The sequence below is a fragment of the Phacochoerus africanus genome, chromosome 15 (assembly GCF_016906955.1).
Source record: "Phacochoerus africanus isolate WHEZ1 chromosome 15, ROS_Pafr_v1, whole genome shotgun sequence".
Taxonomy (NCBI): Eukaryota; Metazoa; Chordata; class Mammalia; order Artiodactyla; family Suidae; genus Phacochoerus; species Phacochoerus africanus.
The window spans coordinates 13,930,877-14,002,376 of NC_062558.1; the positions used below are offsets into that span (position 1 = coordinate 13,930,877).

The window sequence follows — 71,500 nt, forward strand, 5'->3', positions numbered from 1 at the left end:
TGTTGGAGTATCTTATTGTGAGCCTTTCTATTTCCTGGTCCCTGGGAAAGCTTGCCTGAACTCTGCTTACGCTACCAAAGCATCAGAATATCCCCACATAACAAATCCAAAAGATGAATGGCATTTGACTTGGCAAGGACAAAATGAAAAGCACTTCAAGTAGGAGGAATGGCATGGACAAAGGCCCTAGGGCATTTCCCTCCTTTTAGGGGACAGTATTGGCAGAATGTCACATGGGATTATTATCACCTATTATTATAAATGCTAAATGATTAGGTTTTTCAGTTTTCTTCTGGGTCTACTTTGTTCTAGTTAAAAACAATGGAGGGAGTTCCTGCTATGGCTCAGTGGTATCAAACCTGACTAGTATCCAAGCAGATGTGGGTTTGATCCCTGGGCTTGCTCAGCAGGTTTAGTATCTGGGGTTGCTGTGAGCTATGGGGATCCTGTGTTGCTGTGGCTGTGGTGTAAGCCTATAGCTGCAGCTCCAACTCGACCCCTAGCCTAGGAATTTCCATATGCCCCAGACGTGGCTGTAAAATGAAAATAAACAAACAAACAAACAAACAACGGAATGATCCAGTCATAGGAAAGAAAGTACTGAAACTGGGAGATGCTAGAGTGAAGTTAACAGGAGCCTTGGACAGGCCCAGGACATAAAGCTGTATGACCCAACTGCTTCACTCCGTCCCTTTCTTCTTAGCAGTGATGCTATTCTGACAACGGATACCTCAACTAATTCACATAGAGAATGAGCCATTTTACAGAAATCAAATTGGCAGGCAACACAAGTTTTACTTCATAAAGTACTAAGATTTTTTTCCCTATGCTATAAATCATTCTAAAAAAAAAAGTTTCTAAGCCTTTGTAAGTAGGAGAAAGGTTGTGTTAACCTATAAAATAAAATATGTTTTTCATACACTATGCATCAATGCCAGGGCTCACCAAATCCTAGGTCATATTCCTTCTTCCTACGTCTGACCACACTTTCTGTCCTTTTTAAGGAAGTGGGCCATGTGACCAGCTCTAGCTAATGACGTGTGAACAAACATGGCGCAGGTCACTACTACGCTGAGGCAGAGAACGTGGAGGCCTCAAGTTGGGAGAGCAGAGCCAATGAGGCCAGCGTTGATCCTTGAGTCACCACTTACAGGACCATAGCCCCAGAGGGTTGCCTGGGTTGACAACAATCCTGTGTAAATAAGAAAGAAACCCCGTCATGGCTCAGTAGTTAACGAATCCGACTAGGAACCATGAGGTTGCGGGTTCAATCCCTGGCCTTGCTCAGTGGGTTAAAGATCTCACATTGCTGTGGCTCTGGCATAGGCCGGCGGCTACATCTCTAATTAGACCCCTAGCCTGGGAACCTCCATATGTCGAGGGAGTGGCCCTAGAAAAGGCAAAAAGACAAAAAAAAAAAAAAAGAAAGAAAGAAATAAACTATATTGGGTTAAGCCACTGAGATCTGTCACTACAGCAGAACCTAGCCTCTCCTCACTAATACATAATATAAACGTGAGAACAGCAAAGATAAAAACACACGTTTTTCAAAAAAGAAAGTACTATTCACATCCATCCAAGCCCTGCGTTTTATGGAAGAGGAAACATGCTTAGGTTAGTGATTGCCCATGCTATAAATTTAGTTAGCAACAGTTCAGGGCTCTTTTGAATGGACACAATAATATTGACAGTGGATTTATTTCCACAGAATGATTGATCCACTCTTATCATATTTTTTATTACCTTTGTCTTACTATATTGGGGCTGCTTTTACTAATCTTTATCCCTGAAGCTCTCCCAGACTAAATTGTAGCTGAATATACTAAATATTCATTTGGATACAAAAACTATTATTCATTATTGCATTGCATTTTGGCAGGTCTCTATTAGCAGGGATTAAACAGAATAACAAAGATTTATTTACATATCTCCCTCCCCATTCTAATTTGAATTCTAAATAATATAAGGGTGCCTATAGTATTCATTCCTATTCAATCAATCCTTCAAATTGATTCAGGGCTCCATGAAAAATAAATACTAGAAGCTGTAAAAAAAAAGTATATATATATATATATATATATATATATACACGTTTTTCAAAGATATGTGGAGAAAACACACGAAAATGTTTATAACTCTGTTTTGAGATAATGGCACTGACAGATAACTGGGAAAAAAACTTTTCTTGGATATTTTCAATATTCTGTAATATATTACTTTAAATGGAAAAAGTAATTTTCTTTTAAAAGCCCCAAAAGTGATTGTTGAAGGCATAGGCACATAGATGAATGAAACAGAATAGAGATCCTCAAAAAAGACCTACAGAAATACATCCAGCTGATTTTTTTACAAAGATGCAAAACAAGGAAGAATAGCTTTTTCAACGAATGGTGCTGAAGCAATTGGACATTCATGGTAAAAAAAAAAAATTAAACTCCACTTAAACATCATATCTCACACAAAATTAACTTAAAATTAGTCACAGATTTCAGTGTAAAACATAAAACAATAAAACTTTTGGAGGGGGAACAGGAGAAAATCGTCAGGATCTAAGGCTCAGTGAAAGTTCTTAGACACATGATCCAGAAAAAGAAAAATGATTAAATTGGAACTTATCAAGACCTAACGCTTTTGTTCTGCAAAAGACCCCATTAAGAGGATGAAAAGACAAGACATAGGGTGGGAGAAATGTTTAGAAACCACGTGTACAACAAAGTCGTATCTAGACTATAGAAAGAAATCTCAAGACAAACAGGGAACAAAAGATCCAAATAGAATTTGGGCAAAAAAGACACGAGCAGACACTCCATCAAAGAAGACATATGAATAGCAAATAAGTACATGAAAAAGTGTTCAACATCATTAGCCACTGGGAAATGCAAATTAAAATTACAATAAGACACCTTTACCTACCCTTTAGAAAGGCGAGTGACCCTATCAAAGGCTGGCGAAGATGAGATGAGAATGTAAAACGGTTCAGCCATTTTGGAAAACAGTTGGGGCAGTTTCTTGTAAAACAGGTTGTTTACAAGCAGCTACTATATGACCCCGCAACTGCACTCTTGGGCATTTACCCCAGAGAAATGAAGTTCACCCAAAAACCTCTATGCAAGTGTTCATGGCAGCTTGATTGGTAACAGCCAGACTGGAAATGACCCAGATAGTCTTCAGTGACTAAATGCTTAAACAAACTGTAGCATATCCATACCATGGAACACTACTCAGCAATAGGAAGGAGCAATCTATTGATGCACACAGCAAATTATGACTTAAAATGTTATGCACTCTGTGATGACATTCATATAACAATCTTGAAATGACAAAATTTAGAAATGGAGAACAGATGAATAGTTGCTGGGGTAAAGGAGAGAAGAGAGTGTGGCCATAATAGGGCAAAACGAGGGATCCTATGGTGAAAGTATGTTGTCAGTATCTTGGCTGCTTCAATGTCAATATCTTGGTTGTGATATTAGACTGTAGTTTTATGAGATGTCACCTTTGGGAGAAAACTGGGTAAAGGGTAGAAAGCTCTCTGTATTATTTCTTATACCTGCATATAAACCTACAGTTATCTCAAAATAAAAGGTTTCATTTTTAAAAGTTTTTAAATTAAAAAAAAAATTTTTTCAAGTTTCCGCTATGGCGCAGTGGAAACAAATCCAACTAGTATCCTTGAGGATGCGGGTTCGATCCCCATCCTCTTTCAATGGGTTCGGAAACCATTGTTGTCATGAGCTGTGGTGTAGGCTGACAGCTGTAGCTCCAATTCGACCCCTAGCCTGGGAAATTCCATATGCCGTGGAAAAAAACAAAAATGAATAAATAAAAACAAAAGCTTAAAAAAATTTTTTTTACATGTAGCAGTTCCCAGGGCAGGGATCAAACCCATGCCACAGCAGCAAACCAAACCACAGGAGTGACAATGCTGGATCCTTAACCCACTGATCTATCAGGGAACTCCTAAAAGGAGGGGTTTTTTTAAGTTCCAAGAATGACAGATTTAAAAATTATTATCATGTGTGGCAAAGACTGTTAAATAACTATAATTCCATTTTTCTTAGTCACTAAAGTCCTATATATTGGAAGCTGTGATATATCCAGTTAATGAAATTACATTTCCGAGATTCTTTTTCAGATATGAATGGCCAGTGAGTTTTAACTAGAAGCTATTTGGAGAAGCTTCTAGAAAACTTCTTTCAAAGTTACTGAAAAACTTTTCCCTCCTTTTTTCTTCCAGATGCCTGGAACTTGTACAAGATGCCTGGAGCTACTGACACCGTTCTGAAACCACAATGGAATCCAGTACTAAGGATAAAAGACAGAGGAGCTTAGATGCCATTGGCCATGAAGATACCATACCAGCCCTGAACCACCTTTGAGTTTCTCATTTAAGCCACTGAATATGATTTTCCACTATGTGAAGACAAATCCAATCCTAATTGGTATACCATATAATTCACCACACCTCATCTCCCCCTGTCCAACCCCAACTGCCCCTACCCCACCCCCAGAGAGGAAAGGTGATTAGTTGGCCTGGATTAATTGTGTTCAACAGGTAAGGAGTGCTTCTACAGAACTGAAAGAGTAGAGAAGTGCTCAATTTATTTGTTAGAAAGCTCTCGAGAAACATAAGAAGAACAAAAATGATTAGGAATTTGAAATGAGGGAAAAGAAGAAAAAATAAGGAATAGTACTGGCTAAAATTCAGAGAGAAAATTTTTGAGAAGCCTCTAAGAAAGTGTGGGGGAAAACAATTTGTAAAGATCTCTTGGGTTTTTTGTTATGAAATGACCTTCTTGGAGACTTTTAGGGAGATTTTTTTTAGTAAGGATTTGGCTTTTGAAAAATTGTTTTTAAAATATCAGAATGTTTCTCTGACAGCACGTTGAGAAGTACCATCAAGCAGCCTAAGAGTATATGGGTTACACATGAATTGTCTATGGGCCCAGGGTGTTCTGGGCTAAATGCTCAGTAACATAACTGAAAGATAAGAAGAAAGCAGATGTTTTTAGGAGACACAGGCAGGAGAACACTTGCTCTAACAAAACTATGATCAACTTTTTTAAAGTATTAAAAATAATCTTTAAGAGGAAAGTCAGGAGTTTCCATCGTGGCTCAGTGGTTAACGAATCCGACTAGGAACCATGAGGCTGGGGGTTTGATCCCTGGCCTTGCTCAGTGGGTTAAGGATCCGGCGTTGCCATGAGTTATGGTGTAGGTTGCAGATGTGGCTCAGGTCCTGCGTTGCTGTGGCTCTGGCGTAGGCTGGCAACTGTAGCTCCTATTAGACCCCTAGCCTGGGAACCTCCATATGTGGTGGGAGCAGCCCTAGAAAGGCAAAAAGACAAAAAAATAAAATAAATAAAATAAAATAAAATAAATAAAATAAAATAAAATAAAATAAAATAAATTAAAATAAAATAAAATAAAGAATGAAAGTCAGGGAGGTTCTTTTTCTCCTTTTTTTTTTTTTTTTTGTGCAGATCTTCAGTCAAGGTACAATGAAGCTTAGAGCTACACAGGCACAAATTTTGTCTTCCCCTCTACTTACTAGTTATATAATTTTCGATAAATCAACTAGTACCCCAAGCTTCAGTTTGCTCATCTGAAAGTGAAAATAAAAACAACCCCGAGGTTACATGAGAACACAAATTTGAAAATGTCTGGCACATAGTAGGTACTCGTGTTAGTTCTGCCCCCTTTCTAACCATTTCTAATCTGACTTCTTCCACAGGATGGGCAATCTACTGTGAATTTTCTCAAAGACTTGGCAATCAGTGATGAACGACACATTCTTATCTTCTCATAAAGGAGTACTGTCTTGGGGGGACAAAAACACTGTCTTCCCATCTGTTTCTCTTACCAGATAATAAAGAGTCTGGAAAAGGCTGGAATGTGGTCTTTCCTGTGTAGGGGAGGAAGGCCAATCCTCATACCAGGAGAGAGAAAATTCTGGTTTAGCCAACAACCTAATATGGGTGCTGGAAAAACACTCCTTTCTCGCCTGGGGGTTTGCCGGCTACCTCTCATCTGGGCAGGTGGTGTTGCCATTGCAAAGTCTCCAGTTCCCGGAGCAAGTTGATAGATCCATGGAAATTCAGAGACTGGAAGCCACTGGAATGTTACAAGAGCAGATTTACAAGACCAAAGCAATGAAACTGGGTACACTGTGTGTCATTCTGGCAAACACTGCCAGGGGTGGATGGAAGTCGATTGGGAGGTGATCGGGGAGGGTAGCAGAATGTTCCAGCATCTGTCAACAAGGGCATGTGTTGCCAGGAACTGACTTGGGATTCGAGCAGCCCTAGTGAGTTCTGAGAGCATCCAGCCCGATTCTGAAGCTTGTGGGTCCTCTCCAGGAGGACCAATTCTCCATCCAAGGACTGGGCAGCTGGCACCACAGAGAGTGCTCAGTCCTGAGGCCGAGTGACCCGGATGCTGTCTCCTGGGGCGGTGAGGACTCAGGGATTTCACACCGCCTCTGTGGACTTCTTATTTCTTCTCTAGAAAGTGAGGAGGCTGGACGAACGTGGTCCCTAAAGACCCTGCCCAGCTTCAAAGTCTGCGATTCTGCAGGAAACCAGTGACTGTCCCGTGCCAGTCCACCCCCGCCACCTCCCCCACCCCGCCTTTAGAAGGTGCACATGAGGCCACATGGGCCTGGTTTACCCCTGCTCTCAACTACACAGAGAGCTGTGAAGACAGAGAGTTGACCGGGTCACAGTGAGGTTATCACATCCACAAAGAGACATGGAACCAGCCCTCTTCCTGTCTAGCTTTTGGCTGCTCCATTCACCTCTCTGGACCTTAGCTTTTTCATCAATAAAATAAAAACAGGAGTTCCCATAGTGGTTCAGCAGGTTACAAACCTAACTAGTATCCATGAGGTTGTGAGTTTGATCCTTGGCCTTGCTCAGCGGGTTAAGGATCTGGCTTTGCCATGAACTGTGGTGTAGGTTGCAGACATGGCTTGGATCTGGCGTTGCTGAGGTTGTGGTGTAGGCCGGCATTTGTGGCTCCGATTGGACCCCTGATCTGGGAACTTTCATGTGGTGCAGGTGTGGCCCTAAGAAGCATACACTAATTAATTAATTAAAATAAATAAACAGGAGTTCCCGTTGTGGCACAGAGGAACGAATCCAACTAGGAACCATGAGGTTGCGGGTTCGATCCCTGGCCTTGCTCAGTGGGTTAAGGATCCGGCGTTGCCGTGAGCTGTGGGATAGGTCACAGACGTGGCTCAGATCCTGTGTTGCTGTGGCTCTGGTATACATCTCTGATTGGACCCCTAGCCTGGGAACTTCCATATGCCGCGGGTGCAGCCCTAAAAAGACAAAAAAAAGACACAAACACACACAAAGTCCCTGCCTATTTTACAGCCTTGCTCAGAGGGTGCCATGAAGCTAGTGCCAAGAGGAGCTCCTCAGTTCTCACACTGGCTGTGTGTTGAAAGCCTCCCTCCCTCAGAGACCCCTCCTGAACTGGCCCTTTTCTAATGTTCTCTATGGATTCTAATGTACAGCCAGGGATTCAAAACCCTTTTCTCCAACTCTGAGTAAATACAGAGGCTATTATGCCAATAAAGATGGGAAATGCAGTCAAGCAATTATTTAGTTTATACAAAACTAACAGCCAGTTTGACCCACGTCTGTACTAAGGACCGTTTACTATTGTTCCACGTAGCACTGGGTGACCCCAGCCAGTGCTTCCTTGGGCTTCTATGATGCCTCAGATCCTTATGAAAGTGAGGAAATAAACAAATAGAAAAAAATCAAAACAATTTCTGCAAAGATCTCCAAACCAGCGGTTCCCAATCATCTGTCTTCAATACCAGATGTGTCCAAACCACCAGGGGTTTTGGTTAAAGTTACGGATTTTCCAAACACCACACCATAGGATGCATGAAGATCTAGGAGTGAGGGGTGGGTCCAAGGCACGGCTCCAGGTGATTCTGAAGTGCAGCCAGCCTGGAGAATCCCTGCCAGCAGCTTCCGGGATGGGCACATCCTGCCAGGAAAGAGGACCTCCTGGGAGGGAAGCAGTTGTGTGATCTTAAGTCTTCAGGTTCTGCTTACTGGGCCTCTGTGTTCTCAGCTGTGGAATGGGACCTTGCACTTGATGGGCTCCTGCAGCCCCCCCTGGGTCACAACAGGGCCAGGTAGAAGCCATCAGAGAACTTGGATTCCATGCAGTTGCTGGTGTTGGCTGGCTCCCCCCTCCTGTGGTTCCCTTAGCGCCCTGCAGGCTGCCCTGCCCCACTGTCATCCCTTCACTCAGCAGAGGCAGACTGAGCCCTGGGCTCAGCACAGGGAACATGATCAAAGTCTTCCCCGCACCTTGGAGCCTGGAGTGTAGTGTGGGAGAGATGTGAGGGCCAGGCCGTGTCAGGAGAAGCAGAAGATGCCCAGGGAGTAGCAGCGACGGGCGTAGGGCTCTGCAACGTTGCTGAGAGTCTGCTGTGATGGGGCTCTCATGCCACCAGCATCTATTTGTGGATGGCCCACCCCGCCATCCTCCTCGGGACCCACTAATATTTCCACTTGATGATGGAGGGAGCGAGGGCTCAGAGTGTTGAATTATTAGAAGCAGGCAACAGCTGAGGAACAGTTGGAACCCAGCAGTGTGGGCACGGGTGCTACTTTTCTGAATGGCAAGGTGCCCTCCGTGCTCTAGCAAGACCTTATCTTTCATTCAGGAGCCATTGAATGATTTTGGAAGATGGACACAGAGAAGTGGTGTTGTAAACCCTAGAAACTTCCTGGGAATTCCGGGTCCCCAGTGTGTGGTCAGGAAGGATATGAGCTCCAGGCAGGGCATAGCCTCTTGTCCCTCTGGACTCTTCAGGGCATGGCCATCCCTCAACCCAGACAGGAGGCTGCTCCTTAGAATAAAAAACTGCTGGGATCTTCCCTTCCCTTAGAAAAGCCCTGGGTCCACTGCTCTGATGGGTCGACAAGCTCTTACAGAGAAGGAAAAAGGAGATTGGAACCACCCACAGACATAAATATCTCAGAAGCCAGCAATGCCCATTCCATACAAAAGCTTTCTTCACTCTCCCAACCCCCACTTGCTGACCAGAACACTTCAACTGTGGCAGTTAGAGTGACCTCCGTAAACACTCAGGTAACTCTCAGGCACCTGCTCTGGTACTAGCACTTTGCTGGATTTGGGACAAAGCACCACATGCAATGTAAGGCTCTGATGTTGATGGGTAAATCCTCAGGGTCAAGCACTTTGCCTGGGAAAGACCCTGTGGGCCCTGGATCCACTAGGCTGTGGTCATACCCTGTCCCTCTAGACCAGGAACCTGTCCCACAGGACGGAGGGCTGATTGTTGCCCCTGCTTGCAGAAAGCTCAGTCCGTCTTGTGAAGTCTCACAAATATCTTTGTAAACAGCTTTTCAAGATTCTGCTGGCAGCCTTTTTCTACCTGTGTCCCCAGCTACAGGAAGGTTTCACTATGTTGTGTGGTAGGTGTGCAAGTCAAGTCCTTATAGATATGATTCTTCCCAGAAAAAATACAGAGTACAGAAGACACTGATTTGGTGACCCTGTGTTTCATAGGCCTATCTCAGCCACAGGATTTGAATATCGATTAGTCTAAGCCAATTACAAAATTCCATTTCCTTGTCATAGGGGTATGTGATAAAACATCAGTTAATAAGAGGGCTCTAAGAAAAAACTTTTTATCTGTTAAAAGGAATAAAAGTCAGGGATTCATCTGTTCCTGCTTTTGATTATTGTTGAATGTGGAAGTGATGATTGGCACTGCTGTATCCACCATGTGACCTTGAGGAAGAAGCTCAAAGAATTCCAGAGCCTTAACTTGGTCAAGCCATTGAATTAATCAGCCCTGAAACCACCCTACTCTGGACTTCTTGTTACATGAGACAACAAACCCCATATCTGAAAGCTACTTTTAGCTGGAAATTCTGTTTCTTGCAGCCAGAAGCATCCTAACTTGCAACAGTACCCCAACATGTAGCTTCAACCAAAGGGGCCCAAGGACACAGGGTAACATCAGCCAGGGTATCAAATCCAAACTTGCATTACCCACATCCAGAACAGTGAACTGCCACGTGATCAACATGTGACACACCAAATGAAGCCAGTGGCCATCCTCTTGTATTACGGATAAGGAAATTGAGGCTTGGGGAATTTATAAGAACAAGACTCTGTAGTTCTTTATATTTCACACATTGCTTTTAAATAGATCATTGCACTTAATCTTTACAAAAATTACTATTATTATCCCCATTTTATAGTTGAGTAAGCTAAAGCTGATGGGGAATATTAAGCTAATAATCATTATGTTGTGTTTTATAGTTTGCAAAGTGCTTTGCACATCACAATTTGTCTAATTATTACCTTTAAATATAATCTGTAAAGTGGAAGTTTATAAGTGAAGAAGTAGGCTCAGAAGGGTCAGCTCCCTTGGCCAAGCTCTGCTAAGCCGCAGGGCTGTTCTTCCTACATCAGTGGTTCTCACGGTGCCATCCCTGGACAGGCAGCCTCAGCATCACCAGAGAACTTCTTATAAATGCAAATTACTGGGCTCCACCCAGACTCACTGAATCAGAATCTCCGGGGTGGAACCCAGCAATCTTACCAAGACCTCCAGGTAGTTCTGATGCATGTTTGAAAAGTGTTTGCTTTGCACCACAGCTGTATCCCCAGTGACTGGTCCAAAGTTGCCCTGGCTGGTGAGCCAGAGGTCTTGATCAAGGGCCAAATGCTTTTTCTAATACAGAAAACTAAGGCTAAACTAAAAAAAAAGAGGGGGGGGAGAATGTGGGCCCCAAACCATAATGATAAAAGCTACTGATCTAAGAATGTAAAGTCATGAAGCATACATGGTACTGTTTCAAGAACATGGTCCTTCAACCTTGAAGGGAATGATCTGATCAGCAGACAGAATGCTATTGTATACATCACACCATCAACTAACACAACTTAGAATCCCAACTATTGGGATGGCCAACAATAGATAGCCATCCATTCTTCAAAAAATAATCCATAACTTGGTGTGGAAAAGAGATGATAAATACTGATCACCTACTGTGCACCAGCCACTTACAAATGTGATGTCATCAAAGCGCAAACCACCCATCCTAGTAGGTATAATCCTACTACATTATCCTTAAAGAACCTGGGGCTCAGAAAGCTTAAATAACTGGCTCCAGATTGACTCAGCTAATGAGTGGTGAAATCACTATTCAAATTGAGGTCTGGTTTTCTTCACACTCTGAGTTCTTTTGGCTGCTTCACTTTATCATCGATTGTGCAGCATCAATAATAAATCTTTCAAAACAGCCCACACCCAACACCAGTGTCTCATCTGCAACCTTGAGGTTGGCTCCGTCCCCACCTAGGATCCTCTTACATCTCTTTGATTCCATGCCCCCCACTCTCCACCTTGTATTTCTGCCTCCCATCCCAGGAATCAGGGACTGCATCGCACTCATTTGGTAACCCTCACAGTGCCTAGCACAGGTGTTTTCAATGATGCCTTAAAAAAACGTTTGGACACCATGTTGGGGGAAGGATTAAAAGAGATGATGACCGTGATCCCCTTGCCTCAGATGGCCGGACAAATGAACCCATGGTCTGAGCCGGACTGAAAATTCCTTGTGTTCCTGTGTGGTTGGACTGTGTCAGCCCAGTACCTCCTATAAGCCACAGGGTGGTTGCTCAAGAGATATTGCTGACAGATTGATTTACTGACTAATTTATATGACATACTTATCCAATGACATAGGTTTCTTGGAGGGAGTTCAGAGGAAAATAACTAAGATGATTAAAGGATTGGAAAATGTGCTTTACAGGGAAAGGTTATAGGGACTGGGGTTATTTACCTTGGAGCTGAGAAGCTGCTGAGCACTGTGTGTACAGGCCACCTTGCAGGAAGGAGGCAATGGCTGGTCTCCTCTGCCCAGGTCACTTCGTACCTGGGAACCTAGTGGCCAAGGGTACCATGTGGCCAGCCAGAGCGGGTCTGGCCATCATGGCTGTGGTAGCAATGAGCCCTCCCCAATGTCAGGTCTCCTCACCCAGCGTACAGACATCCCTGCACACACACACGTGCAGACTTAACACACACACAAGCATTTGAGCACCAAGGTGCTAAAAATGGCAGCCAGCTCTTTTTTTCCCTCAAGGTGAGATGAGGAGGGCAGGCCCATCTGAGGTCACCATAACTGATAAAAGGGATTCGGGATGATGTTGACACATCTAAGAGGGTGAGCAGAGAACAATGTAGGTTACACTTCTCTAGAGGTGGCCCTAAGCAGGGGCTGTTGGCTGTGTCCCAGGCCCTTGTGGCTGAAAGAAGGACAGGTTGGCCTCCTGCATGGTCACCCGGCCAGGAGGCAGTGGCTCTGCACCTTCCACACCGCTATGGAGCAGACTTCCTTCTCTGTGGAAGGAGGCTTCATGGGGGAGGTACAGACCGAGGCACAGGGACAGCTAGAGGCAGTCAGGCTGGACTTGGCCATCACTGGTCAAGTGCCCTGTGCAGCTCACCCTCTCCCTGGCCTTGGTGTCTTTGCTGCAAACTGGAGACAGGAGGATAGCACTTGCCTCGCCCAGGGATGAACATGAAAAGAGCAACGAGAGGAAAGGGGATTGGGCAGATTTGGGTTTGGCTTTGCGGCTTTTCTATAACTGAAGCCCTCGGCGCCTCTCTTCCTCTTCAGTGGAAATGGGCAGTGACGCTAGCCTCGAAGGCAGCCGAGAACATCCAAAGAGGGCTGGACCTCAGCCCATTCTCTCCGCCCTCTCTTGGCCCTTGCTCTTGCTCCTGGGAGAAGGGGCCCCGACATGGGCGGCCGTTCCCAGCCTGCAGGCCTGGAGGGCAGCCCCCACCCTGGGAGCCGAGGAGGAGGGGCCTCTGGCTCCAGCCACTGCATCGCTCCCCCTGCAGGTCTAGGTGGGAGAACCAGACAGGCTACGACACTAACATCCCGTAAACCAACGAGCAGGAACCTGCATCTTAGCAGTGCCCTGTTTAGACCTGACCTTCCACTGCACAATCCAGTGGGCGGGGGAAGGGACCCAGGCTTGCATCACAAGTCGTTCCTCCCGGAGTCTCAGGCTGGCTGTGACTTCCCAGAGCCCAGGTACTCAGCCCCTCGGGTAGCCCACCGCATGGAGAGCCCCCGACGCACCATCCTCCCGGGGGCAAAGAGGCATGGCCAGCTCCCCTGAATCAGCCCCAGGGGAAAACATCCAGCAGAAGGAAGACAGGCCAGTGGGGACGCCGCCCTCTCCCTGCTGGGTTCAGCCTTCTCTGGGCTGCAGTCCACATGGCTGCTCTCCAGAGCCCCAGCCTCACAAAGCCACCAGCCCATCCACACTGAGGCCAGACATCCAGCAGCTCTCCCCAAAACAGGGCTGGATTAGGACCAACCCCAAGAAGATTAGTGGGGGACGCCATCTGCAGAGAGAATAATTAGCTTAGTGGGTTACACAGATTGTTCCTGGCCCTCTGCCCAAGGGTACACTCTCCAAGACGGTTAAACTCAGCCCGAGGGCTTGCAGGGGAGCCCTCCCAGCACCAGGGGAACTGGGGGCTCCCCCACCCCTCCCCTATTCCAGCTGTCTGTGTGGGCCGCAGGCATCCTGCGCTGGCAGGGGGCACCCCACGGAGACACACGTTCTGAGTGGGGAAGGGAGGGAAAAGGCAGCTGGCTGGTTGCCATAGTCCTGAATAAGGCAGGAAAGGAAACATGATGCCATAGCCTGAGACAGGAATTAGGTGCGTGGAGGCCTGAAAGATCCAGCTGACTCGTAAGCCCATTCTTCCCGACCAATGCTGAGTAACAATGTCCTCTTGGAGGACTGTCCTTACCATTTTAGACTAAACTGATCATTTGGACTTTATGTTGGCCATGCTTTGGGGGAACTATCGAAGGCTGGAATTGTCAAATCTGTTCTCTCCAAGGGCAGAAAATGATTCGTTCTTAGAATATGGTGTTTAGGTAACACAGGGCTGCCTACAGGCAAGGATGGATGAACTGTGTGATCTGAAGCCCGATGATTTCCTCACTAGAAATTAACCAGGTAATGAGCCAACTGTGGGAAGCATCGAGGCTGAGAGTGCTTGGCCATCGAGAGGCAAAGACCTAGCCAGTGTACATTCAGTATCAATAGGACTGACAGTTCCTGCAAGCAAAAATCACTCAAGGCTTGCTTCTGGCTGACAGATTCAGCAATTCAGTCCAACGACCAGATATATGTGGATGTAGGCTACAGAGTGGAGGTTACTCTGTCCATGTAATTCTCCAGAAAGACGGAATCAATAGAATACGTAGAGGCATACAGCAAGAGATGTGTTAGGAAGGATTGGCTCAAGCAGTTATAGAGGTTGAGAAGTCCTGAGATCTGCTGTCTGCAAGCTGGAGCCCCAAGAAAACTGGCGGTGTAGTTCTAGGCCAAGCCCGAAGACCTGAAACCCAGGACAGCCAAAGGGGTAAGTCTTGGTATGAGACTGAAGACCCCAGAATCAGGAGTACCTATGTCCAAGGGCAGGTGACGATGGATAGAGACAACAGACTGGCCATTTCTCTGCCACTCCGTTGGGGCCTCCAGCCTGTGGGGTGATGCCCCCTGCATCGCAGAGGGTGATCTGCCTTCCTCAGTCAACTGATTCAAGTGCTAATCTCTTCCAGAAACACCCTCACAGACACACCCAGAAATGATGTTTTTACCAGCTATCTGGTAGAAAAAAAAAAAAAAAAAACCCAGTCAGGTTGACACATAAAATGAACCATCACGTTGCATTTTTCCCAAGCAATTTTAATAAGTTAGGACAAACACAGATGTCACTGATTGACCTTCAGATTCTTCATGCAACATGCAGAATATGAGCAGCACAAAGAAATTTCACGTGGTGTATGTGGGCTCACATTGATTGAACACCTGCAAAGCGTACAGTACTCATTGGTATTCAGTAACGGCCGATTCCTCTGAACTTGTGAATGAGCGCACAAGGATGATCAAACCATTCACTAGCTGGCCCCCCCACCCCCGAATATGGGAACTCATTGCAAATAAAGGGAAAATATAATCTCTTCAACGTCTGTATTTGTGATAGGAGGGGTGTGAACGTGACCTCTCAGTGGAATGACCATATATTTTATCAGCCAAATCAAGACATTTTGGGGAGTGAAACAGGAAATGATCAATTACTTCAGGTCAACAGGAGTGAATCAGGACTGTTCCAGGCAGTTTGGATCTAGGACTCCCTACCTGAAAAGAACGACCATGTGTAAATACCTATGATTCCATGAGTTGTGTGGTCAAACAGACTTTGCCCTACAGAGAACCAGTTAAAATACTCAAAGCTGTAAGAAGGTAACCAGGACTCTTGTGCCCGACTTTGTATCAACCAACAATTTGATGTTTCTAATGTACCTAAGGGGCAAAGAAATCTCAGATAAGCTAAGGTCGTGTTGTACAGACAAGAGATAAGCAAATCAAAGCTACCTATCAATCCCAGAGTTCAACAACCATTCCAGTGGCCCAAGGAAGGGTATGCCAAGTAAATGCTGGAGAGAGAAACTACAGAAAGAATACCACAACTGAAAAGGTTTCACAATGGATGATGCCATTCTTGAAATACACAAAAGAGGAAATTCTGATCCAGAGAAAGCGGGTATATTCATGCAGAAATTCACATGCTCTCCTCCAACTTAACAGCCATGAGAGATAAGTTGAAAAAAAGGAAAACCAAAAAGCTATAGACAGGTTTCAAAAAAAAAAAAAAAAAAAAAAGGACAAACATTTCTATTGCCTTAAATTAGAAGAAAAATGTGAAGAAATGAGTAGGGCTAAAACCATAGGATGACTGGGCTCCCTCACTCCTCTTAGAAAAAGAAAATCTATAAAAGGTAATGCTATCAACTATAATAAAAAATTTTTCTTTTTTTATTTTTTCATTTTTTTTGTCTTTTTGCCATTTTTGGGGCTGCTCCCGCGGCATATGGAGGTTCCTAGGCTAGGGGTCCAATTGGAGCTGTAGCCGCCGGCCTACACCAGAGCCACAGCAACTTGGGATCCGAGCCGTGTCTGCAACCTACACCACAGCTCACGGCAATGCTGGATCCTTAACCCACTGAGCAAGGCCAGGGATCAAACCCGCAACCTCATGGTTCCTAGTCGGATTCGTTAACCACTGAGCCATGACGGGAACGCCAATAAAAAATTGTTAAAAAGAAATGATTCATATTGGAATAGAATCAGAATAAAAAGGAAATAAAAAGCTAAAAAGAAATACTGACCTCGTGGGTGTGGATATGGCTTTATGACAGTGAATTTCAACTGGTAAAGCAGGACTTTCCCCCAGGGGACATGTGGCAATGGTTGGAGACATTCTTGCTGTCGCAACTGGAGGGGAAATACCACTGGAATCTAGTGGGTTGGTCTAGGATGTTACCAACATCCTACAATGTATGGAACAGCGCCCCCACGACAAGGAATTATCCAGCCCAAAACGTCAATAGCGCTGGGCTTGAGAAATCATTGACCCAATAAGTGGAGAGAGGAGGGGCCTCATTACTGGTGAATGGGTCTGGAATATCCACAATGCCATTATAGAATGAGAACTCTACAAATGCCACACTGATTCTGACCAGAGACCAAGAAGCACATGAAAACAACCATAAAACTACTACACAGGGAGAGGTAGCAGTGAGAGAGAGAGAGGAAACAAAACAAAAACAAACCTCCTGCCCAAGGTGAACCTGCAAGCCAGCATTTACAAGCATATAAAAATACATGCTCAGAAAAAAACACAAAATCAGCGATTGGAACATGAATTCACTCCAGATGAAACTAATTCCGTGAGACAGTCTGTACCTAAAATATAACGCATACTTTAAATACGCACTATCTGGAGCTAATGCAGCAGATGAGATTGCTCTGAAGGAGAGAGGGTTTATAATTTTACAAAGCAGTTATTGCTCTACAACTTCATACATATTACCTTATCAAATTCCATAAAGACCCTCGAGGTAGGTATTATTGTCATAGCACTTTATGAATAGGGAAAGTGAGTCCTGGAAAAGTTAACTGACTTTGCCAAGGTCATTGGCTGATATGTGCCAGAGCCAGAGTTTGGATCCACACAGTTTGGCATCAGCCTCCACGTGGCCAACCTCTGGGCTGTGCTTTTTGTAGAGAGGCTGGCATATGCTCAAGGAGGGAATGATCTTACAGGAGCAAGGAGAATGAAGTGTCAGAAAGGGAACCAGGAGGGCAGAGGTAAGAGGCTGGAGAGCCGGGTATTATGAAAACCGAGAAAAGCACATTGCAAGTGTGAAGGGACAGCCGTCCTTGAAGGCTGTCGAGCCATCGAGGAGAAGAAATGAGGCGGGACAAGCCACCTGGGCTATGGGCAGTGCAGGGAGCCTTGGTGACCCACCCAAGATCACTGTGGGGGAGATCGTGGCGGGAAATTAGAGGCAGCGGCTACCAACCATTTGTATCAGGGAGTTTGCCAGTGAAAGACGGGAGAAGAGGTGGTAACCAGAGGGGACAGCCTGAAGGGAGAAGGGACTGGCCACTGAAGGGAAGAGACTGAGGGTGCAGGAGAAGGGGGGCGGGGCAGTGAGACGAGGTGAGGGGAGGGGTCATCGCTCATCACTGGGACCTGGGACTGGCATGTGAATGCTGCCACGGACCATTCCGACTTGGGAAAGACCTCAGCAGGGTTCTGTATGACCAGAACCAGGGCTGTGGCAGCCTCCTGAAAGCCACTCTTCCTGCGTGCTTGTCCCTGTCATTCCAGCACCCGGCCAAGCCTGGGGCACTCTGGGCCACCCTCCTCCCCGCGTGGACCTTGCACTCGTTCTTCCTCGCACACACAGCAGATGCAGCCTGGCCCTGTGCACTGTGTGCTCTGGGATCAACTCCTCTGCATCATGAAGTGAATCTTCCACTTGCTCGCTGTCACTGAAGCCCCGCTCTCCTAGTGCCCTCCCTTCCTCTGCAGCCCTTGGGGAGACGCCACATCACCACCTTGCCTTTCCAGGGAAGGGATGTCTTGCCCAGACCACCGCCGTGGTTCAAGGTCCCTCATCCCCCAGAGGGCTCACCACCCATTTTTTCTGGCCTCGCACACTCTCTTTCTCTGTCACCTTTAAGCACCTGATGATGGAGAGGCTCTCCTGCGTTCCAATCCAGTCACCATCCCAGAGATTGCAGAGACTGCGACACCTGTATAGCACCCAGCCCATAACCTGGCCTTGAATTCCCTTGATACAACTCCCTGCGTCTGCACCCCATCTCACCACCCCACTGCCCTGCCCACTCACCAGGCCTCAGCCCTTCCTGCCAGCCTTGGCTCTGGAACCCTCTGTTCTGTGAGATGCATCTCAAGTCATGGCCATCTGTCTCTGGTTCTTCCTCTCTCCCTCCCACCTGCCCTGCTCCCCCCTGCTCAGCAGACCTTAGACACCCTCCGAATCCCTTCACCACTTCCCAGCCTGAGGTCACTCTGCCCCCAGCCTGGCACCCACAGGATACTGCTTCATATGCTCTCTAGAGCTTCAGCCCAGCCACATTCTTCCTCTTTTTTTTTCCACCTCCAGGGCTGGAAGCTTCTGGAGGATTTCACTCATACCTGTGCATGAATTCAAACCCAAATCGCTGTTTCAACTAAGCTCTGAGCAAACACTAGAAGCTGTCTCTTTGTTCACCGGATTAATATTATTCCTCTGCTACTTGCCCCACCCCTAGCCTCTGACCTCCCCGCCACACTCTTCTCTCCAAAAAAAAGCCCTCAGGGAAACCTTAGACCCTGGCTGAGCGTGTTCAGCCCATGTGGTAAAGGCTTGGACTCAATGGCGTTTCTGCAGTTTGGGTTTGAGGGTTGCAGTGTCTTGTATCCATCACTCTCCCAACCCCTACACCTGCTCTTCCAAACCTCTGCTTATTCCACTGGCTGAACCCCATCCCTGCCCCTCGACCTTGGTGATGACCTCATCTGTGCCCCTCTACTGTACTCTGAGAACCATTCTGGGGTCACTCCCTTCTCAGGGAAGCAGTTAAACAGATCACAGCCCATCCTGTATGGATGGAGCTCAGCCCCTCGCTCCACCTCTCTGAAGGACTTGGGGGCGAGATTCTTTCATCTCCTTGCACCCACGTCTCACTCACTGTTGCTGAATCCCCAGCCTAGCTGCCGAGTGAGTGGCTTTTGAGTTGCTGCCTGGCTCATCCCCACACTGATCCTGATTCTTCCACAACCAGATGGTTGTCACCTTGGGTTAGGGAAAGACAGGTTCCATGCAGCCCAGCAAAGGAAGACATTCTAAAGTGGCTCTAACATGCACGAAGGCACAAGACCCCAGGAAGAAGCATGTCCCAAGGACTAGAAAGTCCAGAAGTGCAGATAAAGCAAAGGCGGGTGAGTGCGGGTTGGTGCCAGGAACGGGGTGGGTGAGGAAGGAAGGGGTGACTCAGAGCAGGCTCTGCAGGCTGCCTCTGCATCTCAGGCTTTTAGCAGCATGGCTACTTTTATGCTCCATTAATGTTTTTTTGAGTCAATGAATGAATGAAGGCTTAGAATCAAGCTGTAGTTTGCTGTATCTTAAAAATGACTTTCTCAACTGTGCACCTGTCCCCTCCCTCCCTGGGTCGCTCCACAGGGAAGGGTTCGCATCTGTCTAATGGCTGCATGCTCATAAAGCCTAAATCTGCCTTCCAAGAAGTATCCACAGGAGTTCCTGTTGTAGCTCAGTGGTTATAAACCCAACTATTATCCATGAGGATGCAGGTTCGATCCCTGGCCTCACTCAGTGGGTTCAGGATCTGGCAGTGAGCATCAGTGTAGGTTGCAGACACAGCTCCGATCCCGAGTTGCTGTGACTCTGGTGTAGGCTAGCAGCTGCAGCTCTGATTTAACCTTTCCTGGGAACTTCCATATGCTGCTGGTGTAGCCCCCCCCCCCAAAAAAAAAGGCAAAAAAAAGAAGTAGAAGATTCTTAGTTCTTTGGGATTAATTTGTCCTAAGTGGGGCTTCTTTTATGTTAGTGAGAAGATTTCCCGTCCTCCCAGCCCTAGAAAAGTCTCCCAAGATGATTGCCTGACTGTCCCTTTCTCAGGGCCCTGCCAGGAAGTAGGACGTGCTGCTCACACTGGTGACCAGGGGACATATCCTGCGACCTAAACGCCCCCACTTCCTGGTTCTGGCAAATCGCTTTACTTCTGTGAACAAGAACCTCTCATTGCCTGGGCCATCTCGTGACCTGACTTGACCCAACTAGAATCTCAGAAATCAGTCTCCACAGCACTGAGAGATTGAGTGTAGTTACATCTAACTCTAAACCCAAATATTAGTGTCTTAAACAAGATGTGGGTGGTTTTTTCCTCTCACATCACAAAAAGTTCTGAGGCCAGTGGTCAGTGGCTGGTGCAGCAGACCTTGGCTAGCCTCAGGGGCCCCGAGATTGAATTCCCATTCTTGCGCTTGCAACATGACTGCTGGTGCTCCAGCATTCATCTCTGCATCCCCCACTGGAAGAAAAAAGGGACAGAGGGCAAATGGGCTTTTCAAAGCTTGGAAAACCTATTTAGGAGCTATGTCACATGGCCACTCCAATCTGCAAAGGAGCCAGAGAAATATTTTTCAGCTGCGTAAATTACTGCCTCTGGGAAAATTGGGGTCCTATTGGGAAGACTAGAGGAGAATAAATACCAGACAGACCACAAAAAGTATTTGCCAGGATCCGCCCTCTTGAGCTTCGCTTTAACTATAAATACCCTTCTTCACATCCAAATTCATGTCCCCTAGAAAGGTTGCTGTTCTCTCTCTCATGTGTAGATATGGTCCCTGGGGTCCAAAGTTCTAAGAACTAAAAGTCAAAGCATTTACCCCAGCACACCCCACATGCAACGGCAGAAAATGAAGGTAACTGTCATTAAGTTCCCATCAAGAAAAGAGAATAATGGGAAACCCACAGCAGTCATTGGTCCACAGCGATTATGGAATAGTCTGGGACAGAAGCAATGAGGGCTCTTGGCCTTGGCCATGATCTTTGTTCCCTGGTTAAGCAGCCTGGCCAGTTGCTTCACCCTCTGGGAGAATCTCCCTTAAACATTTTCCCCATTGTTTTCCCCTCTGGAAGGCTCTTCTTCATCCAGTATTCCCCCAGTTCTGCATCAGAACAGAGTTTGGAAGGATAGCTTTGCTTAGAAATTCACAGCCCTTAAAGCTTACCTCCTGTTTGTTTGGGTTTGGAGGCCCAGGAATAGCTTTAGGGATGTTGCAGCTCAGGCTGGATTTTCAGTGACGAATCATTTTCTCAAAGTTTAATTGACTTTGGTTCTAACTGCTTCCAGTTGATTCCATGTGCAAGTAACCAGGTGGAACCAAAGATCCTACGGAGACATAATGACACTGATGAGGAGAATTAACATTATGAAGTATGGAGCTTTCTCAAAAGATTAAAACTAGAATTACTGAACAATCCAGCAATCCCATTGCTGGGTCTGCCTCCAGAGGAAATGAAAACAGGCTATCTGTGTCCCCCTGCTCAAGGCAGTATCATTCACAACAGCCAAGATACAGAAACAAAGTATCCATCAATGGTATCTACATACAATGGAATAGCATTCAGCCAGGAGGAAGAAGAAAATCCTACCTTTGGGGACAACATACAGGGTTAGACCTTGAGAGCATTGTGCTAAGTGAGATAGGGGCAGACAGGGGTACACAAATCCTGCATGGTATTTGCTTATATGTGGAATCTAAAAAGAAAGTCAAACTCAGAAACTGAGAGCAGAAAAGTGGTTGCCAGGAATTCCCTGGTGGCACAGTGGGTTAAGGGCTCGGCATCGTCATTGCTGTGGCTTGAGTCACTCCTGTGGCGTGGGTTTGAGTCCTGGCCCAGGAACTTCTGTATCCTGCAGGTGCGGCTCAAAAAAAAAAAAAAAAGAAAGAAAAGTGGTTGCCAGGGGCTGGGGAATAGGGGAAATAGGGAGAGGTTGGTAAAGGACACCACTTCCAGCTAAAGATGAATATGATCTGAGAAGCTAATGCCGACTATAAAATAAAAAAATTTAAAAATAAAACCAATGTTGTTGATGATGAAGGGTAAATAAAAAATAATGTTCAAATCTGTCCTGAATTATTCAAGGATAGTCCAAATCTCGTGGTTATCGTGTATATCGTAGCCTGAAGCAAGCAGTTAAATCAGCTCTACTTGATTTTTTAACTGGCATCTGTGAAGCCCAAATGTCCTGGACGTGGTGAGAAAACTCTTGAATTTCACAGGAGCAGTTAGTTTGGCTGATTGTTAAGAACAGGATCCAATACTAGTTTTGTGATTTTGTGCAAGATATTTAATGGCCTCAATTCCTTCATGTGTCCGCTGGGAGTGATAATCATTACATTGATTTCATGGAATTGTTTCGAGGATTAAAGGAGATAATGTGTTAAAAGCTCCTGGAATAAAACTTCCCATTATTTACTAACCAGAAACACTATTTAGTATTGTTTGGTAATCTCATGAGGTTTTGGTTTGGTTTGGTTTGGTTTGGTTTCTATGGCTAAACAGGCCTTTAGGGTATGTGAGCTGAGACGCACATATTCATTCCACAAACCAAGGGAAAGACACATCAATGGCCGTGAAGTTCAAGACTGCCAGACTAGACGGCTTTTGTATGGACCTCAAGGGAGATTTGATAATGTCCATTTTAGTCAAAGAACACTGGGTGTGGCTGAAATGGGTCAAGTGCAAAGGTAGGCTCCATCCATAGCCTGTTTTTATCCTGTCAATCACTTCGTGATGCTTCCAATTATCCAGGGAGCAAAAATTTACTGACTGCTGGCCACCATCCAGGCTATGAACCAGGTCCTGGGACCCCAGGGGTGAAGAAGACATTGCCCACACCTTCACGGGACAGGCAGGCTAGACAGGGAGACAATCATTCAGTAGAAAGGTGGAATGCCATGTCATAGGGTCATGACGACGAGAGTCACAGCCACTCGACAGCAGAGCCTCACCAATAAGAGGAAATGCCCTTATGTCTTACAATCTAGAGTATAAAGGCATCAAAATAAATCATCAGGAGTTCCCGTCATGGCTCAGCGGTTAACGAATCCGACTGGGAATCATGAGGTTGCGGGTTCGATCCCTGGCCTCGCTCAGTGGGTTAAGGATCTGGTGTTGCAGTGAGCTGTGGTGTAGGCCAGCGGCTACAGCTCCGATTAGACCCCTAGCCTGGGAACCTCCATATGCCACGGGTGCAGCCCTAGAAAAGGCAAAAAGACAAAAAAAAAAACCAAAAAACAAATCATCAGAATGGTTAAGTGAACACTTAAAATGCGAAGGGCTGCAGGCGAGGCATCCAGGGCTACTAGACCTGTCACAGGGACCCAAGAAAGGTTTGTCTGGAGAGAGAGGATTAAGCTAATACTTCAAGCGCCAGAATGATGTAGGCAGGGAGAGAGAACAGTGTCTTCCAGGAAGAGAAGCAGCTCATGCAATATTCTGGAGAGAGGGAAGGGAAGGACTGGAGAAGAAAGAAGGACCCAGATCATACAGGGTCTTGTAAGTCCCATGACGTCTTTGGGGCCTTCTCTAGAGCATCCATGCAAAGTTTTGATGCAAGAAATTAAAATAGTCCAATTTTACATGTATAGGAACTGTGTCTATGTAGATAGAGGACAGTATAATTTATATAAAATAAAACTCAGAGATCATCAGCATGAACACCAGAATAACCAGTGCACCAAAGAAGATACAGAACATCATGATTACCACAGCAAGTTGTGCCTTGCCAATTTCTAGTCCAATAAGCAGATTTTTTGTTTTGTTTATTCTGGTGACAGTGTGGAGACTAGGTGCTTGGGGTCTGGGTATGGCAGTATCTAGGCCAGAAATGATGAAGGCCCATTCTTGGGTATTAGTAGTGGGGATGGAGAGAAGAGAAAGGACTCAATAAATATTTAGGAGCCAAAATCAGTAGGACTTGGAGTGGCTGAGAGGGAGGAGTAGGGGGAGGAACAGTCGAGAATGACTCACGGCTTGAGCCCCTGGAGGGACACTGAATCAGCCAGGGGAGGGAGAAGGTTTGGAAGACTTTCTAGAAGAGCTGAGACACAGGCAGAGTTTTGCAGAACCAGTATGAGTTAGCCAGGTGAGGGGGATTAGAAGTACATTTCAGAAAGGGGGCTAGTGAAGAAAAACCTCAGAGAAGATCCTGGGATGAACCCAATTTTGAACACTCGGATCTAGCCTCACCTGAAGCATACTCTAAGTATGTGTGAGTTTCCAATGCAACCCAGAGAGTTGTGACTTAACAGACACTGAGGAAAACAGGGAAATGGATGGGAAAGGAAATGAAGAGGGGCCCTATGTCTGGGACTTCAAGTCCTATGCCAGCTCCGGTTCTGGCATGTTGCAGTGTCCCGAGACCCCAGCCTTGAGAGAGAACCCAAGTCAGGAGCATCACCCGAGAATCCAGGCATGGTGGCCAGCCTGCAGGCCCTACTCCAGCACCGCAGGCAGGGACAGCTCTCACCAGGTAGGACTGGACTTGGAGACTCAGCCCCTCAGACCACTGCATGAGGACTCTCTCTGGCAACACAGCACAAGACACAAAAGCCCTGGGGGTCCCCTGGAAACCTCCTCCATCCCTTCTCCATCATCCATTCTCTGGGGAAAGACATGAGCACAACCCAGGCTGGGACAGAGGAGAGTGAACAGGTCCATTCCATAAATTTGGAAGTCATTTCCATGGACAGACATCAGCATCATGCAACTGGATAAAATCCCTCAAGAACATGTGGTCTGTGAACTTCGAGGACATTATGTTAAGTGAAAGAAGCTGGCCACACAAGGGCAAATGCTGTATGTTCCACTTACACGAGGTCCTATAGGAGCCAGATTCAGAGCCGGGAGGCAGGATGGGATTGTGGGATCTATGGGAGAAGAAAGAAGGCACTGCTTAGTGGGGACAGAGTTTTAGTTTGGGAAGGTGGGAAAGTTCCGGAGATGGATGGGGGTGATGGTTGCACAGCAATGGGAATGGACTTGATGTCACTGAACTTACATTTTAAAATGGTTAAAAATAGTCAATTTTATTTTGTATATATTTTACCCCAATAGGAGAATTAAATTTAAAAAATAAAAAGAGAATATGTTGAATGACTCTTGAAGATATTACACTAAGCAAAATAAGCCAGTCGCAGAAAGACAAATACTGCATGATTCCACTTATATGAGATATTTGGAGGGGGTGGGTGGGCTGCACCCACAGCATGTGGAAGTTCCCAAGCCAGGGATCAAACCCGAGCTGCTGCAGTAATAACTCCAGGTCCTTAAACCACTGTGCCACAAGGGAACTCCTATTTGAAATATTTAAAATAGTCAACTCATAGAATGAGCACATAGAATGGTGGTTGTGAGGAGCTAGGGTCTAGGGGCAGAGGAGGACAGGGAGATGCTGATCAACATGCATAAACTTTCAGTTAGGCAGCATGAGAAAGTTCTAGAGATCTGCTGTTTATAGCAGTGGGCCTGTAGCAAACAAAATGGTATTGTACATTTAAAACTGTACTGAGGGTAGATCTCATGTTAAATATTCTTACCATTAGAATAAAAAAAAAAAGAATACGTGGCCTAGAAAGACAGGAGAGAATGGACTGAACCCTGGACCATGGTGGACAGAGGAAGGGAAGCCTTCACAGAAGGCAGAGGAGGAACAGTGCAGAGACCAAAGATCGTTCAGGAGAGAGCAGCTTGTTAGAAGCTGAGAAGTAAACTCATGTTCAACAGAAGCATCAGCCAAGGATGACAAAAACAGAAGGGGATGGTGACACAGGGCAAGGTGTGGCCAAGGAGCGCACTTGGTTTGTTTATTCCCTGCATGAAATAAACAAGTAAGTGAAGATTGCTGAAGAGAGAATGGATAAGTTTGCACGAGGAACCCAAGGGATCACCCTCCATCCCCTCGTCCCTAGAAGTCCGCAGGAGCAGAGCAAAGTGGCCCTAAACAAGATCTTCCTCGAGGTGGGAAGGGCAGTGATGACCTTGAGGTAATGCAGCCATGAGGGGAAGGAAGGCGGAGTTGCGTGGCTGAGGGGGATGATGGCTCCAAGTGGTTGAGTGGCAGTGGGTGAGGGCTCTCTCTCACTCCTAGCTGGGACCACTGCCACCCACGGCCAGGCCTGACTCCAAAGAGCTGAGAGAGGTGGGCGGGTACCCATGGAGGCAGCCCCAGGACTGGACTCCTCAGCCACCAACCCCCTCAGCATCCCAGGCTTTCCTCCATGAGGCTCCCAGGCACGGAACTGCAGCTGATGGACACGAAGGCAGGGCAAGTGGGATCACTCCTCAGGTCACCAGTGGGCACTGGGGCTTCCCAGATGGAGAAAGGCGATGCTAACCAGGAGAAAGAGGTGGGACCCCCAGGGATCTCAGCATGTTGGTATTTGAGCTGCTTTCCGTACCCAAGCAAAGCCGGATGCTGAAAACAGGGAGTCACCATGCCAGGGAAAAAAATGGATGGAAGCCAGATCTGGGCAGGGATGAGGATCAAGTGGGGTGGTGAAGATGGCCACTGAAGGTTAAATTTCCATGTAGACAAGTCCCTGAGTGTTGGCAGAAGGAGAACTGTGGGTCTTGGGCTGGAAGGATGAGGATGTGCTGAGGGGTATCGGTGTGTGTGCCTGCTCGTGTGCATTTACAGGAAAGCCCTCAGAGGCTCACCCCTGAGGGTGAACAGGCTGCAAGGGGGAGGCTAGAGAGAGGAAAGGGCCCCAGGTCCTTGGGAAGGTGTGGAGGATGAGACCCAGGGAGGAGGGTCCAGAGAAAGCAGCCAGGGGAGCCACCCGTAAGTGGGTCTTCATGACCTCACAAAGCAGGCCCCCTCAGCGCAGCCATCCCGAAGCTCTGAGTCAGTCCTGGCCAGGCCTCCTAGCAACTGAATGCAGGGGCTATGGCACTCCTAACACCCCAGGGAGTGAAAAAAGTTTTCCAATGTCAGGTGAAGAAAACAAGTGGCTCTTTTGAGGGCAGTCTGTTCAGACTGGTCTCAGAGTGAGGTGGGAGAGGTTCCAGACAGCACCCCTGTCGTAGCCTGCCAGCTCTGAGGCCCACCCTGGTGCACTCCAGGCCGATGGTGGGCCAGTCTTCCCAGCCCTTGGAGCTTAGGGGAGATTTTGCAGGGCTGCAGTGACAGCCCTGATGCAGCAGAGCCCACCAGGAGGGACAGAGGAGATGGGCATGGAGGCACTGGTTCCACCTGCATCCAAGGAGGGTCCAGGAGGCACCCGGGGTTGGTTACAGGGGAGCCGCCCTTACCCGTGAGCCCCAGAGATTATACGCCAGTGTATGCAGGGAGTGTGTGTGTGTGTGAGAGAGAGAGAGAGAGTCTGTGTATTTAGGGCGGAGAAGGGGGCAGATTTTGTCAGTTTCTCAGAACCATTTCTGAGACTGAAAGTCATGAGCAAGGTGGGCACCTGTGGGTGAAGTGAACCCAGCCTATAGGGCCCCAGCCTCTGGGCCGTGCACAGAGGGGTGTCCAGGCTCTGCCGAGGCCACAGACAGAAGGACCCAGGCCAGCTGTGTGCACAGGTTGGCCTCTGACCTGCAGCCACGAGATGATGGGCAGGCATGGGGCCAGGCTGCTCTGGCCTGGGATGTCAATTTCCCTGGATCTTCCAGCCAGCTCTCCCATCAGATGCCCACTTGGGGATCTATGGGGGCCTCAGGGGAGGGGAGAGGAGTCCTGGGAGCTGAGACAAGGCTCCAGGCCTCCCTCGGGCACCAAGTGTTCATTAGTCCCCATCCCAGGGTCCCCCAGCCAAAGGCTCCCCTCACCCCGGGGAGCAGCACTCCTGTGCTCAGTGGATCTCTACTTCATGCCACACCTTTTCCTACCCCTTCCTTTATTTGTTTTTTTTCTTTTTAGGGCCACACTTGCAGCATATGGAAGCTCCCAGACTAGGGGTCAAATCAGAGCTGCAGCCACTGGCCAACACCACAGCCATAGCAACAGCAGATCCTTAACCCACTGAGATAGGACAGGGATCAAACTAGAGTCCTCCCGGATACTAGTTGGGTTCCTTACTGCTGAACCACAATGGGAACTCCCCCTCTCCTTTAAAGGGGGTTGATTCTCCTCAACCTATTGGTGGTCTATAAGAATCTATCTGAAGGGTCAGGTGAACTCTCAAGTAAAATGAATTCTTACCTAGAGATGGAAACAAATGGTACCCTGACCAGTCCCTACCCCCTTGCTTCATCAAGAAAGGCATTTCTTCTGCTAAAGCATTGCCTCACCAAGCCTCTTCTCAGCTAGTCATTTACACTTTAGTCTAAATTTCATGATCAGCTCACTATCTCTGGAGCAGTTAGTTTGGAGTAGTCTCCAAGGGAAGCCAAATTTTGTTTTAGGGGAGAGGGGAAGCAAAGGTGATTAAAAACTCAGGGCCTGAGGCCTGCTGAAGGTGTAGACACCTGCTGCAGTGGCTCACAGGAGAACTCCCAGAGGAAGGAGAAGTGCTAGGAAGGTGAGGGAAGCTGTCCAGAAATGAAAGAATAATTCTGCCCCAGCATACCCACATTCCTGATCACTCTTCAGGATGCTGCAAAGCCCTGTGGGGCCCCCAACAGTGTGTGGCTCAGGGACAATGGCACCCCATTTCATCATTCTCACCCTCCACCCCTCACTTTACACTCCACAGAAACCGGAAGGTCGGAAGCACCTCCGGAGACTGCTGAACTGGGAAGAGTTTGACGAGCTCAGAGACTCCCGCAGAAGCATCCTGCTTGACACGCTCTATGAAAGCATCATCTTCGCTGTGGGCAAAGGCTTCCCGTGGGTGGAGGTGGCCAAGGTGGTCAAGTTCACAGAAGAGCTGCTCAAGGAAACCAAAGGTACAAGGCATCCAGGGCTGGAATCAGCGAGGCTCAGGGTGGGTACACAGTCCCAGAAGCCCTCTGAGGAGCCTGGAGCCCCTTTCCTTCTTCCCTTGGCTTTTAGCTTCTTCATATGCTCATGTAACAGGGGCCCTATCCAGCCTTCCTGGAAAGTGGGGCAAACAGAATGTCCTTGCTGAGTCGTGTCCCTGATCTCCCTAGCTGAAACTCCTGCACCACTCCAAGCTGTTCACATAGAAGCCAGGGTGTTTGCTTTTCAGTCAGTCATTTACACTTTAGTAAGAACTTCATCATTAGACCCATACCTCTGCAGCAACTAGTTAAGAACAGGCTCAGAAAGAAGTCAATATTTGTTTTAGAAAAGAGAGAGGAGGGCCCATTATTCAGAATTTTTATTTTGTTTCTGCTTACCATAAATCATATGTGTCAATATTCTGCTCAGAACCCTTCACTGACTTCCCATTGTACTCCCAAGAGTCTGCCTATTGTTCCCAGCATCAGATTTTGCTCTGCTGAGTGTTTCAGGGGATCCTCTACAGTCATCAGCCTGCTGCCAGGGACTGAGAGACCTCAGTCAGGTTATAGGAGCATCTCTCTGTGACCCACAGCCCGAGGGGATGTGGCCACATCTGCCCACCCCTTGGGCTGCGAGATGCAGATTCGTTCATTAAGCAAATACATGGAGCAGCTCCTCCATGGCCACCTTTCTAGAAATACTCAGCCAAGAGCCATCAATAGGTACTAAAACCAGTGAGTGAATGTTTGATGGGAAATGGAATATTTACATCCTAAGAACCTCCCCACAACATCCTTACTGATCACAAAGGGGGAAAGAATAATTTTACAGTGAGGGAGACTGGCAGACACCTCCTTAATCAAGTGATCCATTAAAAGGACACCCCAAAAATACTGTGGGATGCAAAAGAAACAGCCAGCCTCCTTCTGTGGTGGTTCTAGCAAAGACTCAGAACCTGACCTCATCACAAGAGAATTTCCATGGAACAAGGTCCCTTTCCTATAACCTTCAAACCATTCAGGTCACCAGAACCAAAAGACAGAGGGACTGTCCAGATGCTGCCAATCCTGTTCCATCACAGAAGGAACTCATATCTCTTGTCTTTTTGATGATAGCCACTCTAATATGTGTGAAATGGGATCTCATTGTGGTTTTGACTTGCATTGCCCTATGGTTAATAATGTTTAGCATCTTCTCATGTACCTGCTGGCCATCTGTGTGTCTTCCTTTATTTTTACTTGGATTATGTGGGGTTTTGCTATTGAGTTGTAGGAGTTCTGGATATATTTTGGATACTAATCCTTTGTCAGATATATGGTTTGCAAATATTTTTCCCACTCTATAGGCTACCTTTTAATTTTGTTGATCATTTCCTTTGCTATGCAGAAGCTTTTAATTTGATAGGTCCCACCTGTCAATTTTTGCCTTTGTTGCCTTTGCTTTTGGTGTCATGTTCCCAAAAATCATTGGTAAGGTCAATGTCAAGGACCTTTCACCCTGTTTTCTTCTAGGAGTTTCATGGAGTTTTAGGCATATTATTTCCTAATGGACTTTATTTTTTAGAGAAGTTGTGATTTCACAGCAAAATAGAGCAGAAGGTGCAGGCATGTCCCACAGAAACTCTGCCTCCGCACACTCACAGCCTCCCCCACTAACCGCCCCCCCCCCCCGACACACACACAGAGTGGTACATCTGCTACAATCAGTGAACTTGATTATCACACAAAGTCCATAGTTTACATTCAAGTTCATGCTTGGTGTCACGCATTCTACAGGTTTTGACTAGTGTATAATGGCATGTGTCCACCATTGATATATCAAGACCCTAGAAGCTCTCTGTGCTCCTGCTATTCATCCTCTGTCCCCCTCAATCCCTGGCAGCCACTGATCTTTCTCTGTAGTTGTGCCTTTTCCAAGATGTCATATAGCTGGAATCATACAGGATGTATGTAGTCTTTTCAAATTGAATTCTTTCACAAGTAACTTGCATTTCAGTTTCCTACTTGTCTTTTCATGGCCTGATAGCTCATTTCTTTTAAGGGCTGAATAATATTCCGTTGTCTGGAAGTATCACAGTTTATGTATCCATTTACCTACTGAAGGACAGCTTGCTTACTCCCAATTTTTGGCAGTTACAGCATTAAAGCTGCAAAGAAATCTGTGTGCAGGCTGTGTGTGTGTGTGTGTGTGTGTGTGTGTGAGCGCGCGCGCGCGAGCAGGTGAGCACAGGTTTTTGTGTGGGCATAAGTTTTCAACTCCTTAGATAAATACCAAGGAGCACAATTGCTGGATCCTGTGGTAAGAGTGTCTTTCGTTTTGTAAGAAAGCACCAAACTGTTTTCCAAAGTGGCTGCACCATTCTGCATTCCCACCTGCAAAGAATAAGAGTTCCTGTTGCTCCACATCCTTGCCAGCATTTGGTATTTTATTGTCAGTGTTCTCAATTTGGGCCATTTCAATACATATATTTCGGCATCTCATTGTTTTAACTTTCATTTCCCTGGTAACATAGGATGTGACACATCTTTTCATAAGCTTATTTGCCATCTCCATCTGTGTGTACTCTTTGGTGAAGTGTCTTAAAAGATCTTTATCCTGGAGTTCCCATCGTGGCCCAGCGGTACCCAACTATTATCCAAGAGGACTCAGGTTTGATCCCTGGCCTTGTTCAGTGGGTTAAGGATCTGGCATTGCCATGAGCTGTGGTGTAGGTCGCAGACATGGCTCAGGTCCCACATTGCTGTGGGCGTGGTATAGGCCGGCAGCTGCAGCTCCAATTCAACCCCTAGCCTGGGAAACTCCATATGTAGCCAGTGTGGCCCAAAAAAGACAAAAAAAAAAAAAAAAGGATCTTTATCCTTTTTTCTGTCAAGTTGTTTTCTTTTTCTTTTCTTTTTTTTTTCTTTTTTTTCTTTTTTCTTTTTTTTTTTTTTATCATTTTGCCTTTTTAGGGCCGCACCCGCGGCATATGGAATTTCCCAGGCTAGAGGTCCATTCGGAGCTGTAGCTGCCAGCCTACGCCAGAGCCACAGTAACTTGGGATCTGAGCCATGTCTGTGACCTACACCACAGCTCACAGCAATATCGGATCCTTAACCCACTGAGCAAGGCCAGGGATCGAACCCACAACCTCATGGTCCCTAGTCAGATTCATTTCCGATGTGCCACGACAGAAACTCCCAAGTTTTCTTATTGTTGAATTTTAAAGAGCTGTGTATATTTTGGATAATGGCCCTGGATTAGATGTGTTTTTGCAAATATTTTCTCCCAGTCTCTGGTTCATCCTCTCATTCTCTTGACATTGTCGTTTGGAGAGTAGAACTTCTTAATTTTAGTAAAGTCCAGATTATCAGTTCTTCTTTCCTATATCATGCTTTAGGTGTAGTATATAAAAAGTCACTGCCAGGAGTTCCCATCATGGCTCAGTAGTTAACGAATCCAACTAGGAACCATGAGGTTGTGGGTTCGATCCTTGGCCTCACTCAGTGGGTTAAGGATCCGGCATTGCCGTGAGCTGTGGTGTAGGTCGCAGACACGGCTTGGATCTGGCATTGCTATGGCTGTGGTGTAGGCTGGCAGCTACAGCTCCGATTCGACCCCTAGCCTGGGAACCTCCATATGCCGCGGGAGCGGCCCTAGAAAAGGCAAAAAGACAAAAAAAAAAAAAAGTCACTGCCAAAACCAAGGTCATCTAGATTTTCTCTTATATTGTCTTCTAGAAGTTTAATGGTTTTTATATTTTACATTGAGCTCTGGGATCCATTTACCGTGAAGGGTGTAAGGTCTGTGTCAAGACGTTTTTTGTTGTTTCTTGCATGTGGATGTCCAGTTGTGCCAGCACCATTTATTGAAGAGATATCTTTACCCCATTGTAGTGCCTTTGCTCCTTTGTCAATGATCAATCATCTATATTTGTGGGTCTATTTCTGGGTCCTCTATTCTGCTCCATCAGTCTCTTTGTCTGTTGTTTTGTTAATACCACACTTGCTTATGTGCTTTTGGGGAAACTTCTCTGTATTTATTTTGAAATTTTTTAAGTATAAAATGTTTGGTAATATGTAATTTGAGGTCCTCCACTGGCCTTCTGAACAAGATTGTAATCAGCTGCCAAGCAAACAGGACTCACCCTGCCTTGTCCCCCACTGCCCGCGGTCCACATTCCTGAGGCACCCAGAGCTTCCACACCTTTCCTATTCGCAGCACCTCAACTCCCAATCTTACCCCTTTTCACCACCTCCTTGTCCACCACCCTTTCTAACCTACCTCCATCGCTCAACCAGTCAACTGCTTTCCCATCTTGTATTTCTGCACTGTTCACCAAACTGGACCTGGATTTTTTTTCCAGACACAAATAAAATCCCATCACTACTTTGCTTCAAGGCATTCAGTGTCCCTTTCACACATCTTATGTGCACTTGCATCAGCCTTTTTTTATTTCTTGAGCTGCCTGGGTCCCCTTCTACATCTCTCCTCTGGGCCAGAGTTCCCACCCTGTGGTCCCTAGCATTGCTCATGGGCTGGCATCAGAGATCCTTGGGAACTTTCATCCCACCCCTGGGGGCCTTCCTGGCATCCCTCTGGTCCCAGTCCCCTCTGATCACAGCAACATATGGGTACCAGAGTTTAGCCTTGTCATTTGAGCTCTGCAGTGGCTTGTGGCCAGAACACACACTTAAAGAGGGGGAGAAGAATGTCAGCCCCAAGCAGGTGGGAACGCGGGCTCTTTCAAGTTTCCATCAGAGCCTTCCATAGGCTGAGCCCTTGAAAAATAGCCGATGGTGATGCAAACCCAGCTTCAACCCAAGGAGATTAGATCACGCTGGTGCTTTCAGTATTTCTGGTTATCTCATACCTTGGCAACACAGCCTATCTACATCTCGTAGACTTCTAAAACCTTGGAGTTTCTAGGAGAACTGGTGATCAGAAAACTTCATTCTCTCTACTGCAGAGACCCCCCTCAACCAGCCAGCAAGGTTTTTCCAGCCTTCGCTGGCACCATCCCAGCAACAGGGAACTCCCTCCTTCAAGGCAATTCATTCCTTTGTACAACCACTCTCATTATTAGGAAGGCCTTCCTTATATCTAGCTTATATCTAGCTACACATGCCTTCAGCACCTTCTGCTCACATGCCCAAAGTTTGTCTTCTAGAAGGAGTGCACTAGCCGTGCAAATTTTGAGTGGACTTCATATGATCTTTATGTCTTCACATGTAGACTGTCATCCCCTGTGTTTTTTTATCATTCCTAACATGGCATCATTTCCATAGACCTCTCCACCACCTCTGCCCCCTTTCTTGCTGCCCTGCCCTGGGCACACTTGTGTTTCTCTTAAAATATGGCATCCAGATCCAAACACAATACAACTTGTGATTTGATTGATGAAGTGATCAGGGATGTTATCACCTCCCTTGGCCTGACGATGATGCTCCTGTTTATGTAGCCTGTGGGTACACTTACTTTATCAGCATCATCTTGCCCTGATTCATACTGGGGAAGCAGTGTGCCATCCCCAACCACTTTTCCCCATCCTGTGCTTACAGGTGGTGGATATTGAATGTCCATGCAGGACTTTAAAACCATCTCCACTGATACCATCTGGTCAATGTCGGCCCATCTTTTTTTCCCTTCTGGCATCTTTTAAATCTTGATCCTGGGGCATCCAACTTAACAAGATCTTCCTCTTGCTTTTAAATCATCTCCAAATTTGTGAAACGTGGGTGATGCAAACATCAAGGAGGGACAAACTCTTAGGTGGGCTCCCAATTCCTGAAATTCAACTTGCTGAAGATAGACTCCATCTGGAGGCTCGGAGCTGTAAGAGAAGACTCAAATCCTTCAAGACTGTGGTCCCGGGCAGACACACTGCCTCTGCGGCTCTGATCGTACATCTAGAGAAAGGGAAAAATGAGAGCACTCATTTGCTAGGATTGTTTTCAGGATTAAATGAGGTTATGAAGATAAAACCCACAGCATGGCACTTAGTGCCTGATCAGCAGTCAGTGGAGGGCAGGCTATTATTTTCAGGAGGAACCACAGGGACAAAGACGCGGAGACGTGAGATGGGTGACGTGATTCAGAGATGGCCTGATAGGTGTGGTCTGGCACACTTCTGGCAGACCCTGCTTCTCACCAACTGCCAAACATATAGGAGTCACATGAGCTCCTTCTCAAGAGCAAGGAAAACCATTCCCCGAGGTCCCTTCTCCTCAGATGCATCCCAGGAAGTGGGGTCGAATAATGGTCTGGGAGTGAGGGTTCTGGAGGTGGATTGAACTGCAGATTCATCCTCAAAGTGGAGGTGCAAGAAATGTGTGAGTGCTGACTCTGGCTGGCTCTGGCCTTGGAGGAACGGACAGTGGGGTGCACAGGGACCCCCATAGATGGACAGCTGCATAGAACCCAGCCTCCTGAGCTGGGGCCCACATACCCCATCCGTGTCCCGGTGGCATTGGGATGACACCTGCTGCTCCAGAAGATGGCCAGTTTGGCCCAGACTCCACCTCATGGAGCCGTGTCCGCACTGCCTCCTAGAAACCCACCACAGGGACACTCAAAGCGCATGAACAAGCTCATCAGTCCTCAGCGGCGCCTCCTCATGCTGCATCAGTAACCAGGCTGGGCCCTGTTAAAGGCAACCCAGCGGAGCGATTAGGCACAATCAGAAGATCTGGGTTCAAGTCCGCCTCTAACATTTGCTGTGTAACCTTGAAAACATTACTTTGCCTCTCTGTGCCTTAAGTTCTTTATCTCTAAAATGAAGACCATAATAGTTCCAACTCATAGGGCAGTCGGAGAAAAGAAAGAGACAGGGCTACAGAATAGAACAGAGGGACAGGCACCTAGGAAGTGCTCCACAAAGGTTAGCGCTCACAAATCACGGTGGTGAGGCAGTCACACAGCAGAGGCTGGTGGTCCAGGACCAGAGGTTGCTGCTTGCTGCCCCCGGGGGCTCACTATCTGAGCTGTCTCTTGTCTCTACCCACCCCCTGCAGGCAGGACTGCAGATGGGTTCAAGCCCTGGGCTGGCAGAAAGTGGGTCCAGGCAACATCTAGCCAGGCCCCCGAGCAGCTGCCTTGCCCTTGGGCACACACATGGGGATGCCCTGCTGCCCACCCACAGGAGGCAAAGATGTCTCCTCGCTCCCCTCATTAGGGGACCCAGGCCGTAAGGGGTGGGGAGGTCAGATCCCAAATGAGCTCTAGTCCCTTTCATCTTGTGTTCTCAACACCCAATTTCCCCGGGCACCTGTCACACCTGTCATAGGTCGTGCATGGGATGGGGGATTCAGACAGCTAGAGGTCCTCCTGGACCACCAGCTCAGCTTTAAGCTTCTGTTTCAGCTAAAGTCCACACTGGGCTGTCACTCTTCTTGGAAGGTATCATCTTTGGGGATGGTTTAGGGGGTTTGCGGTGTTTGGGGGGCTTAATCTGAGGCTAGTGATGGTTGAGTTGTGTTTGCATGCTAGATAACAAAGTTGGCAGGCAAGCTTTAAGGAGGGTCAGGTTTGCACAACAATGATTTAGAGCTCTGCCAGGACCACTGCCAGCTCAGCTTATCTCCTGGCCCAATCGGACCTCAGAACCAGGAGGGAAAGGGTGGCCCTTTATTCAAAAGCAGAACCTAATTCCACCCTGGCAAATGGCTCCCTGGGACATTCTGGTCTCAGCTCCGGGCAGAAGAAAGTGTTCTTTTATCAGCATCTCCACTGCCAGCCTCCAGGAAGCCCCAGGCAGATCCCATCCTGCCATGTCCTTGAGGTAGAGGGTGAAGTACCAGTCTTGGGACAGAAGCTCCATGCCAGCTCCAGGTGGGAGGAAATCCCGGGAAGCAGCAAGTTTTGCATATGCCATCTAGGTGCCAGGAGAGGAGAGGAGAGAGATGCTGGGGCATTTGGGGATGTGGGAGGAGCTTCCAAGTTTCATGGTGCCCAGCAGCGGATAGGGGTCGGGGTGCAGCCTCTCCCCAAATCAGCCTTCACCCAGCAGGAAGCTATGTGTTGGAGAACTTGAGCCAGCACAGATGTTCGCCTTTGATCCCGACCACCTGCCAGTCCATGAAGCCTTATGTCCCAATCATCATATCAGCCACTTTGCAGCTTCTGCTTCTTGTCATCATCAACATCTGGTGGGCTCCACCTGGACATCTGGATGAGGAAGAAGCCCTTTCCTGCTGGCCTGGCCCCCAAATCCTGGGGCTGGGAGGAAGTAGGCTTTGATGACCAGTTGGTGGAGGCATGAGGCAACCCAGGGAATGTCCGGTGAAGTGCGTCACAGCACTGGTATCTTTGGTTCCACCCACGGCCACTCCCAATTCTCCAGGAAATATCATCCAGGCAGCTGTAGGATGGAAGGCAGCCACCTACCTGCCCCGACAGCCTGGAGCTGATGGGGGTGATGGCTCCCCCAAGCTCCCTGCATGAACTTCCCCTCCTCAGCACTCTCATAGCTGTGCCCGGGGTCCTTCCAGCCAGCCCCTGAGCATCTGCCCCCAAGGGGGAGTCTCCAGTAGCTCAAGACCTCTCCAGAGAGAGCAAGCGCCCTTCCGTCTTCCTGAAAAGTAGCTTCTCAGCTTTCTCCTGGCAGCGCGAACACCAAACCCCTCAGACTCAACCTACAAGAAGGGCCTTTGCTGGAGAGTGGAAGTTTCCACAGAGGCCATTGAATGAGATCTTAGGAGAGCATCTCTTGGGGAAAGGGGGCAACTGTCATTCCAGAGATCGCTCCCCGAGTATATTCGTTTGTGCAGCTGCTCTAACAAAGTACCCCAGACCTGGCAGTTTCAACTGCAGAAATGTATTTTCTCACAGTTCTGGAGGCTGAAGTTCCAAGATCAAGATGTGAGCAAGGTTGGTGTCTTCTGGGACCTCTCTCCTTGGCTTGCAGACGGCCATTGCCTCGTTATGCACCTGCCACAGCCTTTCCTCTGTGTGTCAATGTCCTAATCTCTTCTTATAAGGACGTCAGTCATTTCGGATTAGGGCCACCCACATGACCTCAGGTAACCTTAGTTACATCTGTAAAGACCCAGTCTCCAAGTTCAGTCACATTCTGAGGCACTGGCCGTTAGGATTTCAACATAGGAATTAAGAGAGACACTGGATTAATTCAGCCCAAGATACCGGGTGACCTCACAGCCCACCAGGTGAGGCAAAGCCAGTCAGTTGGCCAGAAATCAGAACTGGGCCATAGGAACCTTCCCAGACCTTCTCCATGAGCCATGCCTGCTGCAGAGGGAGGAACAGAGAGCCTGGTGTTTTTCACACATACCATCTGTACGCCTCGCTATGACCTGGTGTGATAGGTGTGATCCTAAAGATGAAGGCATTGAACCCCAGAGGGCATAAGTAATTTCTTCCAGGTCGAACCTCCGGTAAGTGGAGTTGGGATTTGAACCAAGGCCTGTGTGATGGCAGAGCCCGCCCCTGCCCCATCAATCAACCTTCCATCTTGACCTAAGGGATCTTACCCGGGTGGGGCACATGAGGACCAGAGGAGCCCACAGCCTGGCACTGAGTACAACATAGTTACTGCCAAGCAGGGGCCTGAGCACCTGGAAAGCCAGGTGGCACCCCTGGGGCCTGGGTTCCCAACTGGGTCACCTGGAATTATTCACAGCACAAGCCTGGGATCCTGGCCCCCAGCAGGACAGCTCCGATGTGGTAGGTGGTACAGGCCCAGCCCAGAGGGTGGGCTCTGCCCGCTGGCTAACGTGTTCTGGCCTGCAATGTGCCGCTTTTACCGGGAGTGGATGGTCCTGCTGCCCTCAAGACCAGACCTCTGGCCCTTTGGAGTGATGACCCCCTGCCATCTAACGTCTGACGTCCTTCTTCAGTCGGCTAGACATGTTGGTTGGTCCCCGTGTCCTCCAACATCCGAGGGGACAAGGGATGGGTATGAGGTCGCCAGACTTTAGTCTCAGTTCAGTGCCCTGTTCCCGAGACAGTGGGATTACGTGGTCATTTTCATCTTGGGGATAATGACAGTCCCAAGCCAGAGGCCCCTCACACACTTGAACGGACGCCTCCAAAGGGCCCTAGATATGGCTACAGGGCCTCTCAGCTCTGCAGAAATCACCATTGCTTCCTAGAGTCGAAAGGGACCCAAGAGGCCACCTACTCCAAACTCTGCTCCCACCACCACCACACACAGCCTATTCAGGAATTCTCTCCTCACTAATGGCCTCCTCGTGCCCCAATTGACAAAGCTCTTGCTTCTAGAAAGTTCTTCCCATGGCTGAACCAAAATCTGTCTCTTTGAGCCTCCTGCCTCATGGCTCCTGTTCTGACCTCTGAACCCTCCCCAAATCATTTAATCCTGTACCACTCACTCAGCCATTCTCCAGCAAGCATTGTCAGGGCACTGTGCCAGGGGGTGGAGAAGAGTCAACACCCACTCAGCAGCCATGCTGCGTAAGCTCCCCACATGGATCATCCCTTTTAATGTTCACAGCCAGCTTAGTTGGGTGGGTACTATTAGCCTCATTTCATGATGATGTAACTGAGGTTCAGAGAGGTTAGGTAACTTGTAAATCATCACACAGTAAAGAGCAAAATCAGCTTTAACCTTGTGACCATCTGGCCCCAGAGTCTGTCCTTTCTGCCAAAGCTTTTTAGCATTAGCCACCTTCTTGAAGAATTGGGGGTGAAGGACAGTAAGGGGGGTACATTGGCTAAACAGACAAGGCAGGGCAACCGCTGTGGGCTAAGAGGAGAGCTTAGGCAAAAGCCCATGACAGTCTTTAAAATACCTGGCCCCATATTTGCCCTTTGAGTCCCAGGAAAGCGAACTGGGAAGAAATCTCTAAAACAACAACACCATCTTTCTAAATCTTTATGTGTGGGTAGATTTTTTTTTTCCTTTAATGTGGTTATAGGTTTACCTTAAACACACAAAAAAACCTAGTGAATGGGAAGACAGTAGGGTACTCACTCAAAAAAAAAAAAATTAAACATAGAATTACCACATGATCCAGCAAATCCACTTCTAGATATATGCCTCAAAGTAGTGAAAGCAGGGACTCTAACAGGTATTTTTACACCCATGTTTATAGCAGAATTATTCACAAGAGCCAAAATATGGAAGGAGCCCATCCACAGATGGATGGATAAATAAAATATGGTCTAGCCATACAATGGAATATTATTCAGCCTTAAAAAGGAAGAAAACTCTGACACAGGCTACAACACAGAAAAACCTTGAGGACATTCTGCTGAAGAAAGAAGCCAGTCACAAAAAGACAAATACTGTATGATTCCACTTATATGACGTACTCAAGAAGGTCAAATTCATAGAGACAGAAAGTAGAATGGGAGTTGCCAGGGGCTGGGAGAAAGGGAGAAATGGAGAGTTTTACATGGGTACAGAGTCTCAGTTTTGCAAGGTGAAAAAAGGCCTGGAGATGAATGGTGGTGATGGTTGTGTGACAATAGGAATGTATTTAATGCCATTGAACTGTTAAAAATGGTTAAAATGGCAAATTTTATGTTATGTATGTTTTACCACAATATGAATAAAGTTTAAAAGCCCCAGTGGAAGTATTGTAGTTCTGTGTATTCCGTATCTTCCATTCACTTCTCAAAAATACTTCAGGGAGTTCCCGTTGTGGTGCAGCAGAAACAAATCCTACTAGGAACCATGAGGTTGTGGGTTCAATCTCTGGCCTCACTCAATGGGTTAAGGATCCAGTGTTGACATGAGCTGTGGTGTAGGTCACAGATGTGGCTTGGATCTGGCGTTGCTGTGGCTGTGGCATAGGCCGGCAGCTACAGTTCTGATTCGACCCCTAGCCTGGGAACGTCCATATGCTGCGGGTGCAGCCCCCCCAAAACAAAAAAGCAAGACAGAAAAACAAACAAACAAAAAATTTCAGGATCTGGAATTGAAGAATCTGACTTTGGAATCCTGATTTTGCATAGGTCCACTAAACCTCAGTTTCCTTATCTGTTAAATGGCAGAATTGCCTTTATCAGAGGTTGATTGTGACCAATTAAATAAATGGTGGATAATTAAAATACTTTAAAACTATAAAGTAGCACACCAGTGTAGGTTGATTGTGTTATTATTTACCAAGAGCTCAGCACTGGGCAACAACTACATGTCTGGAGCTTTCTGGAAGATCCTTTGGAATTGGGAGACCTGGTCCATTCTAGCAGGTTCCTGCCATGGAAGAGCTCACAATGGAGGGGAGAGAAGAGAAAGCCCCAGAGCTGTTGGGGAGAGCTATGAACTACTGGGTCATTCAGTAAATGGTCTGACCAGAGGGTTGCCTCTCTCCCTGCCATCTGCACCCCCATAACTGGGGACAGCCAACTCCCAGCCATCTTTTGCCCTCAGCAGCCAGGGTGGTCAGGAGAGAAAGCACATTGGCACCTCCTACCCCACCCCCAGCAAAGTAGAGAGAGCCGCCAGCTAAGGACCTAGGAGAAAGGGGATTGAGGAACACCAGCCTCTAGAATGCATTGCCCTAGGAGAATGCAGGGTCCCCTGGAAAGCCAGGTTTACCCCCAGAAGAGCCCCCCAGGAAGTTGCAATGCCAGTAGAGCCTCCACAAGGACAATGACAACCACATGATTTATTGAGTGCCACTGTGCATCCGGCACTGTCACGCATACCCGCATGTCAACCTATAAGGTAGACATTTTTGTTGCCTCCAATTTACAGAGAAGAACACTGATATCCAAAGAGGCAAAATAACTTGTGCAAGGAATTAAGGAGCAGAAGTTAACACAACACTGCCCTGCAATTTAAAAAAAAAAAAAAGCAGAAGCAAGCTATGAGCCCGCATCACTCTGAATTCCCAATGCTCTTACTTGGCACAACTACACAAGCCTGGAGGAATGGCCCCAGATAGTCAAGGCTATCTTCAGGCCAGGGGCTGCCCTAGGATCACTGGTAGCCTCTGCACAACTGTAAACAGTGGCTGAGAACAGAGCACGTGGCTGGCAAGATGCACAACTATCTGTCAGATCCTTGGTACTGTGGCCACAGCGATGCTCAGGCCAGACCCTCCGTCAGCAAAAAGAAGGCTCAGATGATGGTTAGCATTTCTTTTAGCAATAAGACATTTTAAAATTAAGGTATTCACACTGCTTTTTAGACTTATTGCTATTGCACACTTAATAGACTACAACATAGTGTAAATATAACTTGCATATCTGCTGGGAAATTAAAAATTCCTGGGCGACTCACTTTATTGTGATATTTGCTTTATTGCGGTGACCTGGGACTGAACCCACTGTATCTCCAAGGTCTGCCTATATTTGTCTCAAACAAACCTGAGAAACACTGCCCAGGCTCAGTCCTTTTTGGCCACTTGCGGAGCCTATTGGCATGTTTTGCTGAACGTACTAATGTGGCAAGGACTGTTGTTTAGTTTCCCTGGATCCAGCATGTGTTCAAGGTCATTCACTTCTGTGTAACATTTTCTGGAGAACAACTTTGGAAAACAGTGATTGACAGGGTTGAGGGTTCCTTCCAGCATCCGATCCCAGGGTCGAAGACAGCCCAAGCCGCCTGGATCTGGATGCTGCCAGGGCCCTGCCCAGGACAGGCACTGGGGGTGAACTTCTGGCTCTGCCACTCACCAGCTGTGTACCCCGCAGCAAATCCCTTGACCTCTTTGAGCCTCGGTTTTTCTCACAGGTAAAGTGGGGATGGTGGCTCCACCTGCTCACTTTGCTGGGAGGAATGGGGCGGAGTCTGAGGTGACCCAGGGCATGTGGGCCACAGCAGGATCTGCCTGAGCCAGAGTCCTCTCAGCCCCAAAGAAAACATACCACATCTTCTGGGCTGTCGCTGGCACTGGATGAGTTTGGCAGAACCTTTTCAAGAGCAGAAAAGTGGTCAGGAGGCAGCGTTCAGGGCCCAGGATGGGAGTGGAGTGGCGGGTCTGTCTTTGCTCTGCTTCCCACCATCCGGGCTGCCCTATAGGCAGGCACTGTGTGTCAGAGAGGGTGAGCCAAGCGGGGCCAGGCTGCAGCAGGACATGGTTCCTCCCCTCTCAGCCAAGGCGGGGGGCCACCAAACCGGTTTGTCAGGGGGCGCCAGTGGCACCTAGGTCCTCCCCCTCATGCCCACCCAGAAGGAGCAGCCCGTCTTCACCTCTCCCCACCCCATCAGGACCTGCCGTCTCTTGGACAGCCCCAGACCCCGCGCGCGTGAGGATCGGGGGAGGGAGCCCAGGGCGCTGGGTCCAGGCCCAATGCCTTTTTGCCCTGATTTGGGAGCCTCTGGCGCTGTCATCCCACCCACGCTCCCCACCCCCCACCCCCGCCACTCTCCTCCTCTCCTGTGCCCTTCTCGCAGGTGCTGCCCTCCAGGCCCTTGGGGACCATCTTCAGGAAGTTCCCAGGAGCCAATGCAAATGAAGGCCACTCCCTGTTATTGAGGTGCAACTTGCAGGGACAGATCTGTGCGCCTGGCAGCCAGAGGCTTAATCCTTGGCTTTCTGACTCATCAGGGACTTCTCAACCCACGACAAATGGAAAGCGATCGAGGGGCCAAGTGAATGTGTCTTGCGAGCCAACTTAGGACAATCTTTGCTGAAAACCAGAACAGGTTCCAGAGTGTAATGGGACTGAAAGCTGGAATTCAGCCCAGGGGTCCTTCCCTGTGGACCCGGGACAAGGCCCACACTTGTGTTTCATGGCTGATGCCATGGCCGAATTTGTGGGAGGACATCACCAGTGTGACAGGCAGCTGGAGCACCTGTGCACCTTAGATGAGGGCCCTTGGGATTCTTCATTCAAACCTGGGCATGGTGGCCCGGGGCCAATCGGCAAAGATCTGCAGGGTGCAGGTGACCCCAGCCCCACGCGCTGCCAGGCCAGGCTGGAGGAGGAGCAGAGCACCTGGCAAGTTCAGCCTCACAGAGCTCAGAGAAGTCTCCATGAATCACCTCCCTGAGTTCACACACTGGTGCCTCCACAGGGGCCAAAAGTCCAGATTTGATGATCAGAAGCCGCTGACCTTACACTGTGCCCCACCCTCTGGGACTCCTTCCCTGGCCATCTCTGTCCCCCTCTATGCATCACCCTATGGAAATGCCTGCCTGACCATTCACTTCTCTGCTTCACACCTCTGAGTGGTCTGTAGCCCCTAGCCATGCTTCTTAACCTTTCCTTTAGGAATCTGATGATTCTCTCTATATGCACTCTTCCCAGAAAAAAAAAAATGTGCATGCACAATTCTAAATGCAGGAGTTTTACTTATGGCTCAGCGGTAACGAATCTGACCTATATCCATGAGGATATGAGTTGGATCCCTGGCCCTACTCTGTAGCTTAAGGATCAGGTGTTGCTATGGCTGTGGTGTAGGCTGGCAGCTGCAGCTCTGATTTGACCCCTATCCTGGGAACTTCCAAATGCCAAGGGTGTGGCCCTAAAAAGCAAAAAAAAAAAAAAAATTAGATGCACTTGCAGGGTCCCCATCACTCCTGAAGCCCCTTCCTTGGATGTCCTCGCATTCCATGAATTCCAATTTCCTCTGTGATGAGATCCAGTCCTTTACATGGCACATACAAGCTGCCCTTTGCAGAGTAAAGACTTCAGGCCCTCTGTCCTCCAGCCTAGGCCTCCAGACCTCAGCGTTGCTTCCCAGAAACTCGGAACCAGGTATGGGCCCCTGCACACACTCACAACCTTACTCCACTTGCCTCTGGCCTCTGGCCCTGCTGTCCCTCCACCAGGAGTGCCTTTTCCTACTATGTCCTGCCAAACTCCTCCTCCTCTCCCACACTGGGCTCCAGACTCTCCCTGCAGAAAGCCTCCCTTGGCTCTAGCCCCCAGCAGCCTGGGTCAGGGCACCTTTCCCCGGCAAGCACCTCCCCTCCTGGTGCCTGGTTTTGTCCAGGACACTTGCTCTCATGTTGCTTTCAAAGCAGTCCTCAATTCTTGTTATGTAATTCTGTCGTGTACAGTGCCATAAAAAAAAGAATAGGCGTTCCTGTCGTGGCTCAACGATAACAAGCTTAACTAGTATCCATGAGGATGCGGGTTTGATCCCTGGTCTCGCTCAGTGGGTTAAGGATCCAGCATTGCCATGAGCTGTGGTGTAGGTCACAGATGTAGCTCGGATCTGGCGTTGCTGTGGCTGTGGTGTAGGCCGGCAGCTACAGATCTGATTCGACTCCTAGCCTGGGGACCTCCCTATGCCGAAGGTACAGCCCTAAAAAGACCAAAAAAAAAAAAAGGTATCTATTTGTCAATAATTGAGAAATAAATACTGAGGGTGGATCACATGACGTCTTGATGTACATCTGCCTGGTGAAATGACGCCCACACCCATCACCTAAGAGAGTCACCACTTTTGTTTGTTATGAGGACATTTGAGATCTAGTTGTTCCCAAAGTACAAAACAGTGTCGTTAGCTGTGGGCATGTACCCTGTAGCTGTTCTCCAGAACTTACTTGTCCTGAAAGACTGAACTCTGGACCCCTTGAGCATCAGGTCCAGGGTCTCCCCCGCCACTCTGGCCCTTGGCAACCACTAGTCTGCTCTCTACTTCTATGGATTCCACTTTCTTTGAATCTACATATGAGTGGAATGACACAGTATTTGTCTTTCTGTGTCCTGCTTATTTCAATTAGCATAATGTCCTCCAGGTCCATACATGTTACTGCAAATGATAAAATGTCTTTCTTTTTTTAAAAGGCTGAATGATATTCCTGTGTGTGTGTGTGTGTGTGTGTGTGTGTGTGTGTGTGTGTGTAACCATTCATCTGTCGCCAGACACTTAGGCTATTTCCACATTGTGGCTAATTTAAATAATGCTGCAATGAACACAGTCTCTTTAAGATCCTGATTTCATTTCTTTTGGTGTACCCCTGGAAGTGGGATTGCCGGCTCCTTTTGAGAAGCCACTTTAGATCATTTTCCCCGGTTGCTCACCCCTATCAAATTTTAACATCGTGGATATTCTGTATGTCTGATTACATCCTGTATGTATATCTGCTTTAAACATCTAAAGCTTACTCTTTGTATTTGATGCAAGATTAAAGATGATTAAATAACATTTTAAAGTTAAAAATTGAAAAGCAATCATCATTGAACGTAAGTATATCTTCTGAGTAACTTTTAATGTGACTCATTTACTTAGGTAAACTGTAATTGTCAGATTACACAAGCAAAGAAGCAATTTTATACAAATATATAATGATAAGATGGAGTTCCCATGTGGCACAGTGGTTAGCGAACCCAACTAGCATCCATGAGGACACGTGTTCAATCCCGCCTTGCTCTTTTGGTTAAGACCTGGCGTTGCTGTGAGCTGTGGTGCAGGTTGCAGATGTGGCTCAGATCTGGTGTAGCTGGGGCTGTGGCATAGGCCATCAGCTACAGCTCCGATTGGACCCCTAGCCTGGGAACCTCCATATGCCATGGGTGTGGCCCTAAAAAAAAAAACCCACAAAAAACCAAATACATAATGATAAGAGTAATGCAATCAAATCTTAAATGTGATTCTAAACTGTCAGTTTTTTCTGGCAAAACAATGGACAAAATTAATTTCTTAAAAATTATTTTCAGTAAATGTGACATTCTATTGTTGCTTACTATGGCGGAGTAACCAGTTGATGGGGGTGTGGGCTGAGGGGCTCTGGGAGGCCCCTGTGAGAAAGTAGCACTTCTGGGCATGAGGGCAAACAGGTCCAGGGCTGGCGCAAGGGTGTGAGGGGCAAGGTGGAGAAATAGTAAGAGGCCAGTGTCAGGTGCAGAGGGAGGGGGAAGAGGAGGAACCAAGTCAGAGAAGGGGTGAGTGGGCCCCAGAACGACTTTCTCAGAGTGAGGGAGGGACAGGGTTTTCTGACTCATGTCGAGAAAGGAACATCATTTTACATTTTCATTTTTCCTTTCGGCCACACCTGCAGCATGCAGAAGTTCCAGGGCCAGGGTTCAATCCCAAGCCACAGCAGTCTGTGACCTGAGCCCCAACAGTGACAACACTGGATCCTTAACTGCTAGGCCACAAGGGAACTCCTACGGACATTATTTTAGCAACACTCTTCAGGCTAAGACCAAATTCCTCCCATGAGGGCCTGAGGCTCTGCACCACTGGACCCCTGCCCGCCCCCAGCCTCATCTAGAATCAGGAGGTCCCACGGGGCACTCTCTTGCCTGGCAACCCCCCAACCCCCAACCCCAGGCTTTCAAATCCTCAAATGGGCCACACTTCCCCCCAACCACACGACCTTTGTCCATGCTGTATCCCCTGCCTGCTTCGTTCTTTTCCACCTCTTTCTGTCCAATAACTCCTCCGACACTGCCCATCACAGCTCCTTAATCACCTCCTTGGGGAACTGCTCCCTGACTGCCCCAAGAAAGTCACCTTTTCCTGCTCTGTGCCCATCCAGCTCTATGTTACCCTGAGAAGAGTTATACTACCTCTGTGTGTCCCCCGCCCGCCCCCGCCCCTTCACTGCCTCCCTGGGACCTGATGAGTTCTTGACACATGGAAGGAAGGTCCCTAGTAAATGTCTACTGAATGGTTAAGTGGACAGCCTCGTCACTGCCCTCACATGTCAGACTCACTAGATATCTATGGATCCCTCCTGAGCACAGAGCCCTGTGCTGGGAGCTGAGAATCAAGGGGGGATATCATCTGCTCAACTGCTTCCTTTTCCACAGACTGGAAGCTTTCTGAGGGCAAGGCTCACAACAGAAGTAAATGTCCCACCCGATCACATTCTGTTGGTGGCCCTACCTCCCCCCTCAGGTGTCCCCAGGAAGAGTCTGGGAGTTGCAAAGGGCTCCATTGAGGACTCCTGCCCCACCAGGGCCACAGTTTCCACCACGTAACTGTCACTGTGCTCTAGCTCCAGGCAAGCGCGACTGTGTCCACAGCCTGCCGGCAGCTCTGAGCAGGCCCTGCGCTGCCTGGAGTACAAAGCTCTGGCTTCTGAACACAGTGTTCAAGGCCCTCCCTTCCGCCCACCTCTTTGCTCCAAGCTTGCCATTCTCTGCCTCCACCTTCAGGTGCCAACAGCAACAAACTCAGTCTTGTTCCCTATCTGTGCCACGCAGCTTCCTGCCCCTCTGATCTCACTTAGGCTGCATCCATGCAGTGCCTTCCCCACCATCTCTGCTGGCTCAGCCTCTGAGATGCTGCTCATGCATCATCTTCTCTAAGAGAAGCCCTACTCTCAGTTCTGCTCCTCTTTACATATGTATTAACATCCGCTTGTATATCTCTCCTTTGAGGGTAAGGGATGTGTCTAATAAGGAATGTGTCATAGTATTGCTAGAACCTAGCATAGCACCTAGTAATTAATAGGACCTCAGTAACAGTTAGACAAATTAATTGGGGAGGGATGGATGGATGGATGAATGGTGAATGGATGGGTAGATGGATGGATAAAGGATGGATGGACGGGTGGATGGATGGATGGATGGATGGATAGACCAAAGGAGAGACAGAAAGATAGAAGGAAAGATGTGGCCAGGAGAGACTTTTCTCACAGCACAGAAACAAACATTTCTTTCCCTACAGCATGTATTGGTTTCTACATTGCATCAGGCTCTGATCAAGGCACTGGGACGTGCCAGCCCATTTGATCCCCCTAACAATCCTATGAAGTAAATACAACGATCTTCCATCTTACACTTGAGGGAAGGGAGGCCCAAGAGTCAAAGGTAGGAAGGGGCAGAGCTGTGTCCATCTTCCAGACCCAGTGGCCTCCCCTACCCTAACCTGAGACCCAGCACTCTCGCCAACCTCTGAGCTCACTCACTGACTGGCCTTGAAAGGGAAACAACCTTTCCTTCTGCATGATGGAGAAGCCTCCCTCCTCCCCTCCCTCAGTGACACTTTCTAGCACCTTCCAAGGAAGCTCAAGGCAGAACAGTGCTCCAGGCACTAATGTTTCTTTAAGACCCCGATGCCTCTACCTTCTTGGTACTTGGTGGGGGTGGGGGAGGGGGCAGTTAAGGTAAATGTGCCCATGCAGAGCCATGAGTGAGCGAGGAGCCAAAGTGAATGTAGAATTAGAGGTGGGACCGAAAAACAAATGTCTGAGACAGCCCCTCTTAAAGGTGCATGGAACCCTCTGCCTGGGGAGGGGGCTGCGCCAGGGACCCTTGCTGGGGCGGGGGGGTGCACCAAGGGAGATGAGGGCAGGGATCTGCAATCTGCCCCGAAGGCAGTGCTTGGACTCTGTTTTCAGTAGCCGAGCTGTGGGCTCCCCCAAACCACGTGCTCAAGCTCCCACCCTGCAGAGGTGATCCGGAACCAGGGAATGAGAGAGACTTGGATGAGTTCACAGCGCACCTCAGGGGTGGCCTCCCCACGTGGAGGACAGGGGTCTGCTCTGTCTCTTGTCCTGCCTTTTCTCTGCCTGATGTCTGTTCACAGGGCTTTCACCTCATTCAGCCCCTACTCTTGACTGAACCACCCCTGTCTTAAGACCTGACCCTATGCTGGGGAGGGTCCTGCCCCCGCCTCCCTGACCACACCCCTACCCTGAGCTTCTGATGGAGTCATGAGCAGGAGGCATGACAGGGAGGAGATGGGCGAAGATGGTTTACTCTTCGAGCAGCACTGGTCTAAACAGTCTTTGCCTAACGCTGTGACCCAAGTCTCCAGGAGAACGTCTCTGTCTCTCCAATCATCTCACCCTCCATTCATTACAGATCCCTCCCCCTTTTTTTCTATTTTCATTAAACTGTATTCATAGGCTTGGCATGTCCCTTTTCTTTTTTTTTTTAATTTTAAAATTATACTTAATGTACATTGTTCTGTGAATTGCTGCTGTACAGCAAAGTGACCCAGACATACATATATCATGTATTCTTTTTCTCATATTATTTTTCATCATGTTCCGTCGCAAGTGATTAAATAGAGTTCCCTGTGCCATACTGCAGGGCCTCGTTGTCTATCCATCCATTCTTAATGTAACAGTTTGCATCTATTAACCCCAAACTCCCAGTCCATTCTACTTAAAATCCCCTTTTTACACCCTCACATCCTTCCCAAAGGATTTGAAGTGGAGACAACACAAAGCACAGCTGCACTAAGTCTTTAAAACTAGAGTTAGGAGTTCCCGTAGTGGCTCAGTGGTAATGAACCCGACTAGTATCTGTGAGGACTCGGGTTCAATCCCTGCCCTTGCTCAGTGGGTTAAGGACCTGGTGTGGCCATGAGCTGTGGTATAGGTTGCAGATGTGGCTCAGATCCTGTGTTGCTGTGGCTGTGGCATAGGCTGACAGCTGCAGTTCCGATTTGACTCTTAGCCTGGGAACTTTCATATATATGTCACAGGTGTGGCTCTAAAAAGATTAAAAAACAAAAACAAAACTAGAGTCAAACGCCAACATGTAGGTAAGGAGTGGGATAACTATAGAAGAAAAAAGAATGGATAAATGTAAGTTATTGCATAAAATTGGCTCTGAGCTTCCTAGGAGCCAAGGTAAAAGGGGTAATGTGATGCACTCTGTAGCTTTCAAGAATTTCTAAGTGGTAACATAGAGTAGCCAGTAGGGCATGGGCTCTGGGATCTGAGCCTGTAATGCTCAGCTGTAAGTGCAGCTTCAGCCCAGTTCACACCCAATGCCTGGCCCCTCTGTGCCCACAGGCTGCTCCATCACTGAGGCTGTGACCATCCTGGGAAACAAGCTCAGAGATTATCAGGGCCAGTTCAACACCACCCACCTCCTGGCCCTGTGCGACTACTTCCACAACACCTTCATCCGTCACTACAAGCTCTACCAGTACGTCCTGGGCCAGGAACAGGACGTCAACCTGACCGTCATGCACCTGGAGGTGTGTGCACCACCCCAGCCCCGCCCACTGGCTGAGGGCAAGGACAGGGAGGTCTGGAAGCAAGAGCAGCAGGTGGCAGAGCTCAGCGCAGCTGAGGTGCAGAAGCGGACAAACATGCTGCTGCTTAAGGAGGAGCTGCGCCTGGAGCAAGAGCACCTGCGGCAGGAGACACTCTCCAAGCTGCCCCTGCAGAGGTGCCAGGCTCTGAAGAGAGAGGTGAGGTGGTGCCCTCCAGCGGGGCGGGGGGGTGGCTTCAGGTGGAGGACCATGGCCATGACCATGGTCATGTGGGTCGGTGGGAAGGGGAAAGACTTCATCTCTCCCAGCCCTCAGATTTCCTCCCGGGCCTCCCATTGGCTGAACCCAGCCAAAAGCCAAGGTCAAGGTAGCTGGTTGATGCAGCCCTTAAAAGTCAGCCTGCCAGGGCACAGAGCAGGATGGAGACGGACCAAGAGTAGGTCTGGGTGGGGGGAGGGGGGAAATGGAAGGACCCAGCGCACCGATAAAGGAGGCAACTGCATTGAGATTTGGAGCAGGCAGTGGGACATGACCTGCAGATGGTCCCAGCCCTCCCCAGAGCCCCATTCATCAGCCACACCCCCGTTTCTTCCAGGAGTTAGAAAATCTCATCAATGAGGCCATTCATGTTCAGATCGAGTGCCTGAAGGAGCTGCTGCAGTACGAGATACAGATAACCTTTGATATTTTGGACCTGAGACTTCAGAAGAAAACTCTCACCCTCAATGCTCCCGTCCCCTCCCTGCTCCCCATCACTAGCCAGCCAGGCCAAAATGAAGCTCTTAAGTCATCCAAAGCAAACAAAGGGAAGAAAGAAAAAGCCAAGAAGAAGTAGAAGCCCCTGGAGTCTACTGTCTGAAGACTCTGAGGAAGAGCCATAAACCATTACAAAAGGATTATGCTCTGTGCTCCGTGCCCAGTACATCAGAAATTTCTAGTGATTAAAAGAAACAAAGCCAGCACTCATCATATTTTCTCTGTCTCCTTTCTAGAAACCATCTTTCACTATCTGAAAATCCATTCCAAATGGCCATTCTGTAAGCCCAGGCAAACATCACTATTGACTAAGCCTGAGCCTGGACTAGGATGACAGAATGGCCCCCAGAGGGTGTCAGCAGATAAGAGAGAGGGTGACAGCCAGACACCGGGAAGGAGCTGTAGCCAGCAGAGTGGGGAGAAGAGGTGCGTGGACTCTGCTTCCTTTCTGAGGTGTGTGCGACGGGACCGACCGCCTGCCTGTCAGGTCTCCTGCTGGAGGACACAGAGCCCATGCCCCTGGAAAACTCTTGCTTCTGTGCAAATCCACATTGTTTGGGGTGAGACAGGGAAGCAGATGCTGTCATAGAGGTCAGAGACCTGGCTTTGAATCCAGCTCTGCTGCTGGTCAGCTGTGTGACCTTGCCCATATCCTTTTTATCTCTGAGCCCTAGCTGGCTCTCCTGTCACATGATAGGCCTGCTGTCACATCCTAAGAGGGAGGTGAAGCAAGGCTGAGTCTTCCCAGTTTTCAAGGCATTCAAGGTTCAGGGAAGCGGAGCACCTGCTTGAAGCCATGCAGCAAGGTGGTGAAAGAATCGGGACAGGAGCTCAGACTTGCTTCCTCCCCTGCAGCCCTGGACCTCGTGCAGAGAGCCTCACAAGCCCTTTGGTCGCTGGCTTAGCACAGCTATGTACCTAACAGGTAACCGTGGCCCTGGAGATGAGGGCAGAAATGACGGTACCACTCACTGCCTCTCAGCAGGCCGGTGACCCACATTATTTCCTCTGCCCACTGCCATGTGGTCCTCGTGCCATAGGCGGGACCACTGGGCAGTGCTCCCCTCTCCACACTCGGCTCTCCAGGGCCAACTAAGGTGTGCCTGGAGTCACGGGTTTCCAGGCAGAATCAGCCTGCCTTCGGAGGTCAGGCTGGGTTTTTTTGTAGAGGGAGCAAGCCCTGGAGCCCTCTGGGAGTAGCCCAGGGGACAGGGGATCCCCCAGCCCCACTGTCCCCCTCCAGATTTCCCTTCCCACCTTACCTCGATGCCTCAGGGAATGTGTGTCTTATCTGAGAAGTTTGATAAGCTTCCCAATAGCTCTTTGGATGTGGAAGGAGATCCTAGGTTTTTCTTCAATTTTTTTTTTGGTCTTTTTTTTGCATTTTCTTGGGCCGCTCCTGCGGCATGTGGAGATTCCCAGGCTAGGGGTCCAATCGGAGCTGTAGCCACCGGCCTACACCAGAGCCACAGCAATGCAGGATCCGAGCCACGTCTGCAACCTACACCACAGCTCACAGCAACACCGGATCGTTAACCCACTGAGCAAGGCCAGGGGTCAAACCCGCAACCTCATGGTTCCTAGTCAGACTCATTAACCACTGAGCCACGATGGGAATTCCCACAAACATTTTTCAACATCCACACTTACTATGTGGCTGAAACCACTATGGCCCAGAGGGAAGTGTAAGAACTGCCATCCTTATCTGGTCCAGGTCTGACCAGGATCCCAAAACACCCCTGTAGCCTGTGCGGATGGGACATGTGTATGTGTAAGTGTGAGTGTGCTTGAAGGAAGAGGGGGGAAGAGGGTACCACTTTGGTCCAGGCCATATACTGGAGGACCCCTATCTAGGGCAAGAAAGACTTGGAGGGCTGGCTAGCCCAGAACCAGCTAGGCTTGGATGACTTCTCCAGTGCCCGGAAGCCACCAAAGCCTTGGTGGACACTGGGCTGGGTGGGTTATGTAAGAAGGGATCAATAGCTCCCCTCTGCTCTGTCTTTCTCCCAAGTTGGGGGATGGTCAACCATCCTGTCTGCACCCTCATCCACACACATGCCCCAGCCTTGCCCTGCCACTGCCCTTAGAGACCCTGGGGACCCTGAGGCTCTGAAGACTTTCAGACTCTGGCCATTCGGAGCCTGAGCTGTGGGCGGGGGGCTAGTGGCATGGTGCCCCCCCTGGGCTTGGACTTTCCCCAGGAGGGACTCCTGCGCTGCCTGGGAGCTCCTGGTCACCATCCCCTAGGGCCCCCCGGCCTGGCCAGGCTCATTCTCCTAGAACCAGCCAAGCTGCCAGTCACGGGGGTGGGTGCTGCTGGAGCCATGATGGGGATGGGGGCTCCTGTTGCCTTGCATTCACACCATCTGGCATCCCAGGCCCTCCATCTACATTCAGGGGGCAGTGCTGCCCCCTCTCTGGGAGGGTTGGAAAGGGTCAGGGTGCCACACAATAGGGGCAGAAGTTAAAAAGTGCTTGGGGGATGAAGGAAGAATGAATGAATGAATAAATGAATGAATGAATGAATGAAAAGTTTAAGAAAACCCTGGAAGCTCCCTCCTCTGGGGAGCGCTTGGGAAGCTTACCAAACCTCTAGGATATAAAGCACCTTGCTCAGGCCACAGGCTAATGCAGAGCTGCAGGGTCTACTGTGTGAAGGAGGAGGGAGGCCTTCTCGCCCGCACTTCCCTGTGGAGCCTTCTGGATGGCTCTGCCCACGAGAAGTTCTCCCCTTTTAGCAAGAGAGGCAGATGGCCCCAGACCCGGTTGACTTCCATAGTCTTTGGGTGTCATCTGCTCCAGGACAAGCAGAGGAGGCTGGGGGGTGGGCATCTGTGAGAAAGACACACCACAGAAACCCAACCCCTGGGGTTGGACCCAGTGCCTTTGGAAAAGCTGAATTCCAGGCCCAGGGCCCCAAGCAGGCTTGGGAAGCAGCCCCATTCCAGCTCCTACTCCAGCATATACAAGTCTTGGCTACTGACCTTCTAAAATATCTAGCATGAGTTGTAGTTTTTATTTTTGGTCACACCCCCGGGATGTGGAAGATCCTGGGCCAGGGATCGAACCCAAGCTACAGCAGTTGACCTGAGCCACAGCAGTGACAACACCAGATCTTTAACCTGCTGTACCACTGGGGAACTCCATGAGTTGCAGTCGTGAAGGAGGAAGGCGCAGGAAAATCACAAGGACCAGAGATGAGGAGGGAAGTCACAGCAATGAGTGGATTCAAGGCTTCTTCAGGGATGGGCTTGAAAGCCTCAGAGCCCATCCACCCCAGGAGCAGGCCTGGACTTTCCACATCAAGGTGAGACCAGAGCGTGGTCCCACTGGGGACAGCCCTCCCTCTCAGCCAGCTGAGGAAGCAGCACAGAGCAAGCAGCCTTCTGCAGTAATGCACGGAAGACCCACGTCTGCTCTCCCCCCTCCCCCGCACTTCTCCCTGAGGCAAGGCCTGCAGGCTCACACCACCCCCAATGAAGACAGCGCCCCAACACCAGCTGAGCTCAGACCACCCTCTAGAGCCCAAGGACAAAGTGCCCCATAGGTGAGGTGACCATAGATTTTGCTTTGTCCAGGATGGTCCTCCTTGACTCCTATTGTTCTGGAGCCCTGCCTGCTTTGTCATTGTTCAAAGGAGGTTATTAAGAATGGCTCTAACAGAAGCCAGGAGAGAATGGGGACTCCTCCACTTGGACTTCCAGACTCCGCCAGCTTCTTGGGGTGTGAGTCACGTGTGCAGTGAGCGAATTTTCGGTAAACTTGAGGCTAAATCCGGAAGATGACAAGGGCTGACCTGCCTCTCCTTGCCAACCCTTTCCTGCCTCAGTGTAACCCTCTCAAGGACAGCGTCTCCCGGGGCACATCGAGAAGCTCACCAACACAAGCAACTTGGAGCGCTAACTCCCCCTCAGGGGTGGGCGCCAAGGGATGGACTCTATGCTGCTCCTGCTGGTAGTCCCGCAAGAGCCAGGAGGCCACCAGGCCACTGGAGGGCCAGTGGGGAAGCTGAACAGGCACCAGGTGTATGACATGTGAGGCTGCAAGACAGGAGACTTGCTGCCGGGCTCATAGGCAATAGTTGGAGCAGCCTTGCTATGGCAACTTTGCCACTTCTGGATGGTGTAAATCTCCATTTATCTTGCTGTTTGCAATTGCATTTTCCTTTTTCAATAAATCCTCAGTAGCAATGAGTTCAACAAAAAAGGAAAGTGCATGAGTAATGATAATATAAGGATCTTGACTTCTCCTTTTTAACAAAGTTAATGATGAAACAGTAACATGCACAAGTGGGTCCCTGGGTTTACCACCTACCCTGAGAACTATAGTTGTGTTACTGACTAAAAAAACGATAGAAATCCATTATTCCAGAATCATTAGCATCCAACCTAAAAGTCAGCATTAACTTTAAAAAAAACTGTCTAAAATGCTGGTCAAACATGCATTCTGGGTGTTTCTGTGAGAGTGTTTTTGGATGACATTAACATTTGAATCAGTGGACTAAGTAAAGCAGATTGTCCTCCCTAATGTGGGTGGTCCTCAGCCAATCAGTTGAAGGCTTTAATAAAATGAAACCCTTACCTCTCAAGTAAAAGCAAAATGATTGGAGGGATAAAGAGGCTGAAAGAAGGGAGACCAGGAAGGAGGCTACATAAAAAAATTCAAACCAAGTATAATACTAACTATCATGTATGCAACACAAAAATATTTAGTATGTGCCTACTTGGTACACCAAACAGTTAAAAAAAAAAAAGTCCCTGCATGAGAAATTTATCATCTAGTGGAGAAAGAGAGAGAGCAAGTCAATGAATTAACAAGCAAATATTTGATGTAACACATGGAGAAAAGTTATATGAATAGAACACATATGGTGTGCCAGGCGCTTGCTCTCTCTCTCTCTCTCTCTCTTTTTTTTTTTTTTCTTCTGCTTTTTAGGGATGAACCCATGGCATATAGAGGTTCCCAGGCTAGGGGTCAAATCAGAGCTACAGCTGCTGGCTTATACCACATCTACAGCAACACAGGATCTGAGTGATGTCTTCGACCTACACCTCAGTTCACAGTGACGCCAGACCTTTAACCCCCTGAGTGAGGCCAGGGATCAAACCCACATCCTCACGGGTTCCAGTCAGGTTCATTGCCACTGAGCCACAAAGGGAACTCCCCAGGCACTCTTTTAAGGACTTGATATGTAGTGATATTTTATTTTCATGAAAATCTTATGAAGTGGGTACTATTATTATATCATCCCCATTTTATAGATAAGAAAACTGATGAGCAGAGCCTAAATAACACCAGGTAATCCAGACAGAGCTCATACTCTTCACCTCCCCATTTTACTGCCTTTCAAGGGTTGGTGGCCTGGGAATGGCAGGGGGTGGGGATGGGAAGAAGTCCACAAAGTGGAGGCCTTTCTCTCCCCAAACCAGGCATCCAAGCCCCTCAGCCTCCCCAACTCTCCTCCACCCCGATACCTTCTGAGCACTCATCCCTTTGCCTGAAAGTCCTTTAAGAGCCAGGAGCCATTGTACCTCTGCTGTGTCTTCTTAGACCATCACAAAGTTTTAGGCATATGGCAGGTGCATTGACCTGAGAGCATTGCCAAAGACCACCTGTTCAGCAAAAAGTGTGGATGAAGTGGAAAAGGAGAATCAGGATGGGAGAAGCACATTAAGAGCACTCGTGCTGTGTTCTCTATTTTAAAGGGAAGAACTGCTTTGTCTATAAGACATTGGAATTCCCATCAGTAGTTGAGAAATCAAGTTCCACTCTTCTTTGCCAGGGTACTCAAAGGGAGCAGGAGCCCAGTGGTTTTCCTGACAGACACTCAGGTACAAGGCTAACAATAGAAATACTGGGAGTTCCCGTTGTGGCGCAGTGGTTAACGAATCCGACTAGGAACCATGAGGTTGCGGGTTCGGTCCCTGCCCTTGCTCAGTGGGTTAACGATCCGGCGTTGCCGTGAGCTGTGGTGTAGGTTGCAGACGCGGCTCGGATCCCGCGTTGCTGTGGCTCTGGCGTAGGCTGGTGGCTACAGCTCCGATTCGACCCCTAGCCTGGGAACCTCCATATGCCGTGGGAGCGGCCCAAGAAATAGCAGCAACAACAACAACAACAAAAGACAAAAAAAAAAAAAAGAAATACTGACATTGATGTAGACGCTTGGCACCTATAGGTTTACACAGTAGCCCTATACGTCAGTGGACATTCACAGTGTTGACAGCCCATATCAACAGTTCCTTCTTTGAAAAACTGTTCCACACCTCCTGCACCAATCAGGAGGTTCTAATGGAGGCTGCACCAATCAGGTGGTTTTAATGGAGGCTCCTGAAGAACTGTGCTTCCCTGGTAGCCAAAGGCTGAGCACACTCCCCAAGTCGACCAATCCTACTACTCATTTGCCCTTGGCCACACTGATTGGGCCAGGCATGGACACACGACCCAAGCTAGACCAATCAAAATACTCTATAGTCACCCCATCCACCACACCCCCTGTCTTGGTGATTGATTTCAGGATTTTTCTACTTATTACTGGCAGGGTTTCCTCCATCTGGGTGAGAGGCTGTAAGGATTCCAGGAGGCTGATATTCTAGAAACTGAGATTCCAGGCTGACAACATGCAAAGGGAAGCAGAAGAGAGAGGAGAGATTGACTGACAGATTGCTCCTTAATGCAATCGCCCTGGAGGCAGCTCCACCCTGTCAATGGTTCGGGCCAATGTGCCCACACCCATTATCTGACTGAGGTCAATGAGCAGGCCAGTCAGGGAATGCTTCTCCCATGACAGATGAAGAAACTGAGGCTCACACATGTGAAATGAATATTCAAGGTTACTTGACTAATAGGGGTGAAACCATGACAGAAGCAACCAGAACTCCAACCTCTCAAGGAGAGCTTTTTTTTTTTCTTTTTGTATGGCCATGCCTGTGGCATGTAGAAGTTCCAGGGTCAGGAATCCAACAGAAGCCACAGCTGCAACCCGCCACAGCAGTGACAACACCAGGTCCTTAATCCACTGTGCTACCAGGGAACTCCTAGATGAGAGCTTCCATCTCAGCTACCGCCTCAGAAGCAACAATCCCTTCAGCCAAGACCACTGCCCTTCCCACATGTGTAATGGCTCTTGAGTATAGGCCATCCTTTTGTTCTGGACTCTGAGCCAATCCACAGCCTCTACTCTTAGATGGAATCGGGGCCCAGGGACAGAACCCCTTCTGTGGGAACTTGGACTCTCAAAAATCAAAGGGAGGATTTGAGCAACCCTAAAGAAAATTTACCTACCATCACTGTTCCCTCTTCAGAAAACATCTACCCCAGAAAACAGAGGTGATACCCAGTGGAATGATTTCTTTTTATAGCCACATCTGCAGCATATGGAATTTTCCAGGCTAGGGGTTGACTCAGAGCTGCAGCTGCAATCTATGCCACAGCCATGGCAACACCAGATCTGAGCCGCATCTGTGACCTACACTGCAGCTTGCAACAATGCCAGATCCTTAACCCACTGAGCGAAGCCAGGGATTGAACACACAGCCTCATGGACACTATGTCAGGTTCTTAACCCACTAAGCCACAATGGGAACTCCCCCAGTGCCCACATACTTGAAATGAGGAGCGAGGTAACTCTGTGACCTCTTGGAGGCCCCTGCCTACCCTAACCTTCAAAGAACAGGGCAACATGGCTCCCAGCCTAAGTTCCAAGGCACTGGGGCCCAAGTGAGAGCAGGGGCATAGTTTCTTGAACCCGCTACAATAAGATTCTGTTCTCCAGATCCCATCAACCAGAAGAGCTGCTCAGGAGGCTGTCCTTCCTATGGGTTTCAGATTTCCAGCAAAATCTGGAAACACCACCTCCATGATCCCTGAGCAGAGAAAGTAGCACAACTAGAAAGAGCCTTTCACATAAGCCGGCCTTGGGTGTTTTCTTCTGGAGGACTCCAAATGCCTCTGAAGTTTGTGGGATAATCTAGGCCAGACAGTTGGGCAAAGGCTTCAGAAATTTTCTAGCAAAGATATAGATTGGTGAAAGGTGGGCGGCACTGCTTACGATTCTTTGCACGAAGCACTAACCTGGGCCAGCAACTCCAGGACAAGGTCAGTTGGACATCTTAGTGTCTGCAGGAGACAAACTCTGAACCAGGGGATTGCTGGCACTTATTCAGGACTCAAAGCTCAGCATTAATGGCAGCCTTCAAGGGCATCTGGGCTCACCTGACAGCTTTGCGGATTAGCACCTGCCCACATGCCGAGAGGGTAACCGGGTGGCCAGCTTCTCAAAGGGCTGTGTCACCGTGGATATCTCCCAGCAGCAACCTCCCACTCTCACAGCCTCACCTCTGATTCCAGCCCAGGCCACGGGAATGGCTCCATGCAGATTTCGCCCACTTCATGTCTCATTCCAGCAGAGGCCAAATGTCCTCTGCTTCCTGCCTGGGACCTTGCTCATGTCATAGCCTGGGGCACTGTCAGAAACCAGTGAGGCATTCACATGGGCACATCCTGGAAGTGTGGGGAGGCTTAACATCCCATGGACCACCGCAGCTGACGAGAGAGGGGAGCCCACAGCGAAAGGCTCCTCCCTTTCATCCTCAGGCAGACAATTCCGAGACAATCTATAGGGCTCCTCAGAAGATGCCAGTGGGATCAAGCACTAGTTAGTCACCAACAGTGGTGGAAAACTCAAGGACACACCTAAGTATTGGCTTTTCCCCTCTGCCTTCCCTCTTTGGTCTTCATTTCTGATCTCTGAGGTCACTCCCCAAGGAAGGTATGTGTTGCAACAAAACCTTTGTCTTAGGTTGTGTTTTTGAGAGGAACACGGGCTAATACAGGTCTTCCTCTTTGGGTTCCCATGTCCTAGCACTAGCTCTGTGTGCTTCCATGACTATTGCTGCATAACAAACTATCCCCAAACTTGGTGTCTTAAAATAACAACAGTCAATATTTGGAAATTCCTGTTGTGGCTCCGCAACAACGAACCCAACTAGTATCCCTGAGGACTCGGGTTCAATCCCTGGCCTCACAAGATGGGTTTAGGATCTGTTGTTGCCGTGAGCTGTGGTGTAGTTTGCAGACATGGCTCAGATCTGGCGTTGCTGTGGTTGTGGTGGAGGCTGGCAGCTGTTGCTCCACCTCAGCCCCTAGTCTCCATGTGCCATGGGTGCGGCCCTAAAAAAAAAAAAAAGAAAAGAAACAACAATCAAGATTTAGCCATTTGGGTGGTTTCGTGTGGACCGCTCTCCATGGCATCAGCTAGAACAGCTCAAATGGGGCTGAAGGATCCACTGCCAAGATGTTTGACCTCCACGGGGGGCAAGTCAGCTGGTTGTGGCTGGAAGCTCAACTGAGACCATTGACTCAGAGCCCTGATCCTTCTCTACATGGGCCTCTTCGTGTGGTTGCTTGGGTTTCCTCACAATGTGACAGCTGGGTTCCAAACAGGAGGGAGTGGAAGGTGACAGTCCTCTTAAAGCAGAGCCTCACTCGCAAGGTGTTCTGTTGGTCAAAGCAGTGTTAGGCCCAGCCCAGAATCAAAGGAGTGGGAAAACAGACACGGCTTTCAGGGGAAGGAGTGACAAAGCATTCTTAGCCAACTTTGATCTGCCACATTGGCACAGATCACTAGATAAATGAAGAGTTAAATAAAAGGTTAATTACAGAAGCAAATTCATGTATTAACATTACCAGCCATGACCCAATAGCAATCTCCCCCCACCTACCCATAGAGCCACTGTCACTCTATCCAAAATTTGAGAATATTACCTTGGTGCTAAATTATTTGAGACTAGAAGGATTTTTGATTCCAGAGTCATACAATAGCAGAGCTGAAGGGTTCCTAGATGTAACCCACCTCACAGTACAGCTGAGAAAAGGGTGTCCCAGGGAAAGGAAGGGATTTGTCCAAGGTCACTGTCATGGTCCTTGGTGATGACACCAACCAAGGGGTCAAATTTCCAGCCCAGACCTCCCTGCCACACTGGGATGCTACCAAGAAGGGTGCAGGAATGGCTGCCTTATCCCTGCCCTTGAGTCGTTGTCCCCAGAAATGCTATACTCCTATCAAGAGTTGTGAACAGCTATTGAAAACTCTTCCGATGTGGCTCAGCAGTAACGAGCCTGATTAGTATCCATGAGAAGGAGGGTTTGATCCCTGGCCTTGCACAGTGGGTTAAGGATCTGGTGTTGCTGTGAGCTGTGGTGTAGGTCGCAGACGCTTGAATCCTGCTTGGCTGCGGCTGTGGCGTAGGCCGGCAGCTATAGTTCCGATTTGAACCTTAGTCTGGGAATTTCCATATACTTCAGGTGCAGCCCTTAAAAATGGGGGGTGGTGCAAAAAAAAAAAAGAAAACTCTTCAAAAACTGAGCCTGTGAAAGGGCTGAGAGTGTCAACATGGGGATGAGCTCAAACCAGAACCGATAAGGCCTCCACACGCAGCTTTGGCTGTTCCACGTTTGTCTCTGTGACGGTTGAGAGGCCTGGCTATGCACACTGGCCGCTGCCCCATTTGGGGAGCATTTGTAGAAGCCCTGGGATGTGCCAGGCACAGAGGAGACGGCAAAGAGAGCACAATGAAGGTCATCTCGAACTTCACACCAAGTACCTACCAGGTGCGGAGCACCATGTTCATTATCCTCGTTTTACAGACAAGGACACTGAGGTTCAGAGGAGTCAGAGAACGTAGCTGCTGTTCCTGTTGGAGTTCGAACCCAGGCCCCTCACACCTAATCCTAAGCATCCATCCTCCTTCCTAAATCAGCCTCACACTGATGTGACCCCTCCCTTTTAGGGAGGTGGATCTAGGGTGATACCCAGTCCACAGGGCACTGTGGGACGGAGGGTGGCTGCTCACAGGCACAGGTCATGGAGAGGTAGGAATCAGGCTGGAGGGACCAGGGACCCCACCCCCCCACCAAGAGGCCTGGGACCCCCCAAGGGCACAGAAGGGCAGGCCTCAGGGGCAGGAGGCTGGGAGAGGGGGTCAGGTAGGGCACCTGAGCAAGGGCCCCTTCTGGTGATGGTTAGAGGGGGTGGCAGTGGCAGTGGCAGAGGGCAGGACCCAGGGTTTGGCATGTCTGTGTAGGAGGGCAGACTAGGGGGACTCCCAGAATCCAAAGGGGATGGAGGGAGCGTGTCTTAAAGCTGTATTCACCCAGCAACCCTGTCGTTTTTTTTACTTGCTTGGGCAGCGAGGCGCCCTCCACCAAGCCAGTATGGTGCAGACCAGGGTTTGGAGGAGACCATGGAAAAGGGCCCTCAGTGTGAGGCTGGGATTTTGAAACGAGTCCCCAGGAGGGAGCCTCTGCCATCCCCAGAGGGGCAGAGACAGAAGGAAGCCAAAAGAAAAGGCTGTTTTTGAAGCGTTTTCAGAGCGAGACTTTGAGGCCTTTGATGACAGCTGGGAATTTCAATCCACCGGCCCGCCCTGTGGGGGTCTCAGGAGCGCCGTTCTCCCGGCCGAACAGACAAGGCTCAAGGAAGCGAGGGGCTGACCTACCCCAGGCCTCACAGCCTCTGCCCTCTGTGCACACTTTCTCCCCCGGAGGCCGGAGACAGGAAGACTTTGTCCTGGGCAGTCACAGCGAGGCTGCAGAGGGGACATACACAGGAAAAGGCCACCCCAAAACCACTGGGCCCTTTCGGACAGAGCAGCCACCACCAGGCCTGGGGCACCCCCGGGCCTTTGCCCTCCTTCCCAGGAAGAGAGGTTTCCGCCCTGAGCAAGACGGCGCACGTCAGAGGACGGCGGCAGCCCCGGGCCCAGGCCGGTTCCCAGCAATGGGGCGGCCGGGCCTTGCTGCTGACTCACTGCACAGCCCCAGACAAGTCACTTCCCCCCTGGGCGCCTGTGTGGCACTGCCAGTGGGCACCCTTGTGGCCTGCAGCTGGGCCGGGGGGGGGGGTGGTGACCCAGGAGAGCAGGGACACACAGTTTGAGAACTGATGTCTGGTGGCCAATAGAATCTACATTTAGCGAGTGAGGATGTGCCTCCTTTTTCTCCAGGACACAGGCTTCTGGAGAGAAAGCCCCACGCACTTGATGGGCAGTGGCTGTTTCCCCAGCAGAGAGTCTTGGGGCTGTGGTACTTGTGGAACAGCCCCCAGCTGAGGGCCGAGACCCTGCAGGTCAGAGATGTACATACACATTGGCGGTCAGCTGTGACGAGCAGAGAAACGCTGTCCAGTGGAGGAAGCAGGTCCTCCTTTGGGGACATGCAGGGGAGAGGCTGCCCCAGCAGAACACGGGGCATTTCTGGGGTCTGGTAACGTAAGAACCAGAAAAATGTGGCTTCTAATTTTTCTTTTAATTTTTTTTCTTTTTAGTGTCCCACCCACGGCATATGGAATTTCCTGGGCTGTGACCGGTCTATGCCAAAGCCACAGTAATGCCAGATCCAAGCCATATCTTCGACCTACGCCACAGCTCACGGCAACACTAGATCCTTCACCTACTGAGTGATGCCAGAGATGGGACCCGGATCCTCATGGAGGCTAGGGGGTTCCTAACCTGCTGAGCCACAGTGGGAACTCTAAAAAGTGGCTTCTAGAAGAGTCTATAAGAGAATGTTCCTCGCCTGTTCAGAGGTGTGTGCTGCCGCAGAAACAGATTTGCACTTTTTTCAAAAGCGAGTTGACGAAACAATGTGATCCCAATATTCCAAAATAAAGCTTTAAAATGTGTGTGAGCACACATGTAAACCTAGGGGGAAAATCTAGAAGGAATACAACTGAAAATACAAAAAACTTTTTCATTAGACCTGGGAAAGATAACTTACCAAAGGACTAAATGTACCTCCAAAAAGAACTTAGCGTCCTCATAGAATTAGCAGCCAGCTCCTTCCTTTGATAAATCCTAACACTAATCGTTAGTGTCAGCCCCTGTATCTGTCCCATTGGAGTCAGCAGAGAACCAGCTATCCCAATGTCTTTTTTTTTTTTTTTTTGGCCACACCCACCCCCTATGAAAGCTCCCGGGCCAGGGATTGAATCAGAGCCTGTGCTTTGACCTGCGCCACAGCGGTGATAACGCCCTGTCTTTAACTCACTGCCCCACAGCAGGAACTCCCCCTTTGTCTTTTACATCAGGCCTTGAAAAGTCATGTTTACATGTGTGTCATGTGTATTTGTGTAGGTATAAGTGTGTGCTATATGTGTGTGTACATGTGTACAATATGTACACATATGCAGTGTGTGTATGTAACATATTTTGCGTGCATGTTTGTGTGTGTACTGTCTATGTGTATAATATGTGTGTGTGTGTATCATCTCCCCACATGCAGCACAAAGTTTCTTCCTGGTCTGCTCGGATGGGGACAGTATTACAAATAGTTTTCATTCCTGGCGGATGGCCGGGGTGGGGTATGGACACAGGCTAGAAGGTGGCAGAGAGCCAGCGTGGAATTCAGTTTTTCCAGACCTCATCAAAAGGCGACTGCATCAGGAATTTATACCTCACCACTAATCAGCTCCTGAGCTTCTGTTTATTACCATAATCCGGAAGATCTTGCCATCAGCTAGTACCAGTTTGCAGGTAGAAAACTGCGTCCTAAAGAACTGAAGCGACTTGTCTAAGATCAAACCCAGAGCAGAGGGTGAACCAGGAAGTATTCGAGCCCTGAGTAGCTGTTCTATCAGCCAACAGATGTTGACAGGACACCTACTATGTGCCTGGCACGAGGTAGGCCACCTGGAATCAAAGATAAATAAGATGACTTTCCCAGATAAATATGTTCCCAGACTAGTGGGAGGACAGGAGTTTGAAAACCAAGATTGGGTCATCACACCCTCGGTACTGTGTGAAGGGGCTATGGGAACAGACAGTCTTACTGGAGGGGGGATGGATGGAGGGTGTGTGTGGAAAAGGCTTTCTGAGAGGGAGGAAGATTCAAGCTGGGTCCTAAGACAGGAGTAGGAGTCCACAGAGTGAAGGAGCTGGGAAGGGCATTCCAGCCTGAGGGAACAGCCTATGCAAAGTGCTGGGAGGGGGATGAGGAAACCAGTCCTGTTAGGAAATCTGCTGTGCCCAGAACACAGGGTGTGCTGTGGAGTGAGTCAGGGGGAGGAGGCTGGCCAGCAGAGCTGGGGCCTGAACATCCCTCGGAGAAGCCCAGGCTTCGCATTGCTGGTGGTACTGGCTAGGCAGAAGCATCCCCAAAAAGGTGACATTTTCAGACTTTATGGCATCTCCAGCTGGACTGGAGTGGGAGAGGCTCAGGGTATAGCCAAGTGACTGTGGTGAGGGCCTGGAGTGGACAGCAGTTGCAGGAGGTTGAAAGGGCAGAGTTGCGGTGTCCCTGGGGCCCATGGAGACCAGGCGCAGCCTCCATACCAGGTCCTGCCTGACAGGCAGGGTGCTCCCAGGTGTCATGTTTACGTGAGGACCTGCCAGGCTCAGGCCTCAGAGGTCTCTTGTCCCATCCTGTCTGGCCCAGCACCCTGGGGAGAGAGGTAGAGTGATCAGGTGATGTGGGCAAGGTGGGGCCAAGTTCCAAGGAGGTGGGGCCGGGGCCTGGTGACACACGGAAATGGGGCCGGCCAGGTGTCTGAGGGCCTTACACTGTGGCCTGGTGACAAGGCTGGGTGAAGCCCAGGACAGCCAAGGCAGGAAAGGATGCGGAGGTAGGAGGTGGTCAGGGTCCGGATGTGGGAGCCATGCCTCCAGCACAGATGTGTTCCATCCAGAGTCACCCCGCCACTGCACCCTCCCCAGAGACCACTCCTGCGCTGAGGCCAGGAGCAGACAGGAAGGGAATTAACCTCTTTTCCTTGCTCCTTTTCATGGGCTCAGAAAACCAGGGTATTCTAGCCCCTAGAAACTGTCCAGTCTGGCCTCCCAATGGACTGAGCCCCAGAGAGGCAAAGTGACACAGCAGATGAGTGGCTGGGCCAGCCCTGCAGAGCATAAAATGGAAAGGCCTCCACCCCAATCCTCCTTCTGTCACCTGCCTCTCCTATCTCCAGGCCCCCATGACCAGGCGACCCCGGATCAGAGGACAGTACAGCCCAGGCAGCTCAGTGGCCCCATGCCATTGGCCGGGCTGTGAGTAGTCTCGCAACCCAGAGAATTCCAGCCCTCCTCCCCACCGCCCACCAGCCATGCAGCCTCAGCTGGATGGGTGGATGCTCACCCTGGGCACAGCCGAGAGACAGCCATCCTCCTGGGCAGGGACCAGGGAAGGCAAGTTTGTCTCCTGCTCCATGAGCAGGGTCCCCACCTCTGCTTACCTGTGCTGGGACCTTACTTAGCCCTTTGCCCCACCTCAGCATCAGCTTCACCTGCAGTCGTCCCTGCGCTGGGGTGGCAGCGATGGTCACCTGAAATACCAAATGCAACGGCACTTGGTAAAGAACAGCACCCCCAAATGTGAAGAGTGGAAGCGCTGCCTGTGCATCTTCAAGCACGTGCCCATGCAGTGTCTGTTAACCCCCGTGCATGGGTGTTCTCCCAGGCAAGTGTGTGTTCACTGGTGCTGGGCATTCAACGCTCCCTCTGTGCACTGTTATTACTGAGAACCCGCCTCCCAATGCGGGTGGAGGGGGCCTTTCCCAGGGACCTGGGAAGCAGATCCAGGTGTGGGGAAGGAGGCACAGCCCCAGTTTGAGCCTCAGAGCAGGGGGCTTGAGGGAGACACAGCCCACGGTTGTGGGGGATGGGGGGTGCGCCTGGATGTCAGCAGCCTGGTGGGGCTCCTGGGTGGACACTGTGAGTCTGAGCAACCCCACTTCCCATCCCCAGGATGCTGGCCTTATTTCTTAACAATGTTCCCTGAGCAACCTTATTTCTTAACAATGTCCCCTGCCTTGAGGTCCTATGCCCGATCCTCACCCCCAACCTGGAGTCCCAGGCATCCTAGCTCCCAAGGAGGAGACTGGGCCCCAGGGGTGGGATGGTGGGTGGGAAACCAGAGAGGACATTATGGGCAAGGAGAGCAGAGCCAGGGCAGGGTCAGTCAAGGTAACACTGACAAGTGAGTAGGTGCTGTCCTCTGGGCCCGCCCTGCTCCCTCCTCAGGGCTGCCACTATCCTGGTAGTTCCCCGCGTTCTCCGTCGATCGTGACTGCTGCGAGGGAGGTGGTCAGACAAGGAGCAAGGCTCAGAAAGGGTCCAGGACTCACCCTGGCTGCACAGCCTGCCAGGGCAGCAGCTGGGTCTAGGCCAAGCCCCTGCCCCTCTGTCTGTGCCAACCTGGCGTCTCGCCTCCCAAGCTCACTGCCTTCTCACCTCTTCCCTCGACAACCACCAGGTGGGAGGGTTCATGGACTGATTGGGAATAAACGGACCGGTTTTTAGGCCCAAACTCCAGGCATGAGATCTGACAAACACTTAAAAAGGTTTGCAGTCACTGCCCGTCTTGGAAATGGTTGACTTTGGAGGAGGAAGGCTTCCATTCTCTGGGGACTCGGCCGCTGAGGCCCCAAGACAGGCCCGAGTCCCTGGGCCTGGAGCCTGAGTGCTGTGAAGGTGGGGGCATCTGGGCGGGCTGGGCCCCCCAGCCGTTTCCTGTGGCTGCTGCGGGACGGGGCGGGGGAGGAAGGCTCAGCCTGGGCGAGCTAATCTGGAGAAGTGATTTTCCTCCTCAGCCAGCCCCTCCCTGGGCTGGGCTCTGGGCGCGAAGGTGGCCCCGCCAGGGCTCCCAGGGAGGGGCCAGCTTATCAGGCAGGAAACACTGGGCTCAGGCCACATCCTCCTCCTCCTGGTCACAGCAGCTCCCATGGGCAGGAAAACACTCGGCCGCCAGGCTGCTCCTCCGCCCTCTCCAGGCCCCTCCTGCAGGCCTTCGCCCTCTGCTCCATCCCCCAGCTGACCCAGGGGGCAGACTGCGGCCTGCTGTGGTGGCCTCCCCTGGAGTTCTGACTGGGCACCCTGGCCTCCCAGCCCCTCGGCCCCTGCTGGACCACCTGCTGCCTTTCTGGGCGCCTGCACCCTGGTCACAGAGTAGGGCAGGCAAGGACAGCAGAAACAGGACAAAGGGGCCCTGACTCCCAGAGACGCCTGGGTCCCTCTGTGCCGCTCCTGTCCCCAGAAGTGTTGGGCACCCTAGGGCCGTGTGCTGCCTCCCACCCAAGCGCACTGGGGCTCAGATGCTCATCTCCAGCCTCCCTCTCCCGGGCCAGCACCCACCAAGAGCAGCCTGGCTTCAAGAAGCTCAGGAAATGTCTTGGGCCTCCTTTCCCATCTGCTTTCCCAGGAACCCTTCCTCCCCTCATCACCCACATCCCTGTGCCTGTGCCACGAGCCCCTGTCCACGGCTAAGAACCCGGATTCAGCAAACAGGGCCGTGGGAGGGGGCTCTCCCCCAGCCCTGTCATGCTGCTGAGTTCTTGGCTGCTGAGGATGGCTGAGGGCTGTGTCCTGATGGGAGGGGTCTCACCGGATCCCTCCCCCTTGCGGCTTGGCAGGCAAGAAGGCCCTTCAGCAGTCTCTACTCTGAGGTGCTTGCTCTCAGGCAAAGTCCCTGACCCCTCTGGGCCTCTGGTTCCTTTTTCATCAAATCTGGGGACTGACCACACCATGACAACAATTCCTTCCAGCACTGGCCTCCCTGATTTTCTTCAAGATCATAGAGCTGGGACCAGAGCTCCTTCCAGTACAAATGTAACTGCCTTGCATACATAAGGACACCTGACCAACTCATGGTCATCAGAACAAATCACGTCCTTGTATTATACTCTGTCTCGGGGATTTTAAGGATGTTACAGACTTTCCCTGACCTTTGCAGCACCCTGAGATGTGGGAGTTGATGTTTCTATATTTCAGGGAAGGGACTAAAGAAAAAGAAAGTTATAGGGCTTGTTGGAATTGGAAGGGAGGCACTACAAAGCTCTCTTGGCTTCTCTGACGCAGTGAGGACACAGCAGCTACAGAGACCCAGGTTGAGACGCTTTTGGGCACCTGCCCTTGTGGCAGGACCACCCCCCCCCCACCCCACCCCTGCCACTGGAAGTCAGCTGCATCTCTCAGGTCCTGTCATCAGAACCTCTGAGACACCATACCAGCTCCCTGAGGCCCCTGGAGCCTGCAAAGACACTTCAGTCCTCAGAATCCACAGATTTTTCCAGAATCCAGTGGAATATTTTTCTTGTTTTAAGGTCCACCACGAGTCCCAGACCTATGTCTCCCCATGGCTCCTCAGAGGTATGGAAGGTGAGTAGCAGAGCCAGGGCACCAGCCTCTTTGCCCAGTGGTATGAACCTCTGAGAGATGTCTATACCCCATGCCTGCACATAGAACATTCCAGAAGTGCCCACAGAGTCCACTCTCCAACTCCTGGGTGATCCCCACGCAGTTTGTGTGATGGGACCTGCCCCATCCCTTCCCCTCCCGGGTCCCTTCAAACTTGATCCTCCAGTGTGGGGAAGCAGTGCTGAAGGAGGATCTGGAAGAAAACCCCACCCGCAATGGGGCCTCAACCCAGGCCCGTAATGAGGAGAGAAGGAGCACGACCGCCAGCCTGCAGGAGAGAACCCCCAGCAAGATGGGGACAAAGCACTTAAATCTCCCCAGTGACATCAAGTGCCATGGATTTAGCCTGAGCAGGAGGGATTTGGATGAGGCAAAAGGAGGAATTTTTGATGACAGAGCTCATTAAACCAGCTTGCAGAGAGAACACCCCTTTCTTGAGGGGACTCAAGTCAAACAGAAACTCATCTGCTGAGAACGGCTGGAATGCTGTCCTCAGTGGAGGCGGGGGTGTACCCTTAATGACCCACGGTCTCTGTGACCCCAGCTCAGCTCCAGACAAGGGACAAGAGGCTTCCCCCACAATCCTCTCTTGCATCTTCTGAGGTCCTTCCCCCTTATTTCTCCCAATCAGTCTCAGTGTGATAATTGCTCAACATGTGGCTCCAGTTTCTTAGGTGCGTACCAGCCCCCAGGCCTGAAAGAAAATTGTTTAAAGAGATCTGAAAACGACGATAGCTATTTTGTACATGTGTAGAAGGCCTTACGGTTTCTCAAGTGCCTCCAAATTCACTAACTCCCTCCTTGGATGAGAGCGATTTATCCACGTTCCAATCAAAATCCAGTGACGGGTGAGGTCTGGCTCTTGCAGACTCTCTCTAGGCACCCTGTGAGTGCAGCCAGCCGCTGTGCACTCCAGGGGAGTCCAGGGGCCAATCTGGTCTCTGATAGGACCGATGCTCAGGGAAGGACCTCCCATCTACAGCGGTGCTTGAGGAAAGGAATATCCCCAACGAGGCCAGTGGCAAGCACAGGACTGGTCCTCGGGAAGATGAGCCACCATGATGGGTGAAGCCCACTGAGCACCATCAGATTGGAGTCAAATACGAATAACCTTCAGGAGTTTTACTTCTTCCTGTGAGGAAAACTTTCATTCTGGGCATGGCGTGGAGCCTTTTTGGGCCTCAACTACCAGCCGAGACTCACTGGAGAAGCCAACAAACAAGCATTCTGATCAAAAGCTATAAACTTGTTCACAGCTTAGACTCATGATATCCCACTGGGAATCTAGCCAAGGACAGAAATAAGTAAATGTTCACTGCAGGCTTATTTATAATGGCGGGAAAAAAAAAAAGTAGAAGTGCAGTGAAACAACTTAGTTATCTAATAGCAAGGGGATAAACAAGCAAATTAAATCACATTAATGCACTGAAGTACTGTGCTGCCATCAAAAATGATAAATATGAAGACAGATATCAATGTGGCAAAATTCTATAACAGGATGTTGAAAAAATAAAGCCAAATACAAATGCTATCTACATCTTGAACCCATGAATACAAGACCAGGGAGTTCAGTATACAAAAATGAGTAGGTTGAAAATAGTTGTGTCAAGGTCATGGAATGGCTCATTTTTCTTTTTTCCTAAATTATTGTCATATTGATTTTTCAATTGCGCTGAAAATACTCTTTGCGGAAGAAAGAAATTTTAATGACATAGGAAAATGTTTATTTAATATTGATGAATAAAAACATAGATGATGAAAGATATGTGTATATGTAGAGCTAGACAAACAAAAAAGATAAAGTGGATATATGTAAAGATTTAACAGTAATGTCTCTAAGTTGTTGACAATAGATAGCTTATTTTTTTCTCTGTGACGTTAAGTT

At 49.3% G+C, this 71,500-nt stretch overlaps 1 protein-coding gene across 1 annotated transcript; it reads left to right on the forward strand.

Annotated features, from left to right (window-relative positions):
* Positions 1 to 26,935: 26,935 nt before the first annotated feature.
* Positions 26,936 to 51,643, forward strand: C15H8orf74 (chromosome 15 C8orf74 homolog). Its single transcript, XM_047760899.1, has 4 exons — positions 26,936 to 26,994; positions 28,697 to 28,889; positions 50,472 to 50,875; positions 51,273 to 51,643. The coding sequence occupies exons 1-4, from the start codon at positions 26,947 to 26,949 to the stop codon at positions 51,510 to 51,512; spliced, it is 885 nt and encodes a 294-aa protein (XP_047616855.1). The 5' UTR covers positions 26,936 to 26,946; the 3' UTR covers positions 51,513 to 51,643.
* Positions 51,644 to 71,500: the final 19,857 nt, after the last annotated feature.

What these genes read in the sequence shown, in the direction of transcription:
- C15H8orf74 (XM_047760899.1), top strand. Translation starts at nt 26,947, where the DNA reads ATGGCACTCCTAACACCCCAGGGAGTGAAAAAAGTTTTCCAATGTCAG. An exon ending in AAAAAGTTTTCCAATGTCAG is followed by an intron (nt 26,995 to 28,696) that starts GTGAAGAAAACA and finishes TACACTCCACAG; the next exon opens with AAACCGGAAGGTCGGAAGCA. An exon ending in GCCAGGCTCTGAAGAGAGAG is followed by an intron (nt 50,876 to 51,272) that starts GTGAGGTGGTGC and finishes CGTTTCTTCCAG; the next exon opens with GAGTTAGAAAATCTCATCAA.